This window comes from Streptopelia decaocto (genome assembly GCF_964273445.1).
Source record: "Streptopelia decaocto genome assembly, chromosome: 10".
Taxonomy (NCBI): domain Eukaryota; kingdom Metazoa; phylum Chordata; class Aves; order Columbiformes; family Columbidae; genus Streptopelia; species Streptopelia decaocto.
Genome location: NC_138665.1, coordinates 3,245,490 through 3,317,578, shown reverse-complemented (window position 1 = coordinate 3,317,578; position 72,089 = coordinate 3,245,490).

The window sequence follows — 72,089 nt, the reverse complement described above, 5'->3', positions numbered from 1 at the left end:
TCCCATTGAGTAAGGGAAAATGATACCCAAGGGGTTTTTTGTTTGGTTGGTTTGGGGTTTGTTTTAATGATAATTTTGCTTCTGCCTTCTTTTTCTTGTGGTTCTGGCAGCTTTTCAAACTATTTGTAACTGGGGGGAAAAGCATCTTGTCTGCAGTTGGACAATACAGGGGGGAAAAGAAATCTGAATTCTTATACACTGCAGTTATCTCTTAGGGAAGTCTCTACAGTATCAACAAGATTTTCCTCCTCCCCCACCCCGCACCAGAATGCATCAAATTACTTCTCATAACTCTGAAATTGTTATTATTCACCTCTGTTACTGGAGATCAGTGGGAACATTATGTTTCCTGGTGCCCGGCACTCTGGGTTTTCGTGGAAAGAGGGCAAACGCTTTCATTTTTCCAATTTTTAAAGCTTTTTTGGACATAGCAGCTGGCAGAAATGGTCTTTTTTTTTTTTCCTCCATATGAGTATTTGATTTGGCACAGAATGGTCTGGCTGGAATTGCTTTCTATTAGAAGTATTCCTCCAAAGAGATATAAACATGTGATTTATTAATCACTGGTATTTTAAGAGATGAATTTCTGCCTTTTTTCTTCTTGTTCAGCATGTGGACAAGGTTTACTTATTGTCACTGTTGAGCTTGGAATTAATATGATTAAACATGGAATTAGCTCAGGCTTGGGTGGATTCTGAAGCTGGGTTGATCCAGATGTTAACAGTAACCGCTATCATAAGCGTTGCAAAAGTTTGGAAGTTGATCCTGTTCATATGTAGACAGATTTTAGCAAAGTCCTGGTATCCCAATGACACGGAACAGCGGGAATCAGAGAAAGTTCAGTGCCTGGTTCTTTGGTACTAATTCATCACATCTTTTACCTGATGTGTGTAGCTGATCTGATCACTGTTCCACTTCGTGATGGGGACTGATGCCTGTAGGCTTCAAACATGTAGGCTTATTCTCCTACCCGATTTTATCTGCTTAATATTCAATATGGGGAAAAGAGATCTCTCTTTAAGAAATTCAGTGGTGGGTTTTGTTTGAGATTTTTTTCCTTTCTGGGTCAATCTTCAAAAGTCAGTTTTGTTTGTCTTATTCCATTATGTGCACATACTATGTTGTCCAAATATCAGGTATCCAGGTAGTGTCAAAGTGCTTGGAAGGAGTTTTTTCTAGGGTGATTCACTGAATGTAAAAAGAAATATGTATGTGGGGAAATTTTAGGGGTCTCTAGTTTTCTACTAGAGTTAATTACCTATTTCTGGCCCTGGGAGAAGCTACTATAGGTCTTGCATATCTTTGGAACAAGATTTGGCTCTAGCTTAGCAATGAAAGCTTAAATTTTATGTTCTCAAATCAGAAAGCTTAGGCCTTGGCTTCATGTAGCCCCGTAGGCCTGCTACCTAAGTGACAGCAAATATTTGCTTCAAATTGTGATTTTCTGATTCTGTGTCTGTGCTCAGTGCTCAAGACTGGCACAGGTCCTATTTTGATTCCGATTTTCCTGAAGCTCAAAGAAAAAGGCACAAAAGAGGCAGAAGAAGAGCAAGGTATTCACATTTGCGGAAGTAATAAAGGCACATAATCCTGATGGGAAGTTCTGGAAAAGGTTTGCCTTCAGTTCAGCTGGCATTTGGGAGCATGAATTGAGCTTCACACACTTCCAGTTCTTACCCACTATTCATGTCATCCTACATGTGATGCTTTTCTTTGCACGGGCACTTCTTAAGAACCGTTTTATGCACTGGCAGGTAAGCTGCAGCCTCAAAATCATCCAGCTTTTATCTATGTCCTTTCAATTTTGTGTGTCTTGTTTTGGTTTGGTTTTTCCCCTCTTGTTTTCTCTCCAGCATACCAGTCTTGATGGCAATTTTATGACAGTTCTCGCTAGGTTGAGCTGGGAGTGTGTCACCGAACACTGCGGTGCATCCACACGGCTTCCATAAGGGCAAAGTTCTTTGCATTTACAACATTCCATTTTTTCCTTTCAGACACTCACTCAACACTACTCTGAGGTAGGAAGTTTTTTGTGGATAAGAAAATGTAAATAAGAAAGTAAAAGAACTCTTATCCAAGGTCAGAACAGTAGTTACGATCAAAACCATGGTCTTTTCTGAATTCCATTCTTGGGTTACTATGTTGAACTTCTATCTGTTGTGCTTCATTTTGCTTACACTGTTGAGGCAGTAACATGCTGAAAAAGTCTAGTTCTTAACTGATTTCATTCTGATGTCTCCTGTGGCAACATCCTTTTCTGGTCTAGAAAGTATTCCCCAACTTGGGATCCACCGACTGTGGAAATAACGCTTCTATAACATGTATTATTGTTATTAAAAACCACTGAGTTAAGATAATGGAAGTGACTTGTATGTGTAATGTTTTTTCTTGCTGGCAGAGGCGTGCTGCGGACTTGGGCCTAAGAAAACTATTGACCTGGACACTCACTGACCAGCTTTTCTGAGGATTCAGTACAGGGTCTTTCATGACATTTTGGGTGTACCTCAAATTCTTGCCAAACCCTTTGGAACACTTCAAAAGAGCGTTGATTGTGTGCAGTCCTCTGCAGCAGGAGGTGCCAAAAATATAAAGGTCTTTTTTAATATTTTCCACAACGTTGCAGAGCTATTAATGTAAATTACAAAAAGATTTTTTGATTATCAAAGCAAGCTACAAAAAGGGAAAATGTGGTGTAATCCATATAAATCATTTGACTAAACCACGCACAATAAATCCAGCGTTGGTGAAGCAAAGTTCCTCTATCTGGCACCACGGTTTGCTCTTTACAATAAACATTGACTTTGCTATTTGACAGTTGGTGTTTGCCACGGACCCTCTTCGCCTTTGTTCACATCCTTGTGATCTGGAGCTATGCAGCCCTCCGAATTTGGCATTATAAAAACCCTCAAAACTAAAAATTGGAAAACAATAGGGAAGTTGCCACAGAAACAGTTAAATATTTGACCCTGTTTACTGCCAGCTTAGATAAAAATCAGATTTATTTCCTTGTGAAGAAAAATTCTTCAACACGTTATATGTGCGCTGACAGTCGTAGGTTTATTGCAGCCCGTTCAAATAAGGGATTTCACATGTGTTGCCATGGAGGGAACATTTTAACCATTTGCTCCTGTTTCCCATCTGTTTTCTTTACCAACTCAGTGCTCGTGTGAATTTCGCAGCTGCAGATGGTATTTCCTAGGCCAAGAAGAACACAGGCACCACTTCCATATGTCCAAATTAGTTTCAGCCGAGATCTGCAAGGTGTTCTCTGCTGCCCTGGGCGCTCTCCGTAAGGACTGAGTGGGGCTCAGCCCCATCTTCCCTCCCACAGAAGGCTGAGTTGGCTGGGAACCCACTGTGCTGGGATACTGCTGCAGCCTGGCAGAGCTGAAACGTATAGGTTTTGTACACCTTTGGCTTTTCTTCTGTAAAAATCTATTATAAATGGACACCTGTCTTTCACTGCACTCTACGCAGTTGATTTAGGATCGTCTAATAACAAATACTAATTAAGAATTAAGGGTTTTGTCGTACGTGTTCTGTTAGCAATGAAATCAGTTCCTGAGAGTGTTTCTTTGATCCATTTCTGGTTAAGAGCTGGATGGTCCCGTTTGTGGGGTGGTGAAGCAGTCCTTCTGCTCAGAAGACTCTGCTTTGTTCTCTATCCCATACAGAACTCTCTCCAATGGGGATGGCTGAGAGAAGGACATATAGTTTGTAGATGTGATCAAGCACTCTGTGTGCTATATGAATTTTAAGAGTTCTAGTGATTACTGTATTGCTGAAGTTTTGAATGCTTGGGAACTGAAGAATTCAAAACGCTTGCCAGTTTTAGGCAGGTTTATCTGGTTTAAAAGACCAGCCCCAGGACCAAAATGGGGGCAGATGATTCGTAAAGAAAGACCTAGACACTGTGCTAATTTCATTTTTGTTGTTGTTCTATTATTCTTTTAATGATTGAATTGAGGGAACTGTCTTCAAATTACAGATATTATTTGGTTTACTCAATATTTTTATAGTAGGATCTTAGTGTAAAAGGCGCTATACAAATATTACTGTTCTCCTTTGTTCTGTACGTGGGGATCAGTGCAGGTGACTCTGGCTGTCTCGCCTGCTGCTCTTTTCCACTCTGCTGCTTATACCTGTCCAAGATTCTGAGTGGTGATACTTAAAAATGCAGACAGTGCTTAGTGTGTCAAGCTGCTCAGCAGAGAAAAATAGAGGGTCAGTCCATGTGTAGAGGGCTCAAGAAAATTGCTTTTCTTTCTTTCTCTTTTAGCTAAGTCCTGTCTCCCCGTTCATCCTAAGCTTATCTCATGACTTCGAGTTATCCACTGATGCCATATATGTAGTTTTCAGGTTTTTTTCTCTCTTTCCCCATCCTATAATCAAAACCAGCTAACTGTAGCTGCATAGTACTAGACTGTGTAATTAGTAACTGTTTATTTTAATTTGTAGTTGATAAGAAAAGGTAGAATTCCTGTATTCACATCTATGTGGGTATATTTTGTTCTGAGCTGTACCTGTAAGTGTCCTTAGGAAAACCTAAAATAAATGAGGCACTGGTATAGAATAGACATGTTATCCCTTCAAGAGTTAGATATCTTTCCCATCTGTTCGCAGTTCTTGAGTCTTTCCACACGATCCTGTGCCGCTGACGGAAGAGCAGAATAAGTTGGCTGTTGAAGCTGTGTCCTGCACAGTGCTGTTGCTTGACAAACGCCACTACCCTGTGACACCAGCTGGAGGGTTTGGACAGTGGATTAATGTGGTCAAACTGATTCTGGTTTTCAAGGCGGAAGTCTAGTGTATCAGGTGTGATGGACCGATGATATTACAAAACATCAGTAGCTGAGCCACAGATGCTTCAGAGTTTTGTTTCAGAAAAGTGCTCACAAATCTGAGGAAAGATGACAGTTCCAGTACTGTCCAGGCCTCTTGGTTGCACAAAACTGGGTTATGAGGAGATCTTTCATGTGACTCTGGATTCAAAGTGCTGTGAGCCTTGCCTGTGATCCCCCACAGACACAACCAAGCAAACTCTGGTCTGCAGGGCACGGTCACCAACTGCCATGGGTCCAGAGCAGCGCAGATGTGTCCTCAGTGAGCAAAGACTCTGCAACTGTATTTCCATGAATGACGAGACCAACTTGATTAAAGCCAACTGATGCAGGTCAAGGGACTCTGCAGTCAGAGCTGTATTTATGACTTAAACTTTGATTTAAGAAAATAACATTGTCAGAACCTTACTCTGGAGTTGCTGTAATCTCCACTGAGGGAGCAACCTTCATATAAAGTTGTGTTTGTCATTCTTGCTATCGTATACATGGCGATTTACAGTTAGGTGTTGCTGTGTGCAGGATATGAATATACCGTTTATTTCTGGTTTGACTTACATATACTATAACACCGACTTAAGTGTGACAGAATACTGTTTAGCATTAGTGTCTCCAGCCCAGCTATGAGGTTTCTATCTGTGTTGCTCTGATCAGGCTCTTTCTGTGGTGTCAGCAAGCTGCTGGATGCAGGTGCACGCTGGTGTTGAATTTTCCAGTTAGCTGTCGAGCTCCGCAGCCACCTCTCCATCTGGCTCAGCCGGCAGGCGCTGCTCAACGGGGACGCACGGCACGAACACCAGCGTTCGACGGGCCAGAAGTGAGATGTGTTGGCAGAGCTGTGCTGGAATCCAAGGGTGTTTACAGAGCAAGACTTGAGCGGCTTGACCTTGCTGCGTGCAGGGAAAATTGCCCTTTCTTTCCGTCTGGCATGAACCAGTCCATCATTTTTGTGTGCTAAAGCTGGTAAAGGCTGCGTACGTGGTAGGAGGAGGAGAAGGGTTGAGACTGGCAGGCAGAAGTGTTAATGATTGTAATCCTGTTGCACTGACTCACTCGGTGACCTCGGGTTAATCACTCGACCTTCTCTCGCTAGTTAGCTACAGCTGTGAAAATGGGCAAACGCTGGACTTCATCAGCCTCCAGATGCTGAATTGGAGCTGAGTTTTCTTGGGGAAGCAGTTCATACAGAATGTTCATTTCTGTTCTAAGTTGAAAGAAAAATGGTTGAAGGTGGCTGGTTAACTTGTTGGTAGTTTGTTAGGGAGTTGTCTCTGTCTGAATGTGATATTGACAGTATTGTGATGTGTACTTTTGAGTTTATTTTGCTAACTGTAGTGTTTTGAAAAGCAACACATGAGGTTCTTCTTATTCAAACTTTCTTCAAAAGGGCAAGTATATAGAACAAAAAGTTATAAAGCAATTCCATTTGACAGCTGCTTGTATGTCCCCTATTATAGTGTTTGAACTGTGACAGATCCTTGTATGAAAGATATGTGTTTTATTTATAGATATTTGAAATTAGTTACTCATGTGTTATGGGGGACGATGAATACCAAGGGCTTCAGGCCAATACAAGAATTTTCTGTAGTGCGAACGAAGGCTGCTTTGTTTTGGTTCTGAAGTATTTTTTGAATAATTGTGGTTTGGAAAACCAAGTACACGTTGAGTCCATTGCTGTGTTTCAACTGTGAATTTGATTTTCAGATGAGAGCACATAAACTGGCATGTGGGCTCTGGCCTTTAAATGATTAAATAGTCCTTTCAGAGAGCTAAGATGCGAGATGAAGACAACTTGAACATAGATTTAAAAATTAAAGTATACATTGCGATGAAGGCACACACTGAAATACTGGAGTTAAGGTGTAAAATAATCAGCATTCAAAATAATTTGACCTGAAACCATGGTTCTTTGTTAATTAAGTTTGGATCCAAATTCACCTTTAAATGAACATCTTAAAAGCACAGCATATAGTGCATTATGGTTTCAGCTTATTGTCATTTTTATCTGGGTGTGTTTGTGTACAGACTGTGCCTCAATCTAGGAACATTTCCCCTTCAGAAAGTCCCGTGTCTGAAGCTGTACGTGGTGTCGTGTGGTGGGAGATGCTTTACCTGGTACGTAATATTTGCTAACAGCCACGTGACATCCATCCAGTCAGTAAGGGTGCGAGTCGGGGCGATCCCCTCAGGCAGGCTTCATTTAAACCCTCTTCTCCATGCCAAATTTCCAGGCATTTTTCCCTTCTAATGAACGCATGTGTGTTAGAGCGGAGATCTTTCTAGCCCTTCTCTCCCCTTCCCCCAGTTCTGCACCTATTGCAGGGCTGTGTGTTGCGAGGGGGTTTTACTCAAATGTTGCTCTGAAGAGTTTCGGAAAACCTGTCAAAATGATTAAGAGTCTGAAATTCTATATTTCATTAATGTTTTTAAAGCATTTTATTCATCAAAAAATATAATATGAAATATAACCAAAAAAAAGTGAAATGCTGGCTCTTACATAATGCTTCTTGAGGGGCTGCTGTCACTTTATTGAAAGCAAATATTTTGAGAAGTGTGTCTAGCTCTGCAATCTGAGGCAAAAAACTGAAATAGTCTGTGCTGGTGTCAAATCATTTTTTAATAAACTGAGAACATTTATAGTTTTCATTCTCCATTAGAAGGTTTTCTCAGGCAGATTTGACTGTAAACCCATGCAGTTTATTTAAAAAGGACTTCAAGACCATCTGGGATTTTGAAGTTTGGGGTTTTAAAATATTTCGTTTCATACTGCGATGAGCAAGAATCTTCTTTGGAAAGGCTTCGTGTTGGCTACGATGGCAGGGCCTCCGGCACTTAAAGGGAAACTGATTCATTTAATAATTTTACCCAAGCGAGGAGAAAAACATTGCACTAGTAAAGTAACAAAGGATACCCCTGACTTGGGGTAATATAGGACAATGAGCAATAAGGTGGACAGTTCTGAATAAGGAATATAAGAAATGAACTGAGCAGATTTTCAGAACCTATTTATAATTGATTTTCTTCCCTACAGATTTGTGGGTTTATCTTTTAACTTGGGGTGGGAGCTAAAGATGCTGAACCCCCAAAGAATCACTGTGGTGAGCTCTGTGTTCTTATAATTGTTTCTTTATGCTTTAACTCACAGTCCACCAGAGATGATGACGGGGTGTAGTTCATTTTGTTCGGTTCACTGGAGATTGTTACAGATAAATTCACGCTGTGCCTGATGGTGGTTTTGTACCCTGCCTGTGTGGCTATCCTGCTCTCTTCACATGAACTGAACCTCAGCAGAAGAGGATGGATGGGTTCTGGAGGCAATTTGCCCACTGAATAAGTAGAACCAAACTACACCTGGTTTCCTTCCAGCACTTTCAGCCTACCTGTTCTTGAAAACCCCACTGATGCCATTCCAATCTAATATCAGCAATTTAGTTAATTAAGCCAGAACTGTTAGATAAATTCTTTCATGTCTAATCTCAATATTTCGTGATGGAATTCAGTCCTCTTTCTTGTAATCCTACTCATCAATACTCATCCTTTTTGCAGCAGCCCTGTGCTGTACCTGAAGACAGTTATCCCCTCTCCCTCCACACACACTATGAGATCGGATATTCTTTTTCTGCTTGGCAACTCAAGGGAGTTAAGTTTCTGTGAGTTTAGTGGAAAAGATGAGTTGAATAAAGGAAAGATGTGTGAACTGGTGCTCTTACAAATGCAGAATTGAAATGTTACCCGTTCTGAGGTGGCGTCGTGCCTGGCTTACAGTGACCAGCCGGTCGGGCAGGATGAGGGGAGGTAGGAAGGTAGGAAAGCAGCCTGGGTGGGAGCTGGAGAGCTTGGGAGACGGGAGCGGGAGAAAGAGGGAAAGGAGATGCTGAAACGAGGACTATCTCAGAGAAAATAAACGCTGACATTATGGTGGTGGAGGGAATAGGACTAAAGGAGAACAGGATTTTTTTCATGTTGATGTTCACCGAACTGTTGATGTTAAGACTTGTTTTGAGCAGGCGTGGGAGTCTGGGACACATCCGAGGACCCAAAATTCCTGAACTTTCCTTAAGGTCATTTTGTAGTGTGAGCCAGTCTCATTATTTTATAATGGGATGTAAATTATTTGGACAAGGTATTGAACTGAGCAAGTTTTGTTCCATGTTCTGCTGCTGGAATGAGAAGAAAGAGATCTTTGTATCAGGATTTTCATGATTAAATTGGTGATAATTATCTGTATTTTGAAATACATGAGTGAAGAACACTATATATATATACTGAGTTATTAGTTTATGTCTTTTATTAGAGGAGGGGAAAATATTGAGTATCCTACAGAAGCACTATATAAAGAAAAAAAATGGTGCAATTTGCCTAACAAAAAAAATACCATGTCTCTACAACTGAGATCTTGGTACCTTGCTCTTACATGAGATAAGATGGCAATCTAAGCATTTCAGCAAGTATATGATTTATACTCCGGGGTTTTTGTGCTGGAAAAGTATGGTGATCTGTAGAGGAAAAAAACAGACTTGTCATACGAACTTACTTCAGCACAACAGTCAGTCTTGAGAAACCTTAGAGAAGTGTGTGTATGAAAGGGAGACTCACTGCCAGGATTTACTTACAGGGACTTTGTTCATCTATGATTTCCATTGCACTTTCTGTTTTGATAGAATTTCTTCATAAATGGCTCTAAGCTCCAGTCTGGGTTTAGCTGGCATTGTTCAGTACCCAGGCTGCCAGGCTGCCAAGAGCCGTCAGTACTGTCAGGCTGTTAGGACGTGACTGCCTGTGCTGCCTTTTGATGGTCCCTTTCGAAGCTCTCATTTAATCCATTGCAATCTCTCCACCCCTTGTGTATCGGGGTAACAGTTGTTGATTTATTACACTAAATCCATGTGAGAAAGCTTGATACACAGACATTACTTGTTTCCTCAATCAAAAGCAGTGATGTGTGTTTTTCTTTTTTTTCCATGATTTTATGGCTTCTGAAGGACCTATTGTGAAATAAAGGTTAACATCATTGGAAACATAGAATTTGCTTGAGATGCTTCTTGAGAATCTGTAGTTGGCACTATTGACTGACCAGGTCGATGCAAAGAGTTTTAATTGGAAGAGTGATGCTAAGTTCTTAAAAGCTGGGGGAAATACAGTGGCAGCTGAAAAAGAGCAAATGTGGCATTTTGGAGTTGTACATAGTCTTCAAAGTGATGTTTCAACAAAAACTTCTGGAAAGATTTTTTTTCAATAAAACAGTCTACACGACTCCATGGAAATAATGACACGTAGGTTTGTGCCAGAGCAGATTGATAGTGGAAGGGTGGAAAAAGTGTAGGAAACTTTGTTCTTGTTAAATGGTAAATGAAATGGTGTTGCTTGCCTGTTAAATAGTAGACATACCTGCTGGAAACTGTTCCATGAGGAGACCCGCAGTCAGGAGTCAATGAGTATTTCCCTCCAAGGTAAAGGTTTTTCAGAAATGACTCTGTAAGAACCCCCAGCGCAGTCGAATTGTTTGTAACCAAGAGGTTCGTGCTGCACAGCCAGTCAGTGTAAGTATTTCTAAGTAGGTAATGAACCTTCCACATTTTTTTTTTTTCACATTTGTCACAGGCAGGAAAAGAATGTGCAAAATGCATTTCTAAATTAATTTGGAAAACAATCCTTCAAGAAGGACAGGGAACTGCTAGAGAGAGTCCAGCGCAGGGCAACAAAAATGATGAAGGGAGTGGAGCATCTCCCGTGTGAGGAAAGGCTGAGGGAGCTGGGGCTCTGGAGCTGGACAAGAGGAGACTGAGGGGTGACCTCATTAATGTTTACAGATAGATAAAGGGTGAGTGTCAGGAGGATGGAGCCAGGCACTTCTCGGTGACAACCAATGACAGGACAAGGGGTAATGGGTTCAAACTGGAACACAAAAGGTTCCACTTAAATTTGAGAAGAAACTTCTTCCCGGTGAGGGTGGCAGAGCCTGGCCCAGGCTGCCCAGGGAGGTTGTGGAGTCTCCTTCTCTGCAGACATTCCAACCCGCCTGGACACCTTCCTGTGGAACCTCATCTGGGTGTTCCTGCTCCATGGGGGGATTGCACTGGATGAGCTTTCCAGGGCCCTTCCAACCCCTGACATTCTGGGATTCTGTGATTGTGTGAAACCTGACCATAGCAAACAGTGACACAGCTGAGGTCAGGAGTTGGGCTTCATTGTTCTGCATTTTCTGTTTAAACCACTAAACCATCCTCCCAAAGAAAGCTAACAAGCCATATGTTTGGCTTCTGTATTCCAGATTATAGGATGTACAGTGTGAGTCCATTTCTGATATAGGAAAGAGCAGCAGATGAACTGAGCAAATTAAATTACCTGGAATTTTACCAGAAGAGGGAAACAATTTTCTGTGAAGTTTTGGGGAGCTCTGCCCTATTTGAAGAGCGCCCATGTCAGAGAGCAGGTGTGTGGTTTGTAGTTTCCTGCCCTAGAGCTTCCCGGGTTGGTCTGGGAGTGCATGATTAGACACGTTCCACATGATTTTAACCCAGAGGGACATCAAAATGTCCATCCTGCCCTGTGCTTGCTGAGCGGGAGAGACGACACGGGCTGCACAGCCCACGGCGTGCTCAAGGAATGATTCAGGAGCTTGTGATCTATTGGAAAGCGAGCACTGGAAAGACTGAGAGTCCCGGGTCTAAATATCAACTGTTACACTTGAGAACTTGTGCGGTTCACTGTTAATCATTCACAAACTTGCTCTCTTGTCCCATTCCTGTTTCTTTTTCCTTTGTCCACCGGTCAGTACAGACTGGATGCTGGGGTGGGTAGGCTTTTGGTCTGAACGAGTAAAGCCATCTTTTTTTAATTATTATTATTTTTTAAATTCTGTCGTTCATTTTCTGTATGTAAGTACTTGCCAATCAGTTTATTATTTTAAATTAGACAGGATTATTGTGTTTCGAATGTGGAAAAGTGTCTAAAGTGCTAGTAAATAACTCTTATGAAATGTTGCCTCTCAGGTGGTGCAATGTTCCCTTCACATTCCCTCTGGTAGAAATCCAGTCTGCAAATCCTGTGGCTTCACTGAAATAAATAAATTAAATGTATATAGAAAAAACATGCATGGTCTTCACACTACAAACTCTGAACATCAGGTGTCCTTTGAAATTGAAATTCCATCAGTGTGTCCTGCAGCATCTGCAGGTGGCCTGTGGAAGTAAATTCCATTGGAAAATCAGTTGTATTTTGAATACAAAACTGAAACGGAAGTCTATTTTTACATGGCAATTCTGGAACTTGATGTCTTTTTCTTGCAAGTGGTTATTAATAACAATAAAAATATGAGGCTTTCAGTCCCATAAGAATGTTTCTCCTTAAGAGCAATTTTGAGGTGTTTGTGTACCTTGTAGTAAATGGAAGGGCATTGCGCAATTTGAGCGTGGGGCCTGAGGGAATGCGCAAAACTAAATTCAGCTGAATTCTGACATCGAATGTCTGAGAGAATGTATCAGAGAAGCAAAGCGACGCTGTAAAACCGTGACTTCTGGAACTCTGCCAGTCTTTGTTTTCTTGCCCAGATATTTCAATTCACCAGATACCGATTCCAGGATCTGACTGTCGTGGTTGCTCAGGAAAGGGTTTGATTCTCACCTTGACTCTGCAGCTGTGTAGTTTCACTAACTTCACCAGAACTTGCTACTGCTGAGTAGTTGTTTCTGATTGCATTTATTTCCAGATCTGAACTAGAAAACAGTGGACTAGTGGAACCTGAAGGGGCAAGGTGGCAATTGCGCTATGGCCCCTCCTGTTGAACAATCTTGTTTATTTGGTCTGAAAAAGGCAATAGTGTTCCATTCCCTTGAAATTATAAACTTAGGAATGTGATACAAAAATAGATAGAGACTGTTCTTTCCTGTTCCTCACTGTGGGGAACAAAATGAAGCTCAAGCCTTTATGTCTCAGTGTTAATAGTCTGAACCCAAGAAAGGGAAAACCAAGCCATGTCTAAGGATGATGCATCTTTCCAGCAATGCACATTTTTCTTCTACTTTTCCACTAATAAAGTACTGCTCCACTGTGAGGCTTTTCTCTGAACGTTTGGAAATATTTTAATGCCCTTAAAACTGCCGATTTCTCTTAACAGGCTGTGCTTTCCTCCTGCTTTGGTATCCTCGCACCTGTTTTGCCTTTGGCACTAGCACTGGATAATGAGGTTACCTAATGTGTTGACTGCTGGCTCCAAGCTCTCTAATAGTCCAGCAGGATGCTTCTCCTGCACTGCGTTGGGGTTTTTTGGTGGGCACAGGGGAGAGATGGTATATAAGGAATCCTACCTTCTATAAACCTTAGTATTACTCTGTTTGGTATTGTTTTGAGCTGAGTTTTTGATCTATCATGAATCGAAGGAGAGATGTGTCTGCTTGGAGGAGGAAAATGTGCTTGTCTTGGCTCAGGCAGGGTGCAGGATTTTCTGTGGGAGGTGAGGTGCTCCGGCTCTCATATTATCATTTTTCCTACCCACAGCAGCAAGCTGTGCTCTTGGAGACAGGTCAGCTCCCTGGTGGAACTGGTCACAGCTGGGGAAATTGCCTGTAAAATGATGTGCAGCCTTCTTAGTGGGAAGGAAAAAATGCAAACTCTCTACCTCATTTCTACTCAGATTTAGTAAATACAGTAGTAACCACTTATTTTGAAAACACCTTTTTTCTGAGAGATCTCATCTTACAGTTGTTGATGAATTTATCTAGTGGGTTTTTTTATTATTATTTTTTTAAATTTTGCACACACTCCCTACACTTTTGAAGTCCTATAGTCTGGCTCTCTTAGGCGCTACACCTGATGTACAGAAGGAAGTATATGAAAAGACCTGCAAACCAAACCTTATTGTTCTTTTTAAGGCTCTTTCATTCCCACAAACTTGACAACAGTTTAAATGGTCATCTGGCATACTAATCAGATGGTCTCAGTCTATTGGCTCCTGGTCCCCTGTCCTGTATTGCTGTGTTATTGTGTCTTGTGTTCTAAACATGGAGAACCTACTTTTGATTTGTAAATCTGGCACCACGACTTCCTCAAGAAATTACTGGCTTGCTTGGTGCATAGAACCAATTCCATCTGCAATGTACCTCATTGTGTCAGGGAAGTAACCGCAGCGGGAATTAGGGCTCTTGGGCTGTGTCCTGCCTGCTGTAGGTAGACTGACATCAATACAGGCTTGTTGTGAATGTTCAGCTGAGGATTCAAGCTAGGGTCATTCTATTAAATCCCAGCGCGATGCATATCATAAAGCACTTTAGTCAAACTGCATCTAACTTGCAGTGCTCGCTAAGTGAAATTCACCTTTTGTTTTCATCAGTGTTGATGAATCTGATGCAAAGTAAAAAAGAAATGCCAGTATGGACCTACAGAGGGATATATTCTAAATTCCTCAGTACCAAATACGCATGATTTTGTAAAGTCTATGAAAATATTGGTTTAGTGCTTTAGCAGTACGTTCATCAAAACCACAAATGGCATGTTTGGAATTGTGGTGAAAGGATTTGTACATATAGAATGATAGGGAGTTCTTTAGGATGGGGGGAGGGGGGTCCTTCCTGCTGAAGTTCAGAAAGTTCCTGTTGAAGAATCAGAAAGTTTTCTTACAAATTATCTCAAAGGTCTCATAAAGGATCAATTTTTAGACTTAAGGTCATAGCATCTTAAATTCTTGAACTTCATTCCACACTTCAGCAGCATAACTGAAAGTAGAATTCAGCTTTATCTATATTTCCTAATGTGAGCATATTCTTATTTTTCAAACAAGAAGGCTTTTTTTTTGTTTGTTTTTTAGAGGTTCTGCAAATTACATGAAAAAGCTTGGAAAGAAATCAAGTCTATATAAGGTTCTGCAATTGTTGTTCAACTGTTGTGAATTTCTCTTGCCCGGTGCAGCATTCAGATCCCTAATTCTTCTAGGCAAAATTTGCAGTTATGATGTTCTGCCACCCTATAGCAAAACCTTACTGTAGTTCTTAGAATTTGGTGAAAAATGTAGGGGAAAATGAAATCCATATGCTGCCCCCTGAGGCAGACCTATATTCCCCCCAGTTACCCTAACCTCCTGAATTTCATAAACCACTTTTTTCCTTGTTAAAATGAATACCACATTTAAGTGAGATAAGGTCACATGTTATTTAGTCCCCAGTGAAGATGTCAGAATTGACGTGTTTTACAGTGGAAATAGAGTTGTGGTGGTAGGTCTGTTCCAGTTGCTGGATGTCTGGGAATCCTTGCTGTGCTCCCTCTGCAGCTCATCCATAGTGAGCCCAGCACTCCTGAGAGGTATCAACCCTATTCACAATGGGCTAAAAGAAAAATATGCGCTCATCTGGTAAGGCTGATGCATCCTGGAGCTCACATCTTGCTGCACATGTGTGTGTTTTGCCTTGGGGGGCAGAGGGGAGAAAGTCTCTTAACACATAAAAAGCACAAGAATGTCATCAGGTTGGGAGCTGGAATCACTTTTATGTCTGACTTAGTGGATTTTGACAATGCATTTCAGCCTCCCATGCTTTTTTCCTTCATATCTGTAGTCTGTTTACAATATAGGATCTGTAGAGAAGGTCTGTTCCATAATATAGACGCAATTCCCAGCACAAGGAGGGAGGGAGGAGAGAGAAAGTCTTGATCTCAGTTTGGCCCTCTGGGAAATTTTGTACTGTAAATAGAAGTAGTAAAAACTATCAGGTGATGACACTTTTTGGGCTGAATTTTTTTGAACTGGAGACCTAAAGGTGAAATCATCTGTATTGCATTACCCACCGCTGTGCTGTCCAGATGCTCCTAACTTTCCGTGCATTGGCAGATTACTACTTGAGTAGCACACTCTGTTGTGGAAAGACGGCTGCTTCGCCCACAAACAAAGCTGGAAGTGTTGCTTTGGAAAGACGGCGGGACACTCTTTTTCATGAGCTGCCGCTAATCCTGAAGGATTTCTTTGGCATTTATTTTGTTCAAAAGGAAAAATTAATTCCTTAATTTGAATGCTATAGCTTTTGTTTCTGTGTTTAATTCCCAAGGAACAGTAAGGATGTGGAGCAGTGTGTTTTCATGGATACAGTGTTGAGAGCACAACAAATCGGCCGCCCTGTGTAGCTGACAGCTGTTCACCCAGCCTGATGCTTATCTCTGAGAACTGTCTCTAGGTTGTTTCCTCTCGTTATTACTTTTCTTTTTCCTACTAAGTGTTCTCACATTTCCTTCATTGAGTCTATAAACCATTTTGCTTCTTGTGCCATCTCCTGTTCTTGCCTTCCTGTCCCTTTTTTGCCAAATCTTGTATTTATAAGATAGCCTCCATTACAATGCATGAAGCTTTGCTATCTAGTGCCCACATGGTGCATTAGTGTACGTGTTTGTGCTAACGTGCTTTGCCCAAGAGTTGTCTTCTGCTCATAACACCTCGTTAGCAGGAGAGGCCATTGCTCTTCATGTTCATTTAAATCTCAGGTGAGATGAAGTCCCCTTCTCTAGAGGAACCCCATTTTCACCTGTCTTCTATTGGTCCGGCAGCCTCAGCACTTTAAAACTCCTGCTACGTCTCATCTGTTAAACCAATCTAAGCAGCCGTGCTGAGCCTACTTCTCTTACATGTAGTACAGCCTCAGCATTCACGTAAAGATAATTCCTACACCACTAGGTCTATGAATATTTATTGAGACACAGCTGTTTTATTTTCTTGTTTCCAGATACAGTGCTGCAGTTAGAGGATGCTATCCATTTACGGCACCAATAATACTAACAACATACACTTCAAATATTTGGGAGTTGAGGGTTGCTTATGGATAGAACGGCCTGTGAGCTCTTCCATTTAGCTTCTGAAACATGTTACTCATTATACCGTTAAGAGTTCAAACAGCACTTCCGTAATGATTGTTTTTTATTCCATTGAAGAGAATAACCAAATGAAAACTTCAAATAATATTCCTAGGGTTTTTTTCACATGCATAGAGTAAGTATTTTCTCAATAGTTCTCTTTCTTTCAGATAATGGCCCTCTACCATAAAGCCTACATTTTCTGATGGAAACATGGTGCAAAGAAATAATTTCGAAGATGACCCCTTAGTTTCTCCCCCCAGACTGAGCTGTCTTTCCAGTTCTAATAATCACATCCACAGGGCCATTGCTTCTGATAAAGTGGAATTTTGATTGAAAAAGTCTGACGCACAGAACGGTCTCAGTAAACTCCACCTGCGCAATGCCAGGAGTAGCCCCGTTCTCCTTCCCGTAATTTCTAAATAACTGCGAAACACATAAATTCCCAGCCTTGACCTTTCTGCGCATTCCATACAATTTTGGCACAGGAACACAGTTGCCTCAAGCCCAGACTTGTGTTGCAGTGGAACAGATCATGGGCAGGAGACCGATGCAAATGTTCTGTGCTCCTGCAATTTATATCCATTTCTTCAGGGACCATAAAGCAGGATTTTGTATGTTTTAATATACAACTTAACTTTTTCCCGTAAGCATGTAATTTCAAGGGAATTCGTGTCAGCTGGTTATTCATGTCTCCGAACATGCGTATTTGGATTGCCTGTTGTTAACATTGGCCCTATGGCTTAAAGTCTGGAGCTGCTACACATAAGGTTTGAACAGAGATATATAATAACAGAGACATATGGAACCTCGTTCCTGCATCCAGTTTCTTAGCAATTAGAAGAGATTTTTTTTTTAGTTAATAAAACTTGGAGATGGAGAAAGTTGAACCTGCACATTATCTAAATAGCAATTAAGTTCTTTCAGCTGAATGAAATTATAGAATACCAGTTAAAGGAAATTTCAACAGATTGATCAGATTTTAAAACGATGACTCAAAATGTTTGGCTGTGTAAGATGCAAATTCTTGAATTGCTTACTTTAAAGAAATTCAAATATTGAAGAGTGAGTTGGAGCAAGGTGTTTGAGGTATTTTTTTCCTCTTCCTTTGAAGGCAATAGCAGAGGTATTTAGGAACATAGGCTGCAACAGTGATTGGGATAAATTGTTACATTTTGCCTTAAAGAATGCAACTTAAAACTTTGACACTTCTAAAGAAGAATGAAGTGGTGAGGTGGGTTTGCTGTGTCTTAACTGACTTCTGAACACAGAAGAACTGGTTGCTGAACTATGAACCAAATTGCTGCATGTGTATCTGCATCTGAAAGGATTTCCTTGGTTGCTGAGCAAAGCGAAAGCTCCGTTTTAGCACTTTTCTGAGCAGATCCCTGGGTTGGTCTTGCTGCAGTCCTGACAGGGATGGGCTGTACAGTGTGGTAATAAGCTGATATGGAATTATCATCATCAATGATGAGATGAGAAAAGAGCATTGACTCTGAGAATCATTTGGGGAATGATTTAGGATGGAAAAATTGGAACTCTCCTTAGTAAGGATATGCCTTTATAAGCAATAGATCCACTTAGTAGATTCTTAGACAGCTGTGTGTCTCCAATGCAGCCAAGGCAATATTTACTTAACTCGGGATCATAGGAAACAGAGGTGAAAAGAATGAGTATGTCTACTGAGAGGAGAGGAAAACTTGACTGTAATTCTTGATCAGATTTCTGACAGGAAAGCTGAAGCTGTATAATAAAGAACTGCTGTTTTGAATAACGTCAGACTTAATGGCTCTTGGCTAAATAGCAAGATCTGATTCCACTCCTTCGAAGCAGTGTTTGCTTCATTTAAGTAACCTTAAAAAGAGCAGCCCAGCAAATCCTTACTGCAGCAGGTGTGTTGTCAGACGTTAACAGATAGAACTTCACAGTCTGTGATGTGCTTGGATCATGAACATTCGTTGTCTGAAGTGAGAGGGAAATAGATTTGGGCCATCCTGATGGCAAACTTGAATGATGTTCCATAAGCTTAAATTCAGTTTGGGTGGAAAGTGTAGATTAAAATGAAGTGACATGAACAGGAACCTACTATAGTCAGACTGGTGATTTCAGTCTTTGTGGGGGAGCCAAAGTAGTTTGATATTTGATAACTCATGTTGTGGTTAATAAATGCTACATATTTAATATCAACTGAACAGATTGACTTGTTCACTGGCGAAAGAAGAAAACAGTGCTGGCTTCATGTGCTGAGAACCAAGTGAGAGATGCTGTTGCTTTGTGCTGATGAGCAAACAGGGAAGTGAATACTTGTGTATAATAACCAGGGTTTAAGTATCTTCAAAGTTTATATGAACACAGATGTTCTTCAATAGAACGACAAGATGTTTTTAAGAAAATCAAAAGGGAGGTTGAGAGGAGACAGGGAAGCAGCTTTGAAGGCAAAAAGATTCCATTCAATGTCCTGCCTGTACTCACTGCATCTGTTTCTCTCCAGGGCATCACCCCTACACAGTGTAGGTGCGTAGGAAAGTTTGGGTTATTGTGCCATGCTCAATTACAAAGCGCAATTAAGTCTTATGTAACCTGTTTGGACAGTGTGTGCATAGCACAAACCACAGCTTGTATCTTTGGCAGGTTGATCAGGTTAGCGTTTCACCCTCAGTTTCTTTTAAATATATTTCTTTGGAGTAGGTTGGTACTTGCCATCATTGAGCTATAGTCTTGTTTTTCTCATCTTAGCTCTGAACTGATAATAGTTTTAATATTTTTGCACGTTTTTAAATGTCTTGGGTGCTTTTGTACTCCTTTCTTCCTATGTATATATGTAGTTGCTTTGAATGTACTTGCTATGAATTTGACTTTTTTCCCTGTAGGTATTATAGAAAGCATGACTTCAGTTCTTTGGCTTGTTCTGTTAATGGCATACCTGAATACTTGGCAAAACCCCATCACTCAATGACTGCTGAACAGCTCCAGGTTTCTTTGGGTAGCCAAAGGAAATATAAAATTAATTAGCAACATAATTTAGGTCTTTACCTGCCTTGTAAAAGTCCACAAATGTTTGTACTATTTAGAGGCTTCTGGCCAAGATCCTGTTCTCCTGTTTGAGCACATCAGATGCTGAATTTCAGCTGAATTGCCGAAAAGTTGACAATTAGTATTCGAGATTCTCCTAAAGTCTTTCACTGTTTTTACGCATTCATTTGCAAGGCAAATTGCTTTTGAATTAGATGATAAAAAGGAAAGCTTTTTTTTATTAAAAATTGAGTTTTAATACCTTAAGTGATGTTTTCCTAGCTGAGGGCAATCGGTTACCTTGGAATTGCGTCCGTTTTGTTGTATCTGGTTACTTTTAGGCACTGATGGTTTTCACAAAAAATGGGGAAGAGAATTACAATTGAGTTGCAATATGTTGAAAACACCTTAAAAATCCTTTAAAGATTAATTTCTAATTGTTAGCCATTAATCTAAATATAATTATTTCCATATAATGTATATACTAGTGCAAAAATAATTCTTAAATACACCCATTGTCTGAAAAGAAACTGTAAAATCTGAGCCATTAATCAGAAGTGTCTTTGAAAAGGCAATACAGCAATGTTATTGTTAATGATGTGTGACCTATGTGCATATATATGAGTTGCACTGTACTGCATGGCTGTATAATTATGTATAAATGTAAATACTCTTGCCATACTATCATTCATTTCCATATAATTCAGAAAGAATTCCACCCGAGAAGGACTTTTTCCTCTAATAGGAGCAAGTGCTAGATTGTTACCACTTGGCCATGATGCTACAGATCTACATCACACAACTGAATTGTGGGTGGAACAGCTGAAAAAATGAAGTGACATAACTGAATAATTTCTGATTAAAGACAATTTTGCTTTAAGCTGGCTGATAATCTAAGAAACAGACATGAGTGTGAAGAGATAAAGGCTATTGAAAACTCTGCCTCCCAAAGCGAACCATTAGGTAATAAATTAATATTCTATATTATTTTTTTCATTATACATCACAGAATACTCCAGTGATAACGCAAAGTAGCAACAAGCCAGGAATACTTAGACTGAAAGGGAAAACTAAAGTACAATTGAGAACAAAACTAGGTGGTCCCACCTTTATTGTGATGCTTGAACAGCAAGTCTATTTCATCTCTCTGGCCAACTTCTCTCTTTGAGAACAGCAGAATGACTGTTTGTAATTACACATCATTCAGGTTTCCCTTCTTCCTCACTCTTTTTTTTCTTTTACAGATTTTTTAACAGGGAAAAATGCCTTATCTTCTTCCAGAAGGGAGGAACAAAAGTGTGGGAATTTCTTCAGGGAAATGAGAGGGAGGGAAACAGGAGTAATAGGATGTGTTGGGGGCAGAAATACACCTGTGAGAGTTATCTTTTGGCACAATATCCCTTGTCAGATCTTTCATGGATTATTTGAAAGAAAGGAGATTGCAAGGCAAAAGTCCTTGTGTTCTGACAAATCACACTTCATAGTAGAGATTTACTGGAATCGCTTGCAAGTTTTCATTCTGACTTTGTTCTGGGATGTCAGTCACACTGAGTGGTGAAGTAACAGCTGGGTCATATGGAACATCAATAAGCTCCCATCTGTGAAGGTAGATAACAAAAATAATTGTTTTATTGAGTTCTTGTAGATGCAGCACTGACTTCAGACTACAGACTCCAACAGAGTTCAGGTTTTCCATGATACTCATGGTGGGTGCAGCGTTGTAGGTGAAGCTTGCATTATACATCACTTGTCAGTGATTGCCTTCTGTTCCCTTTAAGTATTACAAAAGAACCCTTCCTTTCCCCCTTTCCCCCTTTCCCCCTTTCCCATCTTTATTTCAGCCTATTTAACTTTACATTTTACCTTTATCAACCCAGTACTGGGACTGTAGAAATTGGTTTGGAAAAAAGTCGTAAGAGCCTTCCTTCACAGCCAAAGGTTTACATTTAGTTTGCTCATTAAAGAGTAAAAAAACCTGAACATCTTTCTTTTGATACTAAAGCTCACTTTCTGAGCAATTCCCCAATTTTGCTATTTTTGTGACATCCTGCTGATTTACTCATATACTTAGTGAACAGAATAGAGGTTGGTTTGAAATGTAGGTTTGCATCCATCTTAGATAGTTTCCTCCTACACTTGTTCTCTGCATGGATTGATTATTTACTTGGAAGTTCATATTGCATCCATAAAATAGGTTCCGTTGTCTATTTGCCTTCATAAGGAAAAAGAGAGACAGCACAATATACAATAGTTTGCAGAATTTTGGAACATACTTTTTCTGTCTAGATCGGTTTGTTGCATATAAAATACCTAGCTTTTGTGACCGACAAAATGCCTCCGTTTTTTTATCGGGGTGGGTTTATAAAGCTCAATTGACATTTCTCATTATTACATCAGGTTCTGATTTCTGAATTTTGATGGGAATTTATCCCTCGGAGAAACTGATGGGAGAATCTGATTCTCTGTAGGCCCTTTGTACTTAACGTTCATTCGTCGCTGTTATTCTAAGTGTTATTTCCTGGATTTTAGCTGTTTTCTGTACTTGTGTATCAAGATGATACGATGTTTCCTTTCTTTTCAAGTTCCTTAATCCTATTTTCAGGAAGAAAATAGTTCAGACTTTACTTTATTTCCTTGGCAGGGGCCCAGTTTTGAATCAGGACATGTATCCAGACAGCAGATGGTCCATAAGATGCTGAGCAATAGCTGACTCAAGCCCTTCGTTAGGGTGATACATGCTTGCCCAGTTCCCATTTTCCGAGGTTGCGTGGTAACCGAAAGGTCAGCCTTATTCCCCGAACAGTGGAAATCAAATGTAAGTTCACAATATAGAGTATTTTTCATTCATCAAATCCTTCAGGGCCCATTCATCGCTAGTGTACGTGTTCGGGTGGATCTTGAGTTTTCCATGACTGCTTTGTACAGCTGGACGGATGTGCGGGCTACGTGCACTTGAGCCAGATGAACATCCCAAGCGGTCCTGATGCTTCAATGTGCAATTGTAGCTTCTTTGCAAGGGAGTGGAGTCTTCCAGTTTTGTTGTTGTTGTTGCAGGGTTATTAGGTGTACATTGAAATGCAGAAAAACCCCTTCAGAGGAGCGTGGAGCTGGTGGTATTCTCCTGCTGCTCACAGGACTGCTTATAGCTAGCGTTTGATTATCTGGAAAAAATGTAAGAGAATTGGTTTCCTTTTCTGACAAACTTAGCAATTGCTAGGATCAATGAAAAGCAAGCTGAAACAATATAATCTTTAATAAATAACTACTCAGTTCCAGAAGGACAGGGAACTGCTGGAGAGGGTCCAGCGTAGGGCAACGAAGATGATTAAGGGAGTGGAGCATCTCCCTTATGAAGAAAGGCTGAGGGAGCTGGGGCTCTTTAGTTTGGAGGAGACTGAGGGGTGACCTTATTAATGTTTATAAATATATAAAGGGTGAGTGCCATGAGGATGGAGCCAGGCTCTTCTCGGTGACAACCAATGATAGGACAAGGGATAATGGGATCAAGCTGGAACACAAGAGGTTCCACTTAAATTTGAGAAAAAACTTCTCCATGAGGGTGACAGAGCACTGGAACAGGCTGCCCAGGGGGTTGTGGAGTCTCCTTCTCTGGAGACATTCAAAACCCACCTGGACATGTTCCTGTGCGACCTCACCTGGGCGTTCCTGCTCCATGGGGGGATTGGACTAGATGATCTTTTGAGGTCCCTTCCATTCCCAAACATATTGTGATTCTGTGATACTGTGATACTTTTATCAGCTTTTAAGCTAGTGTTTTCATATTGACATGTCTCGCACAACTGTCAATGATTCGATAATAAAATCCAGTGAATCCAAAGAGGCTGTGGTTACCTGAGAAGTTTATGGTCACTTTTCTGTAGCCCCGATTTCACTGACTGCTCCCTTTTTGCTTAAATGTGTGTTTAGCACAACTTTGTGTGCCAACTCTAGACCTTTTAAAAAGATCTGTGTCTGCCCATTCTAGTTCGAGGGTTCTAGTCCCAACTTTAAGAAAATACACAGCTGCTTAGAAAATACATGACTTACTTCTTCCATGAAAAATCTGGAGTTTTTCTCCTTGTTTGTTCCAGACCTTTCTGTGAATGCTTTGGTTTAGATATAAATTTGAAAAATTCTGTGGAAGACAGAAATCTGTCCATTTCCTTTGGCCAAAATGGAAGATATTGATATCTGATAATGTTCCTGTTAAATTTTTGGTCAGCCACAGTGCCCAGTGACAAGAAATGAAACAAGTAGAAGGGTTGCTTTATGGTTACACATGCAGATTATGCTTTCATAAAAGTGAATACCTTACGTTTATTCTTCATTGCAAATAACATCAACAAATTCAAGTGGATTATCTTTGACATAAAATGTGTTCCAGCGTGGTTCTGAAGTCATTAGGAGCCTGTAAAGTTGTGCTGATAGATGTCCGATTGACTCAGCATGCCACTTGGCAAACCTTTTCCTTTTTGCCTTGCAGTAACGCATAGGTGAAGTACATTTGAGTGTATTCTTGTTTGGTTTTAAAGTTAGAAAAACACTTACCCAGGTCTTGATTTAACAGTCTGTTGTAAATAGTAACCCCCAAATAAAAAAGATAAGCAACCAGCCATAACCATCTGTGACTTTTGGCATTCCATGAGGAAGATTTAAGTTCGAAAAATGGCTTTGCTTTCTTCTTTCTTGGCTTCTTAGTTTAAATGTATAATTATATTAGAGTAAATATTGCAAAGAATAACCACATTTTCCACGTGAATGAATATGCCCTATATTTTGAAACATTTTCTGTTTTGATTTTTCGTCGTGGTTAATGTTTAAGTGAAAAATCGTCTCTGTGCCTTGCTTCTCCGATACGCCGAGCTGGGCAGCGTAGCGCAGGTGCCATGGGAAGCAGGTATGTTCAGTACCAAACACAGGTGTTCTCTGTAAAAGCGGGTGCTCTTGCGCACTGAAGCCCCCCATATGTGCCTGAAGGGCCATTGCAGAGTCATTTTCGAGGCTTTAGTGAATGAAATAATGGGAAATGGGAGTAGAAGTCATTGCACTCGGCTCTCTGCTGTCTTTTGGCCAGAGGTTATCGCTTCAGCAGAAGGGAATTTGTCATTAAACCTCCATAGCTCCAGTTAATTCTTTATGGGGATTCTTCCACTTTTGAGTGTTGCCATAAATGAGGAACTTAGAAACTGGAGACAGGTCTGATACCCTGCCTTTTTAGTAGCAAAAATCTGCAAACAACGCTAGTGCGTTCTATGTGCTAAATAGTTATCAATGTGCCTAAATGAGCAGTGACTCCCTGACAGGATTGCTGCATTCCCAGCTACTCTTCCACGTTTGTATGGCTTCCAACCCGATGTGGTACTTCACTAGGTATCAGATGCAAAATCCTCGTGTTTCCTTCCTGTTTTTAAAGGCTTTAGCCCCCAGGTAAAACAGCAATATTCAGGCTCCAGCAGCAGAGCTTCTCGATGACTTTTTGCTGGCTGACGACCATCTTTTCCAGTTGCCTCGTATCTTCCTGCTCGTTTAAGGCTGCTTCTCCTCTCAGAAGTTGTAGTGTCTTCTGGATGGTGGTGTTTTCTCCTTGTTTTTGTGAGCAGAAAGCAGTGCTCATGTTTCGAAACCATGTTAGTCTCTTCTGTGCCAAAGCAACAGTTGCCTGTGTTTACCCAAAGTTTATTTCACTGCCTTGTAAAGGGCTTGTTTGAAACAGCTCTGGTCTTTCAACACTACAGATCAACTCAACTTTGCTGCAGATTCTCGTCAGAATTTGGCCCGCTCTTTGTTTTTTATTTGGTCTAAAGTACAAGAGATCAGACTTTCAGAGAAATTTTAAACTTGTATGTGCACGTATGTTTTCTTGCCAAAGTACTAATGATTAAGAAGAGCGTTTCTGACAGCAGGCAAGTTTTCTGTTACATTTCTTCCTTCACACAAAAATATACTGTATCTTATGTATTTTATTTACAGTTACCTGAGACTCCTAACAGAAACTTCAGTGACAAGATTCTTAAGGATGTACTTCTATTTGTACAGAGAAGCACCAGAAGAGCCTGGCACAGTGACATTTCCCAACAGACATCCCACCAGCCAGGTGATCTGAGCAACATACACTGCAGTAGTCCTCTGACAAGCTTGCTAACCAGAACAACTGACAGCTTCACTTGTTAAGAGGAAGGAACTTCATAAGCCCTTGTGCTCAGAGCTGTGGGACAGGCAAGGCACAACGTGCGGAGTTATCATCATGGCAAAGGCCTTGATAGAGTCAACACTCAACCCCATCTAAGGAGAACCCACCACTGTGGCTCCAGCCACGCTGCTGTCAGTGGGGTTTGGCTTTTCTCAAAGACCCCTGGCCTCACGGCTCCACCGTACCCGTGACCTCCATGCGTCATGCGAAGCTCCAGCAGGAGCGAAGCATTTCATACTCCATCGAAGCACCTTCTGCTGGATCGCAGGACTACACTGCAGTTTAGGTGAGGAATCAGTGAAGCTATTCATGTTTCTGACATCTAGTAAAGGAGAACAGAGCAGCAGTTCCCAAAGAAAGCGGGATATGTAAAGAAATCTATGAAAAATCTTTCTAGGTTTACCAAGATGTTGTATTTATCTTCTTTCTTCACAGCTTTGTGAATCCCTTCACAACTCCACAACATCCCCAGAAGATGGAATTTTTTATCGTGGGAAAACTGAGATGCGAGCGGCGGAGGAACAAGCCGAGGCAACTCAATGTGAGTGATAACGCATTGTTCAACTTTATTGCCATCAACGACACTTATTTATACAGATTACAATAATTATGCATAGTTGTCACCTGCTGATTGGCTTAGATCTGAAGGTTACATTTGCCTGACCCTCCTACTTGTGGTTAGCTAACTATGCAAGTTCCGCCTTCTTTCAGCTCTCACTTCCTCAAAGTTGTTTACGATACTTTGTCAAGGTCACAGTGTCCTTGCCGTTCCCTCATGATCAGCGGTTTCCAGTGAGGCCTAGTTATGCTAAGCTCCTAAGTCATGTCAAACTGCTAACTTATTAGAACAAAACTCTTATTAGAACAAACATTAGAACAAAACTCTTACTAGAACAAACTGTGATCGTGCAACTGCTCCATGGATTCATGTCCTTTATCTTTAAGCCATTCCCCAACACTGAGATAGTTGTTTAAAAACAATATCAAGGGCTAAAAAGGAGAAAAGATAAAACTAACAAGCCCGTGCTGTGCTCTAAGCACTAGAAATGTCCCATCTGTATTAGATGGATCAAGCTGCTGCAGCACTTGACAGGGAGGGGCTGTTCCTTGGCAGGAAAAGGCAGCTGAGGGTGGAATGCTCAGGAACTCCACTGTCCCTTGCCCAGCACAACACTATAGTTGAGCAAAAAAAGGAAAAAAAAAAAGATGGAAAAACAAGGCAAGAAGAGATGATCTTGGCTCAGCATGTAATGGGTATCTTGAATAATTGATATTTAAGTCATGTTCTGGTTTATTCTTTTAAACATACTGGTGGTGAGCAATCATTCACCTGCTATAAATTAGAAGCAACTGATAAGTCTCCATTTATGAGTCTCCAGTCAACAGCACTCATTCGAAAAAAAAGCACAAAAGAAAAGCCATCCATAACCAACAGCATTTTTCCAGAGCTAGACCACGGAGAAAAGTTTCCAGGGCAGATATGTAGACTTATTTAAAATTTCACCCCTCAAAAAGTCCCAAAGGCTTAGGCAGTTCAAGATAATGAATTTCACTCTCCATCCATTAGGTTGTAGGTCTTTGCTAGATGTAACTTTAATATTAAAAAAAGATCAATCCATACGTGTGAAGCCTGTTCTTTTTAATCTTAATGAGTTTTGATTTTACACAGTGTAGAAACTTATCCAGAATAGCTTTAAAAATTGAAGGGAATAGGATCAGAGAGTTGAGAATACGAAGTGGCGTTTTATCCAATGTATGACTAGATGTTTCCAACGACTATACCATGTTAAGGAGAGGAAAATGAGCCATTAAATAAAGAAGTATTTTTATAGGAGATCTTCACAAACACGCTACCTCTGCTGACCTTTAGATAAAGGTAAAAAGGTTAACACAATAAATTATTAACCTGAAAAAGGACCAATGACCCTCTCAGGGTTGTTCCCAGATTTCTCCAGCATAGCTGCTAATTCCTGGGAGATCATTTGAGCTGTGCAAAGACCTTACTTAGTCAGAGTCAAAGTATTTGTCTGCCTTTGTAGTGGCTCTGTGAATATATAAAATGTGGAGTTTCCTTTTGTTCCACCTCCACCCCTGCTGGGGAGGGTGCCAGAGCAGGCTTTCATTCATGGGACTACAGATTTTTCCGACCGAAAAGAATAACAATTAGGATTGACTCAGCCCTAACATATCCTCTCCAAATTTAAGGGCTTGATCACTGAACCAGCAGTTCCCTCAGTGCATCAAAGTATGCAAATTCATTTTACCCATTTACATCACAGCTCAATTTGGCCGACACTTTCCTCTGTTTTAAGTCAGGACAGTATTGATAATGCAGAACTAAACGAAGAGTGCATAAGAAATCCAGAGCTCTGAGTTCTTTCCCAGCTCCCTTGTTAACTTCAAATCCAGCTTGGGCAAACAACTGAATTTCTTTATGCCACAATTTACTTCTAAGTTGGTGCTGAGCAGTAAAATATCTCTAGGACAGATGCGAGTCTCGGACACGTTTACAAGTTGGAATAGGCAGTGCTAACTGTAAAGAAACACAGAATGACACCTGAATGAGGGAAATTTCAAAGCAGGACCTTCAGAAAGCGCCAGAATACTAATATTAATCAGAAATTCCTTACCATTTCAGCTGCCTAGATTTTCAGATGTAGAGTCTCCTAAACCAAATTTCTCTCAGTTTGTCTTTCTGCAAAACACACAACTATGAACTCCAAGAGAGAAGACCAAGAAAAATTCACTGTACTGCTACAATAGTCAGTCTACTCGTGACTTAGCAGGAGTTCCATTGCTGAGGATCAAGCTATTTTGTACTCCCCTCTGAAATACGTCACATTTAATTCCAGGTTACATACTTGGGAGACAAGAGATTAAAATAATTAAAAATTAAAAGTTTATGTGACATCAAAAAATGCAAATTTGTAGTAGTTAACACACTGAAAAGAAATCAGAAGTCTAGGTTAAGAACACATTACTAATAATACCTTCACAGACAGCTCATGATCAATATATCCTATCTAAATTTTTATAAGGGATACCTTAAAAAAGAAAGGTATGAAGATAATTTTTGGTGTTCTGATGTCACTTTGCTTACTATTTCGTGGTTTTGAGATAAGACTGCTTTCTAATATTATACCATTATTAAGCTGCTTTTTGAATTTGTCTCCTGTGAACAAACAGGGTAGCTGTAGGCAGTCTAAGTTTGATTTGTATTTCTACAGTAAAATGCAACGGAATAATTTCTGACCAGGACTGTAATTAATTAAAATAAGTGACTGTAATGCTTCTCTTGCTGATGAGCTTTTCCCTTATCAATAACAAAGGCACTTGTTTCTAAAGTTTTGAAAGAAGATACAGTAGTTGGATGAGCGAGCAAACAAGAGTGTGTAAGCGTGACTGATTGATGGATTTTATACAGATTAACCTCACTCCCAGGTAAGGGCCAGAGCCGCAGCAGTGAGAAGTCACGCACTCTTACTCTTCCTGACTCAACGAATCTTGAGCTCTCCATGACCCACTGGCTCACGACCTGCCCTTCTCTTATAGACGGGAGATATGGAACTTCATGGGCAGATTTTGGTAGCTTGCTTAAGGCCCCCAGGTCACAGCTGCTCTGGTTTTTGGTCGTGTGGCTGCTTCACACACACTCTGCCTCCTCTCTTCTTCTCCTGGGTTCCCAGTTCCTAGAAAGAAACCGGTCTTGAGATCTGAATCCATGGCTTTATGCAATCTGTTTCTACAACAGAACCTGTAAATCCTCTTGAGGTGATGGCTAAGAAGGGACAGGCAGAGTGCACCAGAGCAGTCACCCATTCAAGGTGGCAGCCTCTTAACAGATTTTAACATCATCTTTGCAAAAAAATGCCAGAATGAGACCGCTGACTGACACAGATCAGGCACTGCACACCCCAGCCAGCTATTGCTCCAGGCTCCTCGACGGCTCAGTCAGCACTTGCATTTGTTCCCATTTGGTTCATGTGTCCAGCCCTAGAAGCTTAACTTTCCTCTAAAATAAAGACTATAGCATAGCAGTATAGCTGCAGGTATCATAGAGAGTATATTTACAGTGTGCATTTTGCAGAAAGAACAATTGTATGTAGCACAATCTACTTCTGAAAGAACAACGGGGCATTGATTATTTATTGCAGAGTCCTGTTGCAGCAGCAGAACTGTTCCTTGTTTTCTAACACGCAACAGTGGTGCCAGTAACCCAGCAAAGTCACAAGTCCCGTCAGCCTTTTCCAAGGTTTTCCTGCTGATGCTGTTCTTTTCAGCAGTAGCTAGACAAAAGCTGAGACCAGGATTCCATCCCAGAACTCCGCCAGCCATACTAAGTGAAAGCCCGTGAGTCCTGACTAAAGCAGCAAGCAGGACTGGCTAGAAAAGACACACACTAATCCGACTACATGTTGACATACACACCAACTTCACAGAGCTTAGATTATTTCTTTGCTGTCCTCCTCCCCTACGCATATATAAGTACCAATATTAACCCCAGTTCACTAGACTATATGTTTGGTGCAGTAGTACAATCCATTTTCAGTCCGAGCTTAGTTAAAAAGGCAAATGGTATCTCAAGGAGCAAGCTGACCCCATTATCAGAGCCGCTGGGAGTTGAGGCAGCAGCCAGTGGTGGAGCCGGCCAAAATGCCTGAGCTGAGGCCAGCCAAGAAGCCAGCCAGGCAAATCCGAAGCTGCTGGAAAAATCCATTCTGGAGCACGCTGTCTGGGACCCCGAGCTACTACGCACACCCTGCTTTAGTGGATATGGGTGTTGGCTTGAGCACAGCAGCAGGGAAGAGAGGGTGAAGAGGGGAAGCAAGTCTGAGTTACATAAAAGGCCTATTGACTTTTTAATGACTTTGTTACTTGGAAGTAGCAGGTATGTTTACTAGAACATAATCTCCTATTTACAGTAAAAGGTTTTTTGCAAGGAGAGGATATATTAAAAGGGATCTTAAAATATACCCTTACAGAAGTATAGAGGGCTAGAACAGGCAGCACAAGGAAAGTGTGATGTACCTAACTGAAGCCTTCACAAGCTTTTGAAAGTGTATTTTTCACTTGCTGCTGAGCATAATTGCTCTTTAAAGCCAACAGAGAGAAGGACTTTGGAAAAATATGGCCTTCACCACCAAAACAGTAGAAAGCAAGAAGATTTATTAGGGTCACTGACCGCTATTCAGTCACTTCCAGATCTTTATTGTAATAATAAATCAATTTACTTATGAATTTCAAAACATGGTGTAGATGACAGGACACAAGATAATCCAGAGACACAGGGCTGTTCTCCCACTAATTATGGGACAGAACTGCATTTTGAGTGACTTCTGTCAGTGTGATCACTGCTTTAAGCTTAGCCAAATAATAGGACAGCATTATGCCACATTTCCACACCCGTGAGCAGTGTGGAAGAGCACATCAGTCTTACACATCAGAAAAACACTAGATATATAACCACGTTCAGTATCAGTGGAATTATCACCTATGTTGCTGTACTGAAGGGCTAACCTGTTCAAGAATTCAGTCTGAGCTTTGGATCCAGCTCCCCTTCTAAGGGAACGCAAGACCATTAAGACACAAGACAGCCTGCAAAAAGAAAGAAAATAGCCTGAGATAGAAGCCAACAGAGGAAGAGAAGAAATGGCACTTAGAATATTTTTCGAAGGATTGTTGGCACCTGCAGTGCTGCAGGTTGAATTAGTGCAGATCAGGTGAAGCAGAATGTCACACCCTTGTAATAGTTTCCCAGAACAATCACTGACTTTTGTCGGATTATTAATATCTTCATTACAAACAAAGATTAACAATAACTAATGTAACAACAGCACAGAGAGCAACCTGGTGTTGCTAAACCTACGAAGGGTGATAAACAGCCACAACCCTATGAGAAATGGCAAATGGGGCACAGGGAGTATTAGAGATTTCGGTTTCCCTTGAGAACATAGGCAAAAAAGTTTTACTCAGTTACGGTGATGTAATGTGTTTGTCCTGAGCTGGCCATCACCCTCTTGGCTGTCCAGGGATAAAGGCCCATAATTTTCAGCCCTTACGGCATTTTATTCTCCTCAGTAGAAGTTGGGAAATGTCACCGTTGGCCTCAGGCTGAATTTTAAGAAGAACATTCCTAAAAATGATTTGCTAACCAATGGAGCAGTTGTGTGAGCTCAATGGGAACCTGGAGCCAGCTTTCAGTTAAAGGCAAGGGAAAATGGGAGATCTTTTCAAGAAAAAAGAAATCATCCCAACTACCAGACATCACACTATTGATTATGGTTGAACTTTGGAATCCATCCCACTGTTCTTTGACTGACAAGACCACCAGAATTAAGCTTGACCAGCTTTGTTTTGTAATTTACTACAGCCAGGAGGCCTCATCCATTTATTTATTTATTACTCCCCTCGCTGACAGGTATTTAGTCTATAACCCAATTTTAGATCCCGCAAAAAAGCCTTCTTTACCTTATGGTCACCACAGCAACCACAGTACTTGACATTAATAAGGTTAAGGAAGGAATTCCATTGCCTGAAATGTTCATTCGAGATCTGGGAAAACCTTTCTAATAAGAGAAGTGTGTGATTGCCAACCAGTGGGCCATAAAACCCAAGGGTAGGCTTTTGGAGAGGAAAAAAGCCGATCTGGAACACTGGGGAGAGGAAAGGGGAGAAGAGGCAAAGTGAGACAAAACACCAGAAGGGAGTGGGAGCTCTTGTTGTGCTTAATCAGATGAGAGTCATAATTAGTGCGTAATTTCTGTGCTGACAGGGAAATGAGAATAACAGACATTCTAGCGGGCCCTCCTGAAGGAGTAAAGCAAACCTAAGGGAGAAAAAAAGAAACAGAAAGATTTGGGGAAAGCTTCCAAATATGCTTGGGGTTTTTTTATTCTTTCAGGCTAAGTTTTGCTTAGACAAATCTCCTGCTTTTCATCTGCTCCCTTTTCTGTCTGTGTACCAGAACCGCAGTGTGCTCGGTTACCAACCAGAGGAAAGATTGCAGTACCTTTCATAAAATTTTATGGCATTGCTGTTTGCTGTTTCATTCTAAGCTAATTCACAGCTCGGCAGTCTAGTCTGTCTTCGAACATTCTGTAGCTGATTTCCCATAAGGAAACCTGCAAATTGTATAATAGGAACTTGATTCCCAGAAATTAATATTATGATCTCTTGTGCATAATACAGGCCTTGGTATTCCACATGTGGTTGAACTGGCCCCTTTTAGAAAGACCTTGGTCTCGACTGAAGTCCCCAGTGTGACAGAGACTTTGACACATTCCTTGGGAACCTGTCTTCACTGTTAAAAAGTTCCATCTAGTTTCTAGTTGGAATATAGCTGACTTCCAGCACTTGATCTTGTTATACATTTGCAAAGTTCAAGATGCCTTATCTTTTCCTTATAGAAGTAATTCTGAAAGATTGTGTTCAGATTATTTATTATGTTATTTTTTTTTTCTGTGATAAACTGATTAGATCAGCTTCTTTCAAGCCTTTTATTAGGTGCATTTCCCTGATATTTTTTGTTCTCCTTAATTGTTAAAACTCTGTATTCCCTTTAATTTTTAAAATATGGATGCTGGACTAGCTTCTTGCACTCAGCCACAGTAGACAGCATTTTAGAGCAGAATCAAATTTTCTTTTAGAGCAGCTGCTTCAAAAGGCAAAGCAGCAATAAATAAGCCATGATTGTGGGTCTGGATAAACTGAAATTTCACCATAATGTGGTGAAAGAGAGGAATGTTTGAACCTGTTTCTGTGAGTGACAGAATTACGTTGATAGCTTATTTAAGCACATGGCAGAGTCCTCCTGACAGCTGTTTTACCTGCCGCGGTCAGACTCCAATCTCAGCCCCGGGGAGATCATCAACCATTCAGATCTCAGTGGAAAATTCAAGGGTCACGTTCAGTCTAGACCAAAAGAAAACTGTTGGGAAACATAAGCATCTGCAAACATATTTAAGTACTGTTATGAAGAGGACAGGGACCAATTATTTTGATTAGGCAATAAGGCCAGAGCAGAGAACACTTAGGAAAAACTGTCTAAGAAGTGTTAGTCAATGCAGTAAGGTTCCAAGGGAGGCGGCCAGTCCCATCAGTTGAGATATTCAAAGCTAAGCTTGACACCCGTCTTTTGGGGATAGTTTAGGGATAGTGAGATCACTTCTGCTGTGAAGCAGGATGATGGATTGGGTTGACCCAGCTGAGATTCCTTCCAAGCCTGACGGTGCTGCGGTTCGCAGTCTGCCAGCACACCCGCTTAGGCACTCAGCTTCCCAAGCAACTTTCCAGAAATAAAATCTGTGAATATGAGGTGTGTGTGTACGCACGTGTACGTGTGCAACTCCAAGCACAGGGCAGTGAGTTGCATAACTGCTTGGGATCTATTTGGACGTTGCAAACAGTATTTGAAAGGGCAAATCCCTGGCGTTGTGCAGAGCTCTGCTGTTTCATCTGTGCTGCTACTGACTGTGCCACAGAACTCAAACCAAGGTAATTCTCCAAGAACATCCTGTATTTTCTTGCAATTCCAAGTTTCTGTCCGAGTGCTCGCGAATCTTCCAACCTCCCTTAGATATTATAGCAGGCGTCACAGGGAGACGTGTGAAATATGTTGTAGTAGGTATTTTGAGACATTCACGTACCTCTTACTTTCTTAAATATCCCCTGAACTTAGGTATACATCTTCAGAAGCGTGTGTTTGGATTTAGCTGGCTTAGTCAGAATTCTTCTGTGCTGTCTTTGAAACGAAAGTAGCTGTGAGCATCCAGAAGTTATCCTTCCTTCTCCTGCTTTAAAACATCACTCTCAGGGAGCCGGCTGTAGAATATTGATCTAGGACTTCACTCCAGGAACTTTGACAGTTCACCGCTTTAGTAAAAGGAAGGAAAGAGAATCAATTTAAGGAAGAAAGGAAGGAAAAAGATACATCACTTTTTTTGAAAGTAAAAATCAGGTGCTGGAGTTCATTTTATATCAGGTTCCAATCTGGGAAGGTTCGAAGTCCTATTAATACTGAATTATTTCTGTAGCTTCATTCCTGGGTTTTTAGAAGCTGGACTTCTAATAGTTTGGTTTTCAATGGATCCTTTGCAAGTCTGTCTCGACGTTATTCCGTGTGACTCATGGAAGGTGTGTAACAACCTTTCAGTGCGATCATTCTTTGGCTGCACATTTTAACAGCCGCCTTCTAACGGAAGGAAAACACAATAGCCACAGAGGTTATCTTCGTCCCCAGCACAGCAGCTGTTCAAGAGACATGTGTGCACATGCTGATATTTCTATGCAAAAGGAGCAGTGATGGTTGACTCTAATGAGGTACAGTTTCTCAAAATGCTGATCTCCAGACCTTTAATTTGACATTTTTTTTTCTGCTGATGTTTATGCTGCTTGCTTTCTGAGTTCCATTAGGCAGGAGAGTGAGACGAGCCTAATGCCTTGTAAATACCTTACACCAACCTGTACCAGCTGACGGTGTAGTGAAATCGTTAGTCTTTACAAAATGAGTTCAGGAGGGCCAATTCACAGAACTGGAGTTCAGGAATGTTTGGCTGGTGCTCAAGAGCAGCATCTTTGTACTCAGTTACATTCCAGTTACAAAACTGAAGTATCACTCAAGCCTTGAACGTGGGGGCTTGAGAGTGGTCGTGTCTCTCCTCATCATGCTTAGCGCATGTAGATTGATACTGCCTGTCCGGTTCTCACAATCTGCAAATCAACCAGTTTGAATGTAAGCAAGAGGTAAGGGCGTCAGTCAGAAGTTGAGCACACAAATGGCTTTCAGAGCTGTTGAATCCATGCCTCTGGAAACGAAAAAATAAATAAAGGTTTCTTTCTCAATCTCAAAACACATTGTTACCTAATATTTTTTCTCTCTGCTTTTAAACAGAGAAGAATAAAGGAAGTGCGTTTGTAAACCTTGACTATCATCTGCTGCCTCGACAGATCTAGGATGAAATAAAATCTGAGGCTTGGACAGGGTTCTGCAGTGGTTTGTACCAGAGCTGAGTGCAGTTACCTAAAGATAAATCTATACAAACATTATTTGGCTGTGTTATTGTTACTGTTTGTCCCAGAAATAGTACTAAGGAATACCTATCATAACATGAAATTTAAATCAACAATACCTCCTGTTCATTTTTCAGCTTCTAAACCAAAAAAAAAAATCATATTCACAGAATCTAGCCAATCTGAGAGATTCTCCTTTAAACATATAGTTTTGTTATGAAATCAGGGTTGTTCACTGTTAGTATATATCACGCCGGTGGGGCAGAGCAAGATCACCTTCTCTTTGTTAGAGGATCCTGCCTCTATCAACTGAAAACAATGCTCCTGCTCTGCTAGAGGTGCTGAGATCATTTTAATTCAAGAGATGAACAGTGTGCTGAGTATACGGTACAGAGCCCTAATGGAAGTTTCATTACGCTGTACTAACACTCTACCCTGGCTTTAGCTCTCCCTTTCACCCCGTTTCATCAAGATTAAAGTGGAAATTCAAATTTTAATACCCTGCTCCATTACAGTGGTGTAAATCCTGAGCAATCCCCTTTAAATCTGCTGAGTTACCATGATGTAACCAAGCACGTACTAGTTGCAGTTTCCCTGAAGGTGTGATCTTTTTGGTCTTTTTCTTCTTCTCCCAAATGCAGGAGAAGCGTTATTGTGCTACTGGTGGCGTATCTGTACAATAGACATTTGTTTGTATTGGTTCTCCGGCTCAGCAGAGCTGTAAGAAAACAGTAAATTGAAGTGCAAATTCTGAAATCCACGTGATTCCTGGAAACTTTAAATGCTTCCTTGCACTTAGACACCTTCAAAACAAACTGGTTACAAAATTTCATATTGGGATTTTATGTTGTTGTTACGCTGAAACTACAAATTAGTATTTATCAAAAAGTCTGAGCTTATGTGGATGTAATTCCACTCTGGAAGGAAGAGCAAATAAGTAGTTTTTTCTGGTGGAAAATTTTAGAATCTTTTGGTCTTGCATTATTTCAAAATGAGATTTAAATAAATTTGACTTGGCATCTTTCACTTTGATCCCCAAGCAATTATTAATGAAATCCCAGAATGCTGATCGAGTGTGAGAGTACAGATGTCACACTGACAATACGCAGAGCACTTGGGTGATTTGTGGAGGAGCAGAATCTAGTTTGTAGCATTCTGTTTATGTTCATACTGCTATTTAGGGTTCACCTTACAGATATTTTCAACCTTGTGTTTGCTTTAAACCCCTTAGTTCGTCCTTTCTTTAGGATGAGACTGGTTCCTCCCCTGCTTACCCTGCAGCCCGTATTTTTCTGCAGATGTTGGGGCTTATCCAGCTGCAAAGCTCTTGAGCACAAGGCCTCTACCTACACCAATCCCACGGGGCACCTGCTGAATTCTGAACCTTTTCTGCTTCTTCCCCCTTCTAAAGCACAGAGAGATATGGCCCAAGGAAAGACAGACGGTTCTCTGACATAAGTTTTAGAACCATTCCCTAGAGTATGAAGTGGGATGCGAATGGTTTTGATGCGGATATACTGCATGGTGTGGGCTGTCATGGTTTGGTTGACTAAGGACAGCCAGAAGTTCACCTCTGCGTATCTGTATAAGCAAATCCTCTCCTTTAAACAGTACAGAAATCTTACTGATTTACTGTATCTTTTCCTGTGCTTTGACTTCTAAAAATCGTTTTTCTTTTAAAACAGCTTGGTCATTTGTCTTTCCAAAAGCATACCTAGTCACCTACAGCTAAAATTCCTGCACGCTAGAATCTGTTGTGTACAAATATTTCAGTTCACGTCTCACATTTAGCAGTATTTTCTGGTTTGCCTTCAGTAGCTCTTTGGATTTAGTGCTTTTATGTGGGTATTGCAATTTCAGGCAGTGCCAGGAAAAAACTAATAACTCCTCTTTAGCAGAGCTTAGGTTTTAAAAGTTAATAAGGGACACTTGAAAACTGGCAGCTTTTCAGTCTAAGAAGAATGAGTAGTGCTAAGTATGATGTCATGAAAAGGGAATAAAATAGAAGGCCTTTCCTTCCATTTCTCTTGAACCCCATGTGGTGTTTGCGAGTAGGGGCTGAAGGTGGGATGTAGAATAGTGGCGCTGGAAGTTCGGTGATGCTCCCGCGTCTGTTTGCAAGTGTCTGACAAGAAATACAAGTTTCCAGATGGGTACGCAATGGGGTTTTTTTTGGTGGTCATTTCCTGGATATATAGGAGATAGTATTTATGTGTGTGGGTGTTACTTAAAATACATTTTAAAAAATTCTCTAGTCTAGAAATGAAAAGCAGCAGAGTTAAATAATAAATATTGTTTAGTCACTGTGGGACTGCCTCAAAATCACAGAAGTATCACAAAGTCCAATGGGAAAGGATTAGGAATATTAGGAGGAGAATTTCTGTAGGCTATAGAAGTGTTATTGCAGAGTTTTTACCAGTGATTATGAGCGTTATTCTGTGGTTACATCTGCAATTTACAGACCCCCTGGGACTTCTTTCAGAATGTGGCCATACACTGCTAGTAAATCACAGCCATGTGATGAGGAAGACTTGTACTTGTGGCAAGGGTGACAGAGCATTAGGAACCCCATTCAGAGCTTAAGGCCCGTATTTGGTTTTATCTTCATCCTCTATCACCTCTTATTTTGGATACTCCCGAACAGATTTGTATCTTCTCTAATGTAAACAGCAGTATACGAGTGGGCAAAGGTATGATTATCTTTTTTTTTTTTAATTATTATTCTGCTGCCATGATTGTTTTGCAATGTAGCCCATGTTTAGTGTAATTAATACATAAGTGGTGTAGGGGCGAAAAGAAAACCTGCTAGAATGACATTTATCATGATATTTTACTGAGGAGCAGGTAGAATTTACAGTTTTGTATACCAAAGAGAACGAGTCAAAGGCCTTAGTGGTCTGTTTTATCCATGTTATGCTGTGATGGGGACACAGAAGACCTGGTTTCCTTTGCGCTGGCGTGCTGCAATCCGGGGCTTCTCAGACCAAATCAAGCCCTGGTCATGCTCGGCGTGCCGGGGATGAGGAGGGAGAAGCATCGTGTGAGTGAGACGGTTTGTAAATGCTTTGAGACTTCTGCATAAAAATATAAGCCAGGGGAAAAATGGCGTTCTAGGTTTAGAACCAGCTGTCACACGTTTGTAGGCATGCAGATGGGGAACACTAAACGTCAAGGAGAGCGTCAGCGTGCTCCTGCTGTGGTTACTTTCCCCAAGGGAGACTCATGGGAGCTTCTATCAAAATACGGTTGCTGAATAATGGAAAAGCTTTTCACCACTATTGTCAGAAAATTGTAGGAATTTAAGAATTTTGTCAGAGTCCTGCAAAAAATTAAGCAGCCCATTTTTGCTTCACTTTGTCAGCCAAAACGTTTTGGCAGAACTTTTTCTTTAGCAGCAAACTTTGCAGAAGTCAACACTGCATTGAAAGCCACGTTTGAAAAGTTACCTTCTTTTTTTTTTCATTGGAAATACATTGCTCTGTAAGAAATTGTGAGGGGAAGTTCGATTACTAAATGGAGAACTAAAAGGTCCATTTAGGTTTTCTTGTTTTCTGGCAACAGATCTGGGCAAACGCTCCATTTGATTTCAGTGAATTACCTTTAGGAATGCGATTAATCAAAATCAGTTAGACATGGATATAAAGTGCAGCCTTGGGCAGCTGTAGTTATTCCACTTGAAGTCTGGATTTTCCATTCTGGTTTCAGAATCGTCCTGTGCTTGTGATTTACCTGCAAACAGGCTGGGAAATGTTACAAGGTGGCGTTGGGATGTTTGTGTGTCTGGTGGGCAAAACTAGTAATGGTGAATTAATACTTTAATATGTCTTCTTTCAAACCCAACACACACCTTAGTAAAAAGTTTATCTTCCTGATCTGCTTTGTGAAAATACTTTGTAGATGCTATGAAAATACTTCTTAGACACTATGAAAATACAAATAAAGAATAAGAAATAATAATTAAAATGTGATTTGCTACCCTTAGAACCATGGTGACTGGATAAGCTTGTGCAAAATCTAAAATGAAGAAAAAAGCACTTGTCTTCATGGTGTTCTTGTCTTTAGAGAGAGTGTGTGAGAGGAAGAACATTCTTACTGTATTCATTCTTATCTAACCTGATCCACTTCTCTTTATATCTGACTTATTTTTTTGAAATAAATCTTGTCTTTTAACTGCTTAAGACAGATTCATGAGCGTCCTTTCTGTCAAACCCCATGACGAAATGAAAGCTGAACGCTTCCATAAAAGAGATGCTAATTCTCTCAAGAGCAGGGTCTCCATTTGACAAGCAGAACAGTACACATCCAGTTTATGTATAGTATTTTTAAGTAAAAGCTTAGGATCATCAAAACCATGTAACCATGTGTGAAAAGACCAAGCCCACCTATTGTTTTTTTTTAACTGCAATTTTAAGGAGGTTTGTGATGGAGCTGAACAGTGGCTGTAGGAAATCAGGTAGGATGTGTGGGGAAGCCTGTAGACCTTCAGACCGGACTGCTGTAGTTATATGGTACCCAACATCTTAATTTCTTCTACAGTAAATAGGAAAAAGTCCTTTGTATCTGAAGATTAATTCTTAGGGGAAGTCAGGAAGCATTGTCCTTATAAAGTGGACCCAAGGCTCTGCTGTAAATCATTATAGCTGCCTTTCAATCAGTGAAGTTACATCAATTAGTGACAGCTGAGAATCTGTTACAAGAAAAGACTTAGTAATTGCCATAGTCCCCTTGTAAAGAACCAATGAATAAGATATATTGTAATGACCGTAAGACTGAAACTAATCCTGAGTTTCCTATAAGCTGCTGATATTTGCACAGCTAGCCAACAGAGTGCTTTGGGGGGGAAATAAAATTAAGATGAAATAAAATTAAGATGCTATTCTTGATAGCCAGTACTAGGCTGCTTCCAGCTAGGCTGAGATTTTGTGTGGTTTTCTCTCATTTTTTGTGTTGACCCAAGCCAGCTCTCCTATCACAATGTTAGTTACTGAGAACTTTTTGCCTTGTTTCTTCTTGGGGATATTCTTGCAGGTGACTTTCAGTGTGGCACTTCAGAACAAATGGAAGGAGCCAGGCTTGCCATGCTGTAAAAATAGACCACTTTTATGTTTTTCTCAGACTTTCTCGACAGCTTCTGTCATTGATTTTCCTGCAGCCAGAAGACTAGTATAGCAGATTTCACAGCCAGTGCCTCAGCAAGGCTGTTCTCTGGTTGTTCTGAGGCTTTCTTATAGAACAGTTTTTTAAGTTTGATTGCTTTTTTTACTACCTTAATGCTATTCCTCCTATGTAGATCATATTAACACCCACCTGTGCATCTGCACCATGAACAAGGTTATTGGACAGAATGCTGTTTTGCAAATTCTCATAATTCCCAACTCTGCGATTGGAGAAGGTTGCTGTGGGAATTTTCATCTGATGAAAGGTCAGTGGGGAAATGTGAGGTCTGACATTTCTGTTTTGCACAGACAGCTGTAATTATCTTCATAATTTTTAGCTCCATAGTTATTGAAAACAGCAAAAAAAAGAAAGCAAAACTTTAATTCAAAACGCACCAGAAGAAAACGCACCCACCACAGTCTCCCACCACAGTCGAGAGCTTTGTTATTCCTCCCTAGAACCTCCTTCTGTCCATCTCGCCGTGTGAGGCTTCTTTCCGTAAACGTAACTCCTGCTCGTGACATACCAGCCACCCATTGAAATGAAAGCACCAGCCTGTAGGAAGCCAGCGCTCCAAATGTGGCTGAGGGACATGAAAGCAGTTGCAAGGCTTTCCTTTTGGCATGACGGACAAACCAGATTCCTGCCTCTAGAGATGCTGTCACTTTTATCCTGGGGCTATATACATATCTATATAGCATATATTTATTTCATTGCAACGCAAGAGTGACCTCAGTGTGTCAGACGTGATGTCCAGGGGCCAAAAGTCAGTACCTAGGGAAGAACATAAGAACAAAACGGTGCTTCCTGTTATATTCTCCCAGTACTTTTGTGATCAAATTACAGCTGTCAAAAAAAAATCCATTTCTTTCTCAAATAAGGGAAATTTTTCTCACTTTCCCCATAAAACACTTGAGTGTAAGAAGCTCTTGTTCCATTGTGAATGAGGTTGTGAGTGAAAGGTCCAGGCTGAGAGAAGGAAAAGAGCCCCTGACTTAACTGCAGCAGCCTGGCCTAAGGGGGAGTTCTATGCATCAGCTTTATTTGTCAGACAACCTATGTTGCTGCTAATACTTCTTAACTCAGAATATATTTTTTACACATTCAGTAAAATGTAAAATAAGCATAACTGGCATCATTATATAGAGTGTAATTTCCACTGGCTTAATTGATTGTCTTCTTTCCAGGAATCATGTGGATATGAGGAGCAGTGCTTTGTGATGGGAAGCTCTGCTTTATGACAGCTTTCTGTTCATCGCTTTCTCTGCTAAGCTGCATTTCCATTCCTGCTGTGTATTTTGTTTTCAGCTACAGCCAAACATCAAAGAGATGTTTATCAGTTTGGCCCTTCCACTTTGCACCTGAGCCATAGCTTAAAAATACAGTAAGTCTGCTTTTAAGATTCCTAGGACCCGGTAAGAAGAAAGTATTCTAGTATAAACTCACTGAGACGTGTTCAGAGTATCTTAAGTACATTAACTTCACACTGTTTGACTTTATTCTGGTTCGAGTTTTCTCTACGGTCCGGGTGTGCTTTTATGCCAGCTCCGCTATAGTCTGTTACCCTGCTGCTGGCAAGGAAGCCGGTAAAGCTGGTGTGAGCTCCGCTTTGGGCATTCCTGCTGATCGTGTGCACACAAGTGTGCTTTTGGGTCATCTGGCAGTGCATGACCTGCTGTTAGTACTTGTGTAACTCTGAGTAACCTGGAGATGAACTTGGTATGTCCAGTCTGCTACTGGTTATTCTCCTGAAAAGGCATCTACAAGCATAATTTTCATGAGAAGAATCTCGCATAGGATGATGTAATAGCACTGTTATATTTTCTGAGCTAAGAATTAGAATATGGATAAATAGTATAGTCCTATCAGTTATTAAGTACTTTAAACTCACATTGCGCAGTTCATCAGCCTTTGCCTCTGCAGAGTGTAACGTAGGCATCTTCTTTGTTTCTTTAAATGAAAGTGTTATCTCTGAGTTATGTCAATCTGAAACTCAGTTTGAGGCATCAGAACAGCGCTCATGTGGCAGGAGGGGTGATCTCTGGGACAGCCACCTGGTTCTGATTGAAACCTTTGGGAGAAATCACGGGCTGGCTTCCTTTCAACCCTCCTCCTCTGCTGCCCAGCTTCAGGTTTTAAGACCTTTATCCTGAATAAAACCCAGGAGTATGTATAGAAAGAAAGGATTGTACCTGACAGGGGATAATTGAATGGATGTAAAAGGAGGACAGGCTTTTTAAAACTGTCATTCTTGAAAAGCCTCTTGCTGTGACTTTCCCTTCTTTGCACTGATTTACTCCAGTTTGCTGGCACGTGGTTGCCGTCTTCGTTTACACGGATGCTGCCTCACCCCACCACTGTGCCCACTCAAAGCGTTCTCAACACTCCCGTGGGAGCACAGGTGGCCTGCAAGGGTGTTTGGAGGTTAGAGATGGGTGTTTGCCACTTTGTTTTTAAACTTCGTGTGCATCTACAAGGAAGCGCATCTTCCAAACTCTTTTTAGAGAATTCAAAACATATTTTTCTACTGAAAGTATTTTTGTGTCTATGCTTGCTTTTCCAAGTTGGTTCTGAGTTTAATTCAAGCAGAATGCTTTCATGCTTTCATCTAAAAATAGCTTGCCTGCATTTTTTATCCATTAGACCAAAAGAGGCTGTGGTGCTGTTCTCCCACCTCATCACGCTGTTCTTCTCAGAGGGCAGCAGCAATGCCAAGCTGTAAAGATCCATTCCAGTGCTTGTATCTGGCCTCTCCGAAAAGTCACACGTAGTTCTGCTGGCAGTGTAAAACCAGACTCCGAGTCTGTAATGTGGTTAAACCTATTGACAAGTTGCTGAGCTGTCTAGTGATGGTGTTTTCAGTTGCTCTGTTGTGCTCGTTTGAGCTGTTGTAAATGCCATTGCTGTTGCAGCACAGTTTCATGGAAATGCTTGATGATGTTCTGTAAAGGCAAACAGCAAAAGAGAGGACATCTGGTGAAAGACTGAGATGCACGTACCCAAAGGGGGGCAACCACTGGGGAAGGTATGGATGTTTGCACCAACCTGCCATTTCCCAGGAGCGTTGTGAGTGGTTGCCCAGAGATTAGGAAGCCGGGAAATCTGTACAGCAGACAGACCAACGCATGGAGGGAAACTGGTGTAAGTTTGATCCAGCGCTTAGAGCAGAGAGCAAGCAGGACAGGAGCCAGGTTTGGAAGAATAGCCAAGAGAGACCAGCTACCTTAACATGGTAGGCTGAATAACTAATAACTGCTAGGTTATAATGGAGTAAACAAGACTGATCAGCTCATACCTCCTGTTTAGTCTCACAGAATCACAGGATGTCAGGGATTGCCCTGGGAAGCTGGTAGTTGGCAGATGGTACAGAGGCAGAAGCCGACACCAGCCAACTTCCCGAGAGCTGCTGGACTGGGTTCAGTTCTGAGAAAGACTCAGGAGACCATTTACCATCCATCTCAGATACTTATTGATATGATGACAGTGTAGATATTGCAGAGAACTTTCTGCTTCTCTGTGAAGCCATTCTTGGAAAAGTTCTGCTTTTGGAGAACGCCTCCCCATTCGCTCACAATTCACTTTTTTTGTACATGAGAATTCAGCCCATGGCTGTTGCGTTTGGGGAGCTGGTGTCTTTGGGTACATGAAGGGGAGTGTTTCTTCTATTCCGTTATAACCAAGTTTTCAAATAATTCTGCAATTGCTATTGTTAATGTCTTGAGACGATATTAAGTTCATTGGAGGCCAGTATCTAGTGGAGTGCCTCAGGGGTCAGTGCTGGGGCCAATATTATTCAATATATTCATTAACGATTTGGACGAGGGAATTGAGTGTACTATCAGCAAGTTTGCTGATGACACTAAGCTGGGAGGAGTGGCTGACACGCCAGAAGGCTGTGCTGCCATCCAGAGACCTGGACAGGCTGGAGAGTTGGGCGGGGAATAACCTAATGAAATTTAACAAGGGCAAGTGTAGAGTCCTGCATCTGGGCAGGAACAACCCCAGGTTCCAGTATAGGTTGGGAGATTACATATTAGAGAGCAGTGTAGGGGAAAGGGACCTGGGGGTCCTGGTGGACAACAGGATGACCATGAGCCAGCACTGTGCCCTTGTGGCCAGGAAGGCCAATGGCATCCTGGGGTGGGTTAGAAGGGGGGTGGTTAGTAGATCGAGAGAGGTCCTCCTTCCCCTCTACTCCGCCCTGGTGAGACCACATCTGGAATATTGTGTCCAGTTCTGGGCCCCTCAGTTCAAGAAGGACAGGGAACTGCTGGAGAGGGTCCAGCGTAGGGCAACGAAGATGATTAAGGGAGTGGAGCATCTCCCTTATGAAGAAAGGCTGAGGGAGCTGGGTCTCTTTAGTTTGGAGAAGAGGAGACTAAGGGGGACCTTATTAATGTTTATAAATATATAAAAGGTGAGTGCCATGAGGATGGAGCCAGGCTCTTCTCGGTGGCAAACAATGATAGGACAAGGGGTAATGGGATCAAGCTGGAACACAAGAGGTTCCACTTAAATTTGAGAAGAAACTTCTTCTCAGTAAGGGTGACAGAGCACTGGAACAGGCTGCCCAGGGAGGTTGTGAAGTCTCTTTCTCTGGAGACATTCAAACCCACCTGGACATGTTCCTGTGCAACCTCACCTGGGCGTTCCTGCTCCAGCAGGGGGATTGGACTAGATGATCTTTTGGGGTCCCTTCCAATCCCAAACATACTGTGATACTGTGGATGTACTAATTTCTGTGCTTCTCTACAGGGCTTAGCTGCCCAAGTTGTAATACTTCATGATTTCAGTTGATGTGAACTTGGACTCATCTGTAAATGGTATCAGTAACTTACTTAACAATTTCAGACCTAGAGACATGAAAGCTGCGGTAGTGTGGAGGGGAATTACAGCAAAGATGTGCCTAAACATCTTTGGGTCTTACCAGACCATTTTGTGTTTCATTGACTAAGAGGCAGCATCAAAGACGTTTACCAAATCTGAGTGTAAACTGGCATTTAAATGACTGGGAAGGCAAATGACACCATCAGCAGCAGCAAAGGAATATCTGGGATGGTGCTGGGACGGGGGAGGAAAGAACTTGCATTAGTCGTTGCTGTGTCTGACCTGTGGCTGTGGAATTAAGCAATCGTAACTGTGGTCTTGCTAAACAAGTTAATGCAGTCGGTTGGCTTTGTTATGACTTATTCTTTTTTTGTCACAGCATTGCAAAGTGCCTCACCCTAATTTAAACCATATGGATTGGGATCATATCATACTTGGAAGCAGCCCAATCAAACAAGGCATAAGAGAGGTGGGCAGAGGCCTCACTTGTTTTAACAAACTTAAAGAAAACATTTGGAAGGAGGTATTCCAGAAAAACATGCTGCTGAAAGGTCTTGGAACTGATGTTTCAGCTCACGGTTCATACTGGTCCTCGGTTACCGTTGAACGTCCCTCATAGGTATGACAAGCATAAACAAAGTTTAGAATTAGACCGAGCTTCATATTCTTTTGTTGTACATCCCTGTTTTCTGGCTGAGAACGTACACAGGCATAAGCACGAGCACCATAGTCTTCACGCGCGTTATATGAATTACTCTGTCTAGTGGAGATGGTGCTGTTATTGTGCTGGTGCACAGGATCCTGTGCCCAGCCGGCTCGTAAAAAATGCACAGAAATCCCCAACATTTCTCTGCTGAACTTACTGGAGTAAATAGAAGCACCAAGAAGGAAACTGGTGGCAGAGGGTAGTAGAGAACCGATAATCCACCGGCAAAAGTGCTGAGAAAGGAAATAGTCTGGTGTTTTATTTACCAGATTTGATGAGGTCATAGTAGTATTCAACCTTTAAAAATAGCCATTTCACCTTTTCTGAGCATTTTGTCTGGATTTGTTCTCAAATCAACCTATTCCTTATTAAGGAATAAAACAATTTTCAAGATGCCATAAGTTCTTTTGTATAAGACTCAGCAATTGCCTAACATTTACACGTAAAAATATATATATACTTATAGGACGTGTTACCTCCTGTTTGACTAATCACAAAAAACATTTGACTCCTGGGAGGGACAGCAGAGAAATTCCTCCAGAGAAATAGATTCTATTATGTGTAGAAATTCAACTTTAGTATTTTTGATAAAATCTATCTTGTGTAAGAATAACATTATATAAGTCCAGTAAAATGCATATGTGTTGTTGCCATGAGTTTAGTTGTCTTTTAACTAAGCTCCCGTCATACAAGCAAACCACCAGATAGTTATTATATCATGAGGAATATCTTTTCCTTTCCAGATTAGCACCTTCCAAGAGTATTTTTGCAGTAGTTTTGCTTCTAATACCAAGATTTTTGATGCTCAGAAATTCATGGTCTTCTTTCTCACTCTCTCTTTTTTCTTTTTTAACCAATTCTGGTTGCATCTCTTATGCTGGATGTTTTATGATTACTTTTTCACTGTTTCGAGCTGTATCTATGTATCTGTTGCAATCATCTGTGTTCCTGTAGTTTTGCAGTTTTATTGTGTCAACTTTGTGATTCTTACATCTTGCTTTATAGGAGTTATTTCCTGCAAATGATTAGCTATACCTTGATTTATGCTGAAAGCTTCTTGATTTTACGTATAGAAAACACACATTTTAAACAGCAGCTTCCAGTTCTTAGGCCAGTGTATCTGTAGTTAAGTCTTGAACTGATTAGAAAATCTATTTAGATAGAATTTTCTCTCTGAGCTTTTAGATGCGAATTCCTGTTTATGCCGTAACCGTCACCACGTTTGTCGCTGGTCGCCAATATGTGGGCTCTGGTGAAAATCCTTGACCACAACTCAAAATTTTCAAATAGATTTGATTTTATTAAAAAGAAACAAACCAAAACAGAAACAACAACAAAAAAGGCTGCTGGTAGCACCCCGTTTTGCATTGACGGATTTAAGTTTTTCCACTTCTAGCTGTTCTTTGAGGTAATGAGCAAAACTTAAGAAGGGGTGATCCCACCCTGAAAAGCGGTGAATTAGTTTAACTGTATCTTTAGGTGTGAAGTTTAGCGTGTTTTGACTTCAGATGGGTGCAAATGAGGAAGAATTCTACAGATGTTGCTGGATTTCTGTCATCGTCAGCAAGATCAGAGCGGGGCCAGCTGCACCCTCAAAGTGCCGTGACCACAAGCCGTGGCACTTCAGTGCTGCTTCACCACTGCTGCCAAACTTTAATAGCATTTCTTGGCAACTTGGTGAAACTGGATAAGGCCGAAGTTCCAAGAGGAACACTGCAATGGCTTTAAATGTTGTTTATATTTGATATCTTCAGCCAGTTTCCCCCAAGCAGCATTTTTGGACAGAGTTTTGTGTCCTGTTCAGGTCTAATCCCCGCGGAGCTCGTGTGTTGGGAGCAGGAGGACAATAGCGCAGGGTGAGAAGTCACAGCGCTTCTGCAAAGTGTTCGCAGCTGGGAAGAGAAGCCGCCCGAGTACAATACAACACATAGAGCATATGGAAAACTAGTGATCTTGTTGCCTGGAGTCTGTTTGGTTTTTGTTTATGCTTTTTTTTGTGACCAAGTAGAGCTAATTATTCAACGTTACTCATTCCAACAGACTGTGCATTAGAAAGATCTTGAAATTTTTACTTGGTGAGTGTTCATTCCTCCTTTCCATATTCTTCATGAGGCTTTGTCGGCAGGTTTTTTGCTAGCTAAAAAGAGAATTATTCACTAAGTATTAGCCACAGATGTGCTCCTTGATAACCGGATTTGACTCCACTGAGTGCAGTGAGTGGAATGATTGAATACAAATTGAAGAATTCTTGGGCATCTCAAGTTGTTTTACAATAAACTCACAACAAATTTTGCCATATTTTTAAGTGACCTAATCCTTCTTATGTAAACTCAAAGCAAAAGTATGTTTGACAATAAGAAGTCAGAATACTTCATTTTGTTACCCTGACACTCCCTCCTCCTTTCCTTTAAAGATGCATCTTTAAGCTAGTTGCTTTTAAATATCATTCCAGATTCAGGCTATAGAATAACTATATACTTTCAGATGGCAAGATCATGTTTTCATTTACATATTCGCTTGAGTGTGCAATTTCTATTGACTCAGGTCAGAGCTTGGTCCAAAATGGTGATTGTGCACGACTGTTTCAGCACTCCTGCCATATGCATTCGTATCAGTGAACACAGAACAACTGTTATTTCCACCTTTCTCTGGGTCAAATCCTACCTGCAAATGATTAGAAAACACTTTTCGTTCCACCTCAGCTTTATGTATAGCAGCTGTTCTTAACAGTGAATTGGAGAAGACAAATTAGAAATCAAATATTATTTAGTTTATTCTAAGGAAAGAGCGGTTTGCTAGGATGAGGAGCGACAAAGAAAATATAAAATATAATCTTGAGGTCTTGGCTCTGCTTTATGTAGCTGAAACTACATAAATTGAAAATACTCGCATGTACTTGAAATGCACTTGAAAGTTCCCAGAGCAATTCTCACAGAAGTGGAATTTTGACAACGTTATCTTTGCCAACATTTTATTTCCCTCAAACGTTGTATGATGTGGTTTTAGTTGCCACTGTCTGCCACAGAAGTGGTTCTGTTCCAGTGCCACCTGAGTCATTTGTGAGTGTTGGAATGAGATGCTTGGTAGAAAAACAAGATTTTTGACACCAGTCAAATTAGTCATCTGCTAGTTTGGGAGTATGGTTATTGCCAGTTCACGCTCACTCCTGGTAAACGCAAAGGCATTTTACAGGCCTCTGGCGTTCGTAACATTTCAGCAACATGGAGCAACTGGTGTGCTGCGTTATGACTCGGTGGAACTAGAATTTTGGTATCTGTTTTGACAATCTGAGTTTTAGCAAAGTTATTCTTATGCCACCAGACTTAGATGAAGTTGTTTCTCATGCAGTCTGTGTCACACACACGTTCTCTTGCTAAAGGCAGTGTTAGTGATGTGGTTTAGGCGTTTGAGTTGGGAAGGGGGATATCAAGTCACTACAAGGAATCTTGCCCCGTCTTTGTTTTGGCTGAATTGCTCTGTGACACCTGTAGATAAAAGAAGAGTTTAGTTTTCAAACTCAGTAGTTTTAGCTGACAATCCCAACAGCTGGTATTTCTGGATCTGGTTTGAAATGTGATGTTCCAAGCAGCCGAAAAGGGAGGCTGGTTGTCGGTGCCTTGTGCTGTACCTGCTCTATAGGTATTTTGCAGTAGGTATTTCTGCCTCCAGAGATGTTTTTCAGTGCACTTTGCTGGATGGTACTTACCACACGAACATGAGCCAAAAGATTTTTCATTAAATGGTTTTGCAGTCACAGCTTTCGCTAGGATGTCTCTGCTGTGCCCTCTGCGCTGGCATCCAACTCGTAATGGGGCGGCTGTGCTGACCGTGCTCTCTTCTTACCATGGGGACTGAGGGCACGCCCGCATTAGAGTTCATTATTGAGAATGGCTGTTTATAGACGTGACGTTTGAAGATGAAGGTCTGTAATTGTCAACATTTCACTGATAAACTGTCAGCAAGGTAGAGAAATCTTAAACCATTTTTTTGCTGGATGTGAGCTCATTTTAAGAGCCTGCTTTAAGCCTGCGTTGGAGCCAGAAAATACAGTTCCCAGAGTAAGTACAGTTTCTGCCACTTCTGTTTCCCAGCTGCTTCTCTGGGGCTGCAAATGGCAATACAGAATTTCCTTGCAAAGGCTGAAATCCAAATCATCCATCTTCCTGTGATTTCAAATCTCCTAATGACTCAAGAATGAAATTCAATTATTTCAGGCTACATGTCTTCATCCTCTTAAAGAAAACAGCAAAATTATAAGGAAAACAAAGTGCACCTGCCTGTCACCAGAAGAGATAACCATGACTTCTGAGAGGTGGCAAAAGCCATTTAAAGGTTAGAAACAGCAACTGATCCAAGGCCACTCTGCTGGTTGCCAGCTCGCCCCTTCCCGTCGTGCCTGCTCGGTTCTACTGCACATCAGTGGAAGTGAGAGGTAATGGAAGTTATTACCTGCACAACACAAGCATGGAGGTTTGAATCCCGTCTGCACTCTCCTGTGCTGTCTGTGGGTCTCTCCTGTGAAAAAGGTAACATGAAAACGTTCAAAAAAGAAAGGTAGAAATGACAATGTTGCAAAAAAGTTCCATCTGCTACAGCTCTCAGTGGAATGGAGATGCTGCACCTGCAAAGGGAGAAGGGGTTTTGAATAGCTTGAATATTTTGTCATCCCAAGCAATAGTTATCCTTTAAGTCAAAAGATGAAGTATTATTTTTTCCTGTTTTATCATTATCTTCAATGACTCTTGTGGTCTATCCCTTATCCTCCTCCATACTTTGGGGCTGATTTGACCGGCACATTTTTTACTGGTGCAATTTTAAAAGAAAAGATTCTTTTAATTCAGACATTGTGGGCAGTGTGAACATTGACCTTAGTGCTGGTCTGTGGAGTGCCGAGAAAGTACTGAAAATAGAATGGAACAGATAACTACAGAAAAACCTTTACTGCCTTTTAGCTTTTGAATGTTATCTCCTGATGCAAGCACAACATACTGTGGCTCATTCCAAGAACTATAACTAAAAATCAACATCTCGGCCCTGTTGATCTCTGGAAAGGTTCGGGTCCAGATACCTCTCCCTTCGTCATAGACTAAATTGAAGGCTGAAGTAAGATGTCCCATCTGAATCTGGACTCAAACCTACCACTGGAGCACCTCTCTTCGTATGTGCTCTTGTCATATCCTCCCTCAAACTGCAAAATCCTGCTAAGCCAGAGATTGTGCGTGGCTCTTCCCCTGCTGCGTTAGCTGTAGAGCAGAAATGCTCGCGTGTTTCCACGTTGTTGCTGACTGGAGCTGTGAACTTCCTCAGCCCACCTGGCAGCCTCTCGGTCCTCAGCTTTGGAGTTTGATTTTCACAGTGTATTTTGGATAAAGCAGAAAGAAGTGAAGGAATGTTCAGAGATGTTGAAGCTTCGTGTCATTTGCTGAGGTGCTTGTATGCCTGGTTAATTATTGCCTAATTATAAACCCTTGGGATCATACTTTTCACCAGTGAGAAGGAAATGTCACACAGACTGCCAAGAAATATCAGCTTTTTCCATCCCAGCTGCTTTCTGATTAAATGGCTACACCATGAGTTTAAAAGAGCTGTTCCGCTGTGCTTTGGGATGTTTTGCCTTTTGTTTCTTCCTGTAATGCTGTAACAAACAGAACCACCGCTTCTCTCCGCAGATGAGGTTTTTGGTATCTAGTGGACAGGTACAGCTGGAATGACATGCTTGGTTCTCTCTTTTTGCATCTCAGGGTGTTGCTGTGTCCACTCCAGGGTAAGGGGACAGAAATACAACAACACTCACCCTATGTAGCTACACAGAGGAACAGTGAAATTATTTATTTTTCTTTTTTTCTTCCCCCACCATTTAAATCTAGAACAACACTGCTCGAAAAACAGTGAGAATGGTTTAGAAGGCTAAACCAGACAGTAGTTCTCCTCTGCTTCATTTCAGAGGTCTTTTCAAAAGCAAAATACCCTCAGTCCTTGGCATTGTATTATTAGTTCACAAACATCCTGAAGTCTTTTTTGATGCACTGATGGTTTCTGGAGCTCCATTTTGGAGCCATGAGTAGGAGACTAGCAGAATTACCATTAGCCACATGAAAACATACATCTGGTTTGGTCTCTGGAGACGTGCTACACGTGATTGGGACTGTGGAGATGAGGTGTAAGGGTCCTACTGCTCTTTCGATGTCATGTTCAAGAGTGAAAAGAAGATGCAGTTTGGGGAATGGGTGAGTAGCTGGATCCCTGGAGGCACAGAGTGACTTCAGGCAGCTGCCTGGCTTAACACTCCGGAACCGCGCAGCATCTTCTGGGAGGAAACCAAACATCCCATCAGCCAGCTCGTCTGGCAGCTTGTTCTCTCCAAAGTCGATAAATCCCAGCAGAAATGCTTCAGTCACTGACCTCTCCTCCCTGACATTTGTGCAGGTGTAACAGGCTCCCTAGTACCAAAGTCAGGAAAATTTCCAAAGCCTCATGTTTCTATGGCTTTTTTTCTTTTAGTCAAGAACTTCCCCTGCTGTCTTTTCTTTTCGCAGACATCACAGCTATGAAGGACAGAAGCTATCAAGATGACTACAGTGATTTCATGTGGTGTTCTGAATGTAGTACTCACTTGCATAACTACTCCTTCTTATTGCTTAGCAGGCTAAGCTCTCTCAGAATTACTCTCTTCTTTAGGTAGGGAGCCTCTGTGAGAATATTGTGTTCAAATATTACACATCCCAAAGCCTGTTGACTGAGCTAATGAAATATGCTTGGTTTGGGATCATGGGCAGTGTTTGATATATGGTTTAAGAGTGGAGTCAAAAGTCACCTTATGATCTGGTTTATCAGCTATATCTAAAGTGAGGTAGTTACTTAAACCGTGACTGAAAATGACTTTTCCTCTTCTCTTTGACATGTAATTCCATCACAGGAGGAGACTTTAATATGAATATATGGAAGTTGGAATGAATGTTTTTATAATTTGGGTTTTTTTTCTATGATGCATAGAATATTTTCAGTAGCAAGTAGAATATGCGACTTAAGTGGGTTGTTGTGCTTTTCTGAAGGAAAACATTGGTGGGTTTGATGTGGTTCTCGGTCAAGTTTATGGAGGTGAAAGTGGATCACAAATGCTTCAGTAATTTTTATTTAGGAAACAAAAATAATCCAAAAGAAAAAGTGGGGAGAAAATAGTGCCAAACAAAAAAAAAAAGCCACATGGAAAAATGGGAGAAACAAGCATTTTTCTCATACAAAATAGAAATGAGTCTAGTCTCTAGATAGGACGTGACTCTTCATTTTATAATTGTAGTTTATGTTTACAGCTGAGTTATAATATTTGAAATAAAGGAATATTTCTTGAAAAATAACGCTGCTAGAATTAAAAATGCCAGTGTAAACATTAGTGCAGCTACTTTTTCATCAGGGAGAGGTGACAGTGATTTGATATTTCTTCCAAAGAATGATGCCAAGTTCCTGTCTCTCCCAACCCGTACCATAATATCTGGGCTGAAATATATAGCCTTTATTTTTTATTTTATTTTATTATTTTTAGCAAGCCTTTGGCTTCTTTACCCTCAGTTCAGCGGAAAAAACAAATCACTGCTGCTATGTTATGCCCTGACTCCCTTTCCCTAGATTCTGTCTTTATTTTACATTGTGACTTTGGGCAGTCGCTGTTCCTATAGCCAGGGCAGACTATCTGTACGTTAGGCTGCTGGACTGAGGGTTGGCAAGTTTTAGTCCTGTTCCCAACTTTGTCATTGAACTGGGAGATAAGTGACCCCAACAGGAACAGCGACCTTCTCTCACAAGTGATTTGAGGTCCATAAGGTCATGAGATCCAGCAAAGAGCTAGATATGACTTTTCTCAGAACTTTGGTCTTCCGAAGGAAAAGATTTCTTTTGTATGTTTTATGCCATGCCATTGCTGGTTTATTCCAGAAGTTAATTTTGTACAAGACTCCACCTTTGTGATATTACTTTAAACCAGCAGAAGGTACTGGCATGGCAGGGACCAGCTCAAGGGAGGTTATAATGGGCTGGTGGGTTTGTTCATGGTATATTATTGCTGGGTCCCACCGGGAAGGTGTGAGAAAGCAAACAGGGCTGCTACATCCACAGCAGTGTATGAGAGACTGCAGCTTTTCTCTTCTTCACCTGAAAGGTGAGATTTTTTTTATTGATATATTTAAATTTTTTCCCTATTTCCTGAAATGTGCCCCGGGCCGAAGTTAGTTTGGCTTTGGTGGGAAGGAGGAGTTTTCAGATCCAAATATTTTGCTGATATTCAATAAAGAAAACCTGCCAATTCCCAGTCTTATTCTGTACGCTTTTAGTCACTTTGCCAAGCATCTTTGTTCTTACATTAAGATCTGATCCCCTCTTTAAGCAAAAATATTCTATCTGTACTTCAAAATGAGTCTTTGCTCACATGTGTTTGCCTGGAAACCGTTAGCAGAGGAGCTGTGCGTTCACCATGGGGAGGGAGAACAATTTCTACCTGTGCTCCTGCCATTTGTCACCGAGCACTGACCAGCTGCAGGGACAGTGACAGTGGTGCCTCGGCGTTTGTACATGTTAAGCCATTTCCTTACAGCTATTTTCCTCTCTTAGACAAACTGTGAACAATGAAATGATCCTTTTTCTGCCCTTTAACCAGTATAAAAGTTTTCAGAGTTGACTCTAATATTTGCTCTTGAGCACCTGTCCCCTCCCCTACCTCTTGTTCTGAGTTTAGTCGCTCTCTTTGTCGGTAGTTTTTGCAGTGGAATTGAAACTAATGGAATGTACTTGGATTTACCAGCATGGAGGGCTGTTATTCCTGGGTGGAGACAAAATATGGATAAATAAACTGCTTAATTTCAAAATTAGCGCAAAGGAAAAATACTCCCTGAAATGCGCACTGGCATAGCTAGTTATTGTTCTTGTGTTTGAGCAGCATGTTTACTACAGACTGCAACTAAAAAGATGTTACAATGCTTTCACTTTTTTTTTTGGTAATATTTCAATGAAATATTTTCTTATTGTAAAGAACATTATTTTTCTGTCAGAGGATTTTAAATTGACGCACTTCCCACATTTATGAGCAATAGACTTGTGGTTTCTTCCCCAAGAATTTGATACAGCAAGCGCAGCTCACATGGAGCGAGTCCTTAGTCACAGAACAGCCTGTTTTGACAGTCCTTAATGGCCCATACCAGTCACCCTTGCTGCACAAGAATTAAGTAATGTCTCTGTGTCAGCACTTGGTGAAGAGTATGCTGAAGTTAATTTGCACCCCAGGTCAGAGCCCAGATTCTTTCAAAAGAGTGACATTGAGCATAACTTTTTGGATTTGTGTAGACCTTGGCTAAGATGTGCGTTAAGATCTTGGCAGCCCCGAGCATGTGAGTGTCCTCTGCAAGGCCCACGAGAAATCACAGCAGCTGTTCACAGACTTTGGGCTTTGACTTATGACTAGTCACAGAAATTGCCCAAATTCATTTTACTGCTGTACACATCAGCAAGTTAACATCTACTAAATTACCAGAGGTAATTGCAGTCATTTGTTTCTGATACTTTATATATATATATATATATATATTTTTTTTTTTTTTTTAAATAAAGGTCCTTACCTGGAAATTTGTTCTTTTCGGTGTGCAACATATGACAAAGCATATCCACATTTCTTCCTGCACTTCTCTGTTGATGCTGTCAAACACATGAAGCCAGAGACTTCATGTAATGAAGTGAACGACAATTCTACGCAAAGAGTGAAAATCAACAACAGACATCACTGCTGTAACATTAGTTTAATTTTTCTGTCATTTACCCTTTTAGAATGAAGCTTAGAACTAATACGCAGGTATTATCTTGAAAGAAGAATGTAATTGTGCAGAGTCAGATCTTGCTTTTTTATATGAATCATGTTTAATTGATTCATCCTTAACTGATAATTCAACAAAGGACCATTCAGTTTGTATAGAGGCAGTGAGGAGATTTGAAAGGGAGAGTAGTGGTAGCTGTACATGCCTTCTCGCTCAAGCACGTCTTGCTGGACCAATACCTGCAGCAGCCAATTCCAGCTGCAGGTTATTTCCAATTTATCTAGGCAAAACTTAAAAATTCTGAGTTACTGTTATAACTCACCACAGACAGAAGCCTGAATTGCTAATAGCGAGTCCCCTCATACATCTAACGTGATCTTATCTAAAACTGAACAGATGGAGAAAAAGTCAAATCAAGTGCTTTTTTTTTTTCCCCAAGTCTACCTCCAGGATAAAAGATGCTTATAAGGAAAAATAGTTGGAAGAAAAATGGTCTTATCTACTACATTTATAGCATATTTGTGGGTAAGTTTCTGTTCTGCTAAATAGCTTTGGATAAGGCAGCATTAGTGGCCTTCTCAATGTTCCTTTCATTCTTTAAAGTTTCAGATTCTGGACACTCATCTTCTGGCTTCCATTCACCAACTTATTCCATTTCTGAACAAGTGTAACCTGCATTTCTTTGGGTAAAAAGACAGGGTTAAAAATCAAAGGTCCAAGGCATCACTTGGTGTTTGTTCTCCCTCTGCATGCCCATACGTGACTTCGGAACTCTTGGCGCTGAGGCTGGACTTGTAATGAAGGTTTGCTTGCCAGCCACGTGTTTAGCAGACCCATGGAGAGGAGAAATTTAAAATAGCTTTAAGATTAGCCAGTCAAGAAAATTCCCTCATATGGAGGGGACACAGTCATTTTAAATTTTAATGTATAAAATGGTGGAAGGACAATTAGACTAGACTGATGCTTGGAATTGCAGTGGTGCTCTGAAAAGAGCTGAACCCAGATGTCACTGTGTGAAACAGAGTCCGATTAAGTTGACTTCAAATTACATTTAAGTGATTAGACTTGACGAGCAATGCCTATGTGAATAGTGCACGCTTCAGAGACCGTTATGCATAGGTCTGCATTTAGAATGAGGAATGATACTGTCTTATCTTTCATGTATATTCCCATCACAAAATGCTGTTTGTGATATATGAAAATAAGGTGGAGAATCAATTGCTGCAGTCAGTGCTCTCACCACTTGCATATAGGCTGTATCATAAAGGCCAAGCTGAGCATTGCCCAACTAAAAATGTCAGCAATTAGACAAAAAACTTCATACTTTTCTAGCATTTTACATCAGTTTGATTGTGCCTGATGTTTTGGTGCATTAGGGGTTGGTTGGTTGGTTTGGAGGGGAGTTTTGTTGCTTGTTTTGTTTACCCATGAGAAGATATCCCAAAACAAGAGCAAATGAAACTGCAGCAAATGTGCTCTTTCATTTCTTGCTTTCAACGCACATTAAATTGGTATTCTCTTATGGTACATACAGTGGACAGTCTTTTGTATTCTACAAACTATTTTAATCTGTGCCTTCTCTTCTTCCTTTCTAAGGAGATCCACCTTGTTTATTTTTTATGTTAGGTCACATTTTGGCTGTCCCCCGAGTTCTTTTCTCTTTGAGATTTATCTGTCTTTGAGTACAGTGACTAAAACCGGACTGTCTCCCAGCTCAAGTGCAAAATAGGGCAGAATAATGATTTTCCATGTCACATAGGTGACACTGCCAAAGCCAGTCCCCTCCAGGGTGTAGTGTTTTCAATCATGCCTTCGAATCATGATCATTTTATGACCACGAGCATCCCAGTGTACTTTGCAGGTATACACGTGATTTTCTTCCCTCCTACAGGCATGTCTGTGAACGTAACCTTTGTTGACTCTCATGCATTGATTTTTGGATCATCTTTGCAAGATGTTCATATTGAATTTGCATTCCGTCTTCTGTAGCATTTGCAACCTTGGTGCTGCCTGTTGCCAAAGCACAAAGTAGGTTTCCCAAGGCCATCTGCTTCAGCCCATTCTGTGACATTTCTCATCAGGACCTTTCAGAAATTGTTTGATGCTTTCCTTGCTCTGTGCTTAAAATCTGTTGTGAGTGTAAAATTGTGCCACTGTGGGATGGGAGCAGATTAAAAATAATAATAATAAAGTATTGGAAACTATGCACGAAAAAAGGGAGTGTGGGACACCCCTATTGGCATATGGAAGGTGAAGTGTTTGACCCTAAAAAGAAACAATGCAAATGCTGCTGCTTGCTAGGACGTGTGGGTGGGCTGTTGTACTTTATTTTATGATCGTACCTAGAGCTTTAATGGCCAGGGGAAAGGGCAGGCTTGCTTATGAGAAGCAATCACAGAGACTCACTTTTTCCAAAAGGTACATTGTACTTGCTCTGAGATTGTTACACTGTGCGGTGATGAATAACACTTGGAAGCAGATGTCAAAGGCATCGATGCTCGGTGGAAATAGTACATTTTTTCCATTTTATGTCTAGTTTAGAGTATATTAAAGAGGAGGGAAAAAATTTAAAAGCTGAAAACATGTTGAAACACGCTACAGTTGTGACAGAATTGACGACAGCCAGGAAATTCCAAGTTGGGGTCCTCACTCCATCCTTTCTGGGCACTCAGACTGAGAGTTCAACATCCAAGCCCTTGGGTTAGTATTGGTCACAAAAGTGCTATCCTTGTTATTTGTTATGATGTGTGTGCCTGTTTTATGCTGGCTGCTTTCCTCTTTTCTTTTGATCTTTCATAAAAATTTATTAAGTCCATGTTCTGCATCATGTGCCTTCATACCAGCTCAAAGCTGTTAGGTAACTATGAACGTCAAAAAAATTAATCTAAAATACCAGAAAGGTCATAGAAGATTTGTTCTACAGACAGGAATGAGTACAAATATGAACTTCTATCACTGCTTATAAAAGCATGTGATATTCACATGAAGTTCACATTGCAATGTTTTCTTTGCATGTGTTAGTGATAAAAATATTCTGTATTATTGAAATCTGAATATTTAAATCATGTAATGTTATTTTCTCTTGAAGGTAACACTGAGTTATGTTTTTCTCAAATGTTAACAGCAAAAACTGATGTGTCTGGGTTTACTTTGATCCTCCTCTAGCAGATGGACAGACAGTGCCATGTAGACAGAGGGAGGCACAAACCAGATGACATGTTAACAAATGCAACATAACCACACCAACCTTGATGCCTGTGCTGTCTACTCTGCTTCTCTGGTGTGGCCGGAGTGTGCATTTCTCCCATTTGATAGTTTTGGGAAGGTGATATGTTACAGTGATTGACAGATCATGAAGATTATAGTCAAAAGTGGGCTGCTGTGGTCATGTCAAACAGTTATGAATCATGGGGATTAATTGCTGTTGAAGTAGAAGAATCCTGATCTTACAATTTCCACTGTTTCATCACAGTCTGTCTTCAGTTATTCCAACAGTTGGTGACCAGAATGTTTAAATTTGCTCCTTAACTCCTAGTCTGTATTTGTGTACCTTTTACCCTCTAGACTTGTAAGTGTTCTGATCTCTAGACTGAAATGTTTATCTTCTTAAGTACTTAGAAAGTTAGCACAGAATCCTCTGCTTAATGAGTTAAACCAACGCAGCTCCTAGGCGCCTTTACCCAGAACATAGTTATTAATCCTGAACCAAACTGAATAAGATCAAGTCAGAATTTCTTGATCCTGAATCTGTAACAATGTTGGGCCGGTACCCGCACCGGCACCATAACCACGCTTCCCATATTGGCTATTCTGTATTTGGTTGTACTGTTGCATTTGGGAGTTCTGGTTTAACTGCTCAGCCACTGTGACTCTCAGAAGGATTTGGAGTGGTTGTTGAGCAGATGAAAGCCCCTGCAGGAAGGCTGTAGGCTAAATATATGTCGCTATATGTGGCTATACTGAGGCTGATACTGTGGCTGGCTCACCCCGCGATGCAGATCACTCTTTATCAGTGACCAAGCTCTTTCTGCTTTCTGCTCCCACAATGCTTTTTGCACTCATCCTTGGTCAATATTGGGTTTATGTTTCTTCCCGGTCACCAATAAAACATTTTAATGTAGTCTCAAAATCACTTTGTGATTATCAGTAGGCAAGTGTATTCCTGACTCCCTATTTCACTGCAGAGAACTGTCATTTAGTTAATTTTAAATCCTCTTAGTATCTGCCACGTTGATTGTGTGTCTTTCTGGTGTTTCGATGAACAGCTCTTGCTGAAGTTCAGACAAAATAGTTTTTTGTAAACCTGTATTGATTTGGATTAAGTATAAATGCTCTTTAATTGGGTTACGCTGTGCTTGCTATTATCTCAAAACTTCCTTGTCTAGGATGTGCGGCTGACCAGGCTGGGCTTGGCCAGGCTGTCCAACCTACCCCTTTTAGAGAACTGGCACACCATCAGCTTGCTTTTAGTCCTCTGGAAATTCCACTGTCTTTCAAGAATTCCAAGTATTCCACGACTTATGATGTCGTGCGATCTTGAATCCAAACTCCCCACCACATTTCCCTTCGCAAAAATAACTATGAACTTTCTAAATTCAATTTATTTCTTTAAAGCATTTCCAATGGTATAATGTTTTGTAGAATGTCTTTTATTGCAAAACCTAAATTTGAAGCCCAAAAGCTTGTTGGCTTTATCTTTAAAAACATGTTTTTTAAAAGATTCCCATTGTCCTACCCAAGCCATTCCAGTCTGTGGTATAAATAATTGTTATAGTGTCTATTATGCCTAACACACTGTGTGAAAAAGTAAAATTCCAGCTGTACATGTGTAGGTAATTAATTTTAGGGCAAGTTGTATCTCAAGTATACAGGGTTAGAATCTGAATTTTCTGTTTGAAGTAAAGTCATTATTTATCTGAGCACAAAGCACTAATGTGTAGTTGTTTAAGGAATCTGATCAAACACACGCTGCAGAAGAAGTTAGTTTTAAACCCAGAGAAGTTGAACACCCAAGGGGTGTTTAACAGAAATCTACAAGTGATCAACTCCAAAGTGCCTAAAGAAAAGGAAAAAAGATCATAAAGGACAAGTGCCAGAAGTGTCCTGGGATCCTTGGAGTTATTTGTTGGACTGGCAGCAAGGCTGCGGCCGTTCTGAGATGAGGAGGTTACAGACAGTGTGGAAAGAACCGGGTCAGTGCGTGAGGACATCCCAGCGCTGTGGTCTTGTGCTCCCGGCCATAGGAAAGGATGATCACAGCTACGTGTGTTTTGAAGGTGTGTTCTAAAGTTCAAAAGCCGCTTCTCCAGAGCTGATCCTCTTCTGTTGCCCTCTTGGTGTGAATGGAAAATACTTTAGCACTCGAGCACATCCTTCCAAGGTCTTGCGGAAGCAGGAGCTGCAAACAGGACGTGTCATTTGTCTGAGCAAGCTGAAGGATCTACATGCATTTTAGGCACATTACTATGTTGTCTTGTGCTCGGTAAAACTATTTGTTCTCAAAAAAAGAAAAAGAAATATTTTAACAGTGTAGCAGAGGCCAGATGCTTATTCCTAGTAACCCTGGCTCATGCTATAACCTTTAGTTGTTTTCCCAAGATTGGTGCCTTCAGTGGTTTGGGTTTTCTAAAATCTTAATATAAATTGTCACACATTGAACTAATGTCAGTTATTGTCTATTTAAAACTCAACCCGCCTCATTGATATATCTATCTATATATATGGCTTACAGGTTTACAGCATTTTAAATACAGTAAGCTATTAAGTACAGAACACTTTCATAGCATGAGTCCCACTTTCTCTGTTTCACAGCTGAGGGAAACTGATGATTAAAGTACGCAGAGCTGATAGGAAAACTCGGGAGAGTAGAACATCAGGGTACCTTCAAGTCCCCTGTTCTTTCCCTCAGCTCATATGGCTTCTCTTATTTCTAACATTTCACTTTTTTATCAGTGGCTTTAATATTAAAATATTTATTTTTGTGAACTTCAGTTTAGCAAATGTGCTTTCTGCCTGCCATCTTTTACATGCAACCCCAGGCTCCCAAGATTATGGCCAAGTTATAAAGCCCTGTGAAAATGAACAAAACAAGCAAAGCAATAGCCAAGTTCAGTCTTCTTGCCCCAGTTTTGTTGTCGGTGAACGTAGGGGCTGATCTGACCTTACTGGTCTTAACGGAGTATTTGGAAATGCTGCCTTGCAGGGAGCACAACTGATCTCCAGTATCCTCGTCTGCTCATGCTGCTGGCTACGTGCGGCGTTCACAGGTGAGAACGAGGTTTTCATGCTACCTTTTGTTAAACTGGGAAAAAAAATAGCTTGAGACTAATGGAAACCACTTCCATCCAATTATCTGAGTGGGCAGTGAAAGGGGATATTCGGCGTGGGTGCTGGGGATGATGAGGGTGAATGTTTTAGGCACCCAAACTCTATGGCAGTCACCTGTTTTTGAGATTTGTTGCCAATTGTGAATTCAGCCCTAATTCCCAAGGCAGCCCCAGGAGCTACTATAGCAAAGCAACCGGTTGGCTCCAGTAGTGCTCACAGGACGTGTTTTAGGTCAGGGGTCCTTTTCTTTTCCATACAGTTTCAGACACACTTCTAAAACTCAATAAATTACAAATAACAATAATAATAACAACCCAGATGGAAATTTATGATCTTGACTCATTTCTGCGTTAGGTTTCAGGCTTCGTTAAAAACCTGCTAATTAAAGCCTGTGTACTTGTGTGTGTGCAGAACTGCTGGCCGCCCTCCCTCCAGCCCTCCGCATCCACACTGCGCAAGAGCAGAAATGCACCAGGAAACCTCAGGAAAATGGGTTATTTACAGGGCTAGCACAGTTGTTGTGAGGATTTCAGCTAATGCTCCTGAAAGTTTTATTTTCTGCTTTGGTTTGTAAATCTTTATTCTGCCGATGTGCTTCTTAGAGAGCCCGATACCAAGTGTTCTCCCTTCTTAAAAAGTCTTTGTCTATGGACTATTAATTCATTGGCATTGAAAATACAGTAGCTCTTAAAATTGGATGCTTTCAGCTTTGTCAGCTTATTGTAGTTTATAGAGTAAGGTAATTAATGCGCTGGATTAACAAGTCTTTGTTGTAGTTATCTGTAGATGGTTCCCAAAATTACTTTATTCCCTTCTAGAGCAATAAGTCTTTCCATGTACTTCAGTAAACATCTGCAGTCCCATAGGAAAATATTCTGCACAATTACAATGATGCATTTTTCCAGGAAATAAGTGCAAATTCTGTCAGTCAATCAATAAACAAACCTCTTTTTTTTTGTTTTTATCTTTAGCTCTTGTAAATGCTGCAGTCAAAGCGCTGCCTCTATTGGAAACTTCTTTTACAAGTGCTGTAAGAGTTTGGGAACTCTGTCAAACATGCCGAGCAGCTGCTGAGCAGAGCCCTCGGATCCGTGTGTGCTTTGGCATCGGCGGGATGCACAGGAGCAAGGACCGAGCGCAGGAACTGGCCTTTGAAGTTTGCTTGGTGATGTGATATTATTATTGGCTCTTTGCACTTTGGAAAATACACTGCATCGAGCTCTCATCATTGCTGCAGTGCAGTTTTCTTGAGGCTGTGGAAGGGTGGTTTTAGCATTACATTCGCTTGTGAAACACCTCAGTCATTTTGCTGCTGAGGTTATGTTATTTTATTAAATTCCTGTTAGGTTTTTCCTTTGTATGATTGGAGCAGTTCCCCAGTTTTTCTTGGGGTGTTTCATGTTTTCACCACAAGGCTGATGAGTCCCCTCATCTGCATTTGCAATAGAGTTTCATAATGACTAAGTCACAGCTGAATTTTCTGCTTTGTAACTAGATTCACCTGCACCCCACACTTGACAAATACAAGGATTTCACATTCTATTGCATCTTCCGCCCACAGCTGAAAAAGCTCTTTAGAACATTTAATGTACTTAAGCTCAAAAAACAAAAATGCAGTTCTGGGCTACTTAAGAATTGGAACGTGGGATGATTTCATGGTTGTACCTAACGCTGTCCTGGGGGAGATGGACAGGAGTTGCTGAAGTCTGAATGAGGAAAGTGCTACAGCACAAATACCGTTTCCGCATTAGCTGAGGTAGGAGCAACCTGTGCTTTTTCATCAGGAGCGTCTGAAAGGCACCGCCGCTCAGTGACGACAACCGGGACAAGCTGTTATCTCTAACGTCCGCCAACACTTTCCTTTAGTCAAGAGAAAAACAAGAGCAGGGAAGATTCATTAACCAGCGGCAGGGGCGGGAGAGAGGGAGGTGAGGTGATGAAAATTACAGGAAAAAGTTTGGTTCAGGGCAGACTTGAAAACCCGTACGGCTGTTCAAGAGATTCTTACTCCTTCCAGCTGCATCCAGAAGATTCATCCTCTCTGGTACAAGTATCATTACACTCTTAACTAGAAAAGCATGTTGATTCCAAAATGCCAAATTCTACTTGCCAGATAGTGCTACAGATCTAAAGCTTCTTTCTTATTCTGTTTCAGATTTTTGTTTGCTGCTCCCTGGCTTGGTAATATTTTCCTACGTGCAAACTTGCATTCAAATTTGTAGAAAATGCAGATCTTTGTTGTTATTATTATTATCTATTATTGTTATTGTTGTTATTATTTCACTGAATGCCTTGTAGCTAAATTCTTCTAAGCTTTAACTTGCAGCACGGAATTGTTAAGCACATTACATTATCTCAGCTTATGACTTAAGCGAAGCATTTTCTTCAGAGCTTTCTTCATACCTCCATGCCCGAAAACAAATACTCTTATGGCTCAAATCCAGACCCAAGCTTTAGATAAACATTTTATCATCATCTAGAACTCAGCTTTGGTAGTGCTGAGTAGAAAGTGATGAATACAAGTAGAAATAAAAAGGGACAAAGGAATTCTCATGGATTTGTACATCCATGGTAAGTCTTTGGTGTAGGCATAATGCACAAGCTTAATTCAAAATATGTAGCAAACAAAAAAACTAATCTCCAGTATGGTGTCACAAGGGTGACACCACTCCAGAATGCTTTCCCAGGTACCTGCGCTGGTAGTGGACAGCGAGGAGCTGTTTGGGCACTGATTTCTTGTACTATTTATCCTCTTTAGTTACATGTTACTGGACTTATTCCCTCTTTTCTCAGTCACAACAGAGTTCTGGGGTCTCGGGTACTAAGATCCTACAGAAAGGCAAAAACTCAACATAAAAACTGTTAGAGAAAGCAATTTGTTGCTATGCTCCTAAAATGGTTTAATCAGTCTCTGGTTTGTTACTTGAAAGACAAACAATGTGTTATCAGGAGTTTACATATGTGGCAGATATAAAATCACAATGCAGAAAAAAATGTATGTTCCTCTTAATTTTCTTCCACTCATCCATTTGAGAATTTCCTTCTGTCACTGCCTGTTCTCCTTCTTGACATAAAAGTCACCCTATCAGCATGCAGTAGATGCTGAGGTATGAGCAGAGGGCACATTTTAATATCTTAGACAACAGAAAATGTATGAATCAGCACCCAGACTAAGAAAACAGGTTTGTGAGTGTGTCACAAGCACCAACAGACCCGCTTTGCGTGCTGCAGCATCTGGTCTTGCACCATCCCCTGCTCGTGTTCCTGTGGGTCACAGCAAGAGGTTCTGAGCAGGTTTCCCCAGCGTTCAGACGTGAATCAGCTCCCAGGCAGCTCCTCTTGGATTCACACCAGCGCCCTCATCACGTTCTCCTTTGCTCTCTTGGAGCTGTGACTCTTTTCATCTTGCTGGGTCTGTGTTAGAGGCAGCCTCATTGTGCACTGCACCCCATCCCGCAGTGGGCCTGTGAGCTCTCAGGTCCTCTTCTAGATTAGAGCGTGATGATCCTAGAAAACACTGCATCTTGTTAAAGTCTGTGGTTATTTCTGAGGGATCTTTTCTGCTGCTGAATGCACCTAATTGCACAGAAACCCAGCGGATGGGCTTTGGTTCCTAAGGCAGCGAGAGCGTTGAGTTGAGCGTGGGGTAGCACTCACTCCAGCACCTGTCAGCCAAAGCCCCAGAAACTTGATGCTCCATACAAAGAACACGATGTTCACCTGGTCCTTGTTGCCAAGACTTGGACCATGATTTTCAAGACCAGGGCAGTCTATAAACTAACACATTAGGCTGAGTCACTATTCTGGCAGGGTAGGTCTAATTTCTCTTTATATAAACTTATCTCCAAAGTACTTCATCATCCTGTAACCGTTCTAACACAACAGCCTCTGAGCGAGGCAGAAGCAATTATTTACATCAGGTAGGGGAAACAACTCTGTGGTAGGTCTTTCAAAGAAATGAAGCAAAACCAAAATAGATATTTTATTTTTGTTCTTTGTCTTAATACTCAACTCCCCTTTGGATCATTAAGATCTTTCAGTTTTCCACACCAATTTGTCTTATCCTTCCCAAGAGCATTGGGCCAGTTTATGTAGCTTTTAATAAAGACTCCATCTCTTACATAAACACACACGTAGTGACACAACTCAGAAATCACCACTGGTAAACAAGAATGTTAATTGCTGGGTAATTACACACTACAAGGAGGAGGAGAAGCCTTTTAAGAGAGGCTGCAGGTTTTCCAAGACAACAATTTGTAGTTGGATTAAGCTGGAATCAACCCAGACCCCAGAAGCGAAGAGAGCATTTCTAAGCCTAAAGCAACACTTGTGTGCCAGTTATCCTGAAGAGTGCACTGCCCAGCCGAGTCCCAGGCTCCCTGGAAACGTTTAACACTTGAAGGGGACAGAAGCTTAACCCTTACGTTGCACAGGCCTGAATTGCTTTTAACATGTATATACAGGTCTAGAAGGGTTTTTAAGATTTGATTTTTAGATCTAAACATACAAGAATTACTTTACTATACTATCTCACAGGCATCACTTGCTAAAAAAAGCCGCTTTTAAGAGTTAAAACAATTAAGCTGAAGTTCTTGGATTTCACTAGAAGGGCATCCAGTCTCTATCCATCAAAGTCTTGGTCTGTGGCAGTTTTGCCAGAGATTTTGTTCCCAAGAATGACGGATGGGCAAACATTGGTAAAAGCATTTAACGTAGGTTTTTCTAAGTACAAGAGCATGTTGGCTGCAATGCTCACCTTGACAGATGTCAGAGAGCGGCCATACGCCAACAGGTATATTGTCGTTTTGGAGGTGTGAATGTCTTGCAGAACTTTCCTCAAGTGGTTGTGTTTCCAGACCTATAGGGGATTGCCAGAGGTCAGAGTTTCAAAGACATTAATCCGTGTTTGGGGCTATCCAAGAGCCTCTATGTGAAACAGCACAGACATTTTGGAGCCCGCAGTTTGTGCAGTTGGGTAGTTATCCCCTTTCCCCCTTTTCTGGCTATGAAAGCAAGTGGCATATGCAAACCTGAGGTTTTACAGAAAAGTGCTCACAGGAAGAAATTGTCCTTGCAAAACCTGGGCAAACTTTAGAAGGGACTGGAAAAGTGTTGGTTCCGCTGGCGTAACTCAACTGTTAGATAAATATACACAGCAAAAGGATATTTAAAATAAAAATGATTTCTCTCTCCTGCTCTATTGCCCTGTGTAGGACTCCCTTGTGGGAGCTGATGCCATCGGGGGTTCTGGAAGGAAAATACTCTGTCCCACGTTAGTCTTCAGCGGAGACCCGGGGAACCTGGTGCTTCAGAGTATCATTCCGTCTGCCCCGCGCCAGCGTTCTCCGTCCCCTCAGCTCGCTCCTTGAGCCTATGGACCAGTCCTGCAGACAGTTATGTCCGTGCTGCTGAGACGGGGAACTGCGGAACAAGGGCATGCGTGGGGTGGAGAGGGGAAGATGCTGTGAAGGGCATCAAGAGCTTTTTGAGTGGTTTTGCTGCTACAGAAAATATTCATGGAGCTGCACCCTCAGTTTCTAGTTGTAAGCTACTAGTGAAATCTTTAGGAAGATTCAAACAGGTTAAAGACTTGGCAGAGTCTTATATTGAGTCTTACGTAACATTCAGAGATCTATAAGGAGTATCCAGTCTCGTTTTAAGTATTTGCTTTCCCAGAAAATATATACAACAGAACAAATAAATTCAAGCTTAGCATGTTTTGGGTTGTTTTTTCAGTTGTTGCAATTAAATTTTCTTAAGTTTTCCTTTGAAAATGACAAGTCAATTAGTCTATCTAGTGATTTTCCCAGTCCAGAAGCCTCTTCCAGGGTTAAACCAAAAAGCAACAATTGCCAGATCTTTTAATTTCTGGGCCTCATTGAATGTAATGCCTGTTAACCCCTAAGGACTGCTGAAACGTTTGTACTTTGTAGGCTCTTAGCCAAGCTTAGCATGCCACAGATGAAGTAATGCCATACCTGTCCATCTGTTTGGCCTATTGCTTTACAATATTTGGAATAAAAATTAAATTTCATAGTATTTTCTATGACATTGTTTAGAAATGGACCATTCTTTTGTGTCAGAATGAAATGCAAATCACTCCTTTAGCAAACGAAAGTGTGATTTCTGACTGATATTTTGTAAGGCCTGGTTGTTATGATCGCTACCCAGTTGTATATCCTTGCCTTCCTTGAGAAGAAAGTGTAATGGAAAATGTAACCCTGACAATTGCATGCAGATGGCACCATCCCCATGATTTCAGCTCTGTGTGGTGGCTTAGATTTCTATACTACAACTGGTGTAAATTATATTGTAGTAATCTTCTGCATATGTATTATATTGTATCTTCACTAGCAACAAGAACTGCATATCTGTTGGGTGAGAGGATGTGTTGGCAGTGTTCTGTTTATTTGGCTATTGCACATTGCTAGTGCCAACGAGAATCAAGGGATCTAGTTGAATTTGTTGGAGACCGTATCACATATCTCAGATCATCCCATCCACAGTTTATTGTCATTGCGCTGGGACAGAGCGAGCTTGGGCATGATTTTTTCTTCGTCTTCTCGCATGCTGGAAACAGCCTTTTCCAGTTGGAGTTATGGGATCCATTATGGGGATCATTGTGTCCAGGGGGAGAAAGATTAGGTCTGTCAAAAGCAGAGGAGGGAGGAAAGGGAAGACAGTCTGTCTCTCTGTGTCCGTCTGTCTCTCTGTGTAGCCGTACTCGACCATTCCTGCTGCTCCCCTGGTCTTTCTGCTTGGACTCAGTGCCGTCAGAGCGCGGTGCAGCCACAACGTCCCGTAACCACGGCTGGGATGCAACAATGGGCTGTAGTAAATGCTGCCATCACCAGATATGGTACTGCTGTCATTTGCCTCTGTTTTAATCTACTACAGCTTCAATAGGCTTGGTCTTAATTTAAGCTGAGGTGAGTGAGAACATAATTTAGAGTCACTATGACATTATTCCAGGGCTTGTCAGAAGAGTCAAAACATTAGCAATAGAATCTTACCTGCTTTATGCATCGGCATTCCCAGGGCTCTTGCTGTGGTGATTCATCTAATTAAAATTCCTTTAACCTACATTTTCTTTTACAGCTTCAGGTGGTTCTAAGACCCTTCATTCCACGTCCCAAGTTGTTATAATGTGTAAAACAGATACTCTGTTCCGCTCTGAAGTGGCAGCATTTCAACTGTAGATCAAGCGATCCTCCCGCATAATATCTATTACTGGCTTGTGCCTTCTAAGATTGTAGTGAGAATTTTAATCTAAAGTCTAAAAAGAACGTGAAATTTTCAGATGTGAAGTATAAAGTGCTGTTTTTGTTTGATTTTACCTTCTTTCCATTCCATGTGCATGTGTGTTTTTGTGTATATATATATATCTCAACAGATTCAATTAGGAACTCTTTCTAGATATCTGGCTGGTTGATTCATGCATGAAAAACAGACAATACCAACATGTGAGTCTTTAGTTACTGTAAGATTATGAGCCCAGGCTTATTCCCAGGGAAGCTGGTTTAAAGCAAGGCCTACGTCCTTAATGTTTTCTACAGAAAAGCCTGAGACAGTAACCTTAGGAGAATGAAATGTGAAACCCCCGTGGCAAGTTAAGTAGGGCCACAGTTAAAAGCAGTGAGAACAGGTTCCCTTTGTACTTCTCTGAGCTCCACTTGGCATCCCTTGGGGCAAACTGGGAGAGTTTCAGCCTTCAGTGTCTACACAATCCCTCATTTTTCAGGAGCAGAGGCTCGTTAGAGAAGAATGCTCTCTGTTCCTGGACTGGAAGGAGATCACTGATTAGAGCAGAGGCTTTTGATTGAATGATGAGGCTACTTCCAGTGGGTAAACAAAAAAAGGTATTTTGAGGGCTGATTTCTGCGGAAGCTGGGGCTAAAGTAGACAGCTATTAAAGCACAGGAAAAAAGCAAGCAGCTGAGTAGTCATTGTGGAGGTTGGGAAGGTGCATAGCGTGGAAGGGATAATTACAATTTCGGGATTATGTTAGTATTCATCTGTAATTGGATCTCTGTTTATTTTTGTTGCCTGAGATGCTGCCACAGACACGTATTGTATTTACCTTACTAACTCAAGAAACACAATGCTCTGTCACTCATCGCAGATAAAAGGCTTCAGTGTCCTCAGATAATTATGGAAATTTCATTAGCTACAATGAAACAATGATAAAAGATATCAGGGCTTTTATTTCATCTTTTGGAAGTGAGCCTATTTTTTAGTCCATATTTTCCGTTTATCGGAACAATTTTTAGAGCACTGGTAATCTTTTAAGAGAGTCAAACTACCCATTTCTCTGAAGCTTTTACCTGCATTCCCAAGGCATTGACTTCTATAATCACGGTACTTAGTATTACACTGACCCACTGTTACAAAATGATTCCTTGACAGGACTGAAATCTCATATTCCTTCATCTTGGTCCTTAGAGTCACAGTCTGTCTGTTCACCCAGGACAGGAGCGCTCTGGTTTGTGTGTAACCGCTTTGCTTTGCGTGTGCAATCCAGGTCTGCGCAACTCCTAGAAAAACGTGGGAAAGGCTGTTGTGTTAACATTTGTTTCTGTGTATTTCACAGAGTTGCTATGCTTGCATTTTGCAGTGTTTACATGCTGCAGTCATGTAAAAAGCTTAACGTTATGGGGGAAAGGGCATGGCTTGCTTCAAATTAGCTTTGAAATAAATAAAAAACTGCAGAGAAATGTCAAGAGATCCTGATGAACATGTTTCTGCGGGAACTGGAAAAGAGACCAAGCCACAAAATTAAGAACTGGATCCAGATTCCATATCCTTCAGCCTCACCCCTAAGGGGATGAAAAATTCAGAACTGAAATACCACAAGTTTGGATTAAGTTTTTCTTTCAACCCATCTCTCCATAGTCCAGTTATACTGCTAATCTCTTAATAAATGTTAATCTGAGCAATACCTACACCTGATGGTTACACCTGAACGTAACAATAGTATTTTCAGTCAGACCGCACATAAATGCAATTTCTTCCTATTTTTTCCATGATTTTGATGCACTGGTTGAAACTGGCAGTTCTGTTCAACACCACTGAGCTGCCTACAAAAACACTGTGAGATGTTTCCTGTTTTTAAATGAAACCCAAGAAAATCACAGAACTTGCTTCCACTCTGGCCCTTAAACTGATAAAAAATCAATTACTGGTTGCAAGAGATGGGCAAACACGTCAGCTTTTGGACTGAAACATAGAGGTTTTTTAGTTTGAAAAACTACTTTGATTCCAAACCAAGCCAACCACAAGATAATACCAGAAGCTGCGTTTAATCCAACCCTTTATCCGCACTGTTTGGGTTTCCATAACAATTAATATTTATGTCTGAAACTTGCGATACTGCTTTTTATTTCTGAATGTCACAATGACAGTAG